Source organism: Varanus komodoensis, unplaced genomic scaffold, assembly GCF_004798865.1.
Source record: "Varanus komodoensis strain SLA01 unplaced genomic scaffold, ASM479886v1 scaffold4, whole genome shotgun sequence".
Classification (NCBI taxonomy): Eukaryota; Metazoa; Chordata; class Lepidosauria; order Squamata; family Varanidae; genus Varanus; species Varanus komodoensis.
In genome coordinates, this window is record NW_025335941.1 from 14,401,141 (window position 1) to 14,473,229 (window position 72,089).

Below are 72,089 nucleotides of genomic sequence, written 5' to 3' on the forward strand. Positions count from 1 at the left end.
TGCCATTCTTTCACTTGTTTGCTTCCTTTCCTGTTTCCTTTCTCTATTCCCAGTTTCTCACTGATCTCCCTCCCTTATTAGGAGACTTTGTAGTGGTAGCACCCAAGGAATGGTCTTCTCCTTGGCAGCTTAGCTTGTGCCCTTTTTGGTGCTAGGTAAAACATTTCTTATTCTTCAAGATCTCTTAGTCCTTCAAAAACTTGTGAGAGCATGTTTTAAGATCTTTGTACTGCTCTGGCTTTTGCCTTGATTTTAACTCTAATTTTATTCTGTTTTATACTTTAAAAATATTGTTATGTTTCATTCTGTTATTATAGCACATGGTTTTAAGACTTTGTTTGTAAGCTACACAGAGAACTTCAGCTCAGGAGCAGTGCAGAAAGAAGTTTTTAGCTTTTGTTCTTCAGTATTTTTCTTTCCTCAGTGCTGGTGCCGGAGGTCAGACTAGATGGCCCGGGAGACCCCTTCTGACTTGCTCTGTTTCTTTGTTTCTATGTTTCTACTGTTGTGTTTCTGTACTTCCTCAGCAGTTGTTCCATACTGATATCTTTATCCAGCTGTAATTACAATAGTAAAATAGAGAATAGTTTCTTAATTGAGCCATGGTGATATTTCTGTGCCTTCCTGGCATATTCAGCTCTGAATACCCTGCCATGTTCTGTTTTGTACTCTGAACTAGTCCCTGAAAGAATCGACTGACAGTGTTTTTAGTGACATAGTGTTTCTATCCCCTGCTAAATCCCCCTTTTTAAGCTCCAAAATTGTCTTCTCCATTGCAGGGAAACTCTCGTGTCACATAATTCCTGCCCTTATCTATACCATCATGATAAGGCCAGGTCGACTCAAATTATATTGTTTTTATATTGTGTTTATTTATTTATGATTGTGAGCCGCCCCAAGGCTTCGGCGAATGGGCGGCATAGAAGCCTCCTAAATAAATAAAATAAATAAAATAAGCTTCCCCTTGATGAGTTATGAAATGGAAAGGAATATTCACCCAACCACAGTACCCACCTCTCCTTTATTTCTTTTACTCAGTCTTGGACACTAGGTCCCAGAACATGATGTGAGGGTGTTTCTGCTCTTCTGCTTGGCCTGAGGCCTACAGGGTTCCATTTTTTCTGTAGGAGACCACTGGATGATCTCATCTGGATATTTGGGCTGCAGAGTCACCAATATGCAATGATACTGTCAGTTTCATCTGTGAGGGTGGTGGTGGAACTCTAGAACTGTTGCTTGTTGACAGTGAAGGATTGAATGGGTCAAAACAAGCTGAAACCTAGCCCTTACAGGATAGATGTTCTCTTGGTTGGGCCATCTGACTCAGAGTTAGGTGTTTATCCTCCTTCTAAACAATCAGGTTAATATTTGGGAGCCTTACTAGACTCAGCACTTCTGTTGGATGTGCAGGTGGCATCAGTGACTCTAGCTGATTTATTCCAGCTTTGGTTGGTGCACCAACTAAGACTCTTTCTGATAAAAATAGACCTCCTCACAGCCATTCATGCCCTAGTGGCCTTCAGATTAGACTGTTGTAACACATCCTACATGGGACTGCCCTTGAAAAGGACAGGATTCTGCAACTGGTACAAAATAATCCAGTCGCACTGTTGACTGGCCCTTTCAACATATAACTGTTTGGGAGGGGTTGTGCGGTGGGTATATATGGGCTGCTGGTTGTTATGACAGCCTGGAATGGTCACTCAGCCAGACCATATTTATTCCATCTTATCAGGTCAAACAGCAAAAGGTCAGGCCATCAAATGCTGGCACTGTAAAGCTGATGACCCACTTGGTAAAACTATGGATTACCAAATCATCCAGGTGCCTGAATCTTTAATAAATCTATTACCAATTTCACCAAAATGTAGACTGAATGCTTGGACAGCAAAGAGGGAAAGTTCACAAGCAGCATGCAATGTTTTGGGATCATACTAATACTATTTCAATGCCCAGGTCACATGCAATGTCCTGAGTAAAACCTGTAATCTGACTGGGCTTCCCTAAGAAAGGGGCAGGCTGCAAAAACACGAGGGGCCCAGTAGGATCCTTGGCCAGTCTTTTCCAAGAGACTGAGAGCACCTGAGAACTGAGGGAAAGGATAGGATATGTAGTCCAGCACATCTGCCCTATGCCATCTTAGCAGGATCTTTTCTCATTTGAAGGCCATAGCTCAGGGGAAGGTAAACTTTGGCCCTGCAGGCCCATTTGAGAATTTGAGAAACTCTTCTAGGCACAACCTAAAATGTGTGCCATAGGTGGGCATGGCTGGTAACCAAGGACAGGGAACATGCCTGAAGGGAAATTAAGATGGCGGCAGCTGAAGATGCCCACTTCACTTGGAAGCAATCAAGAGAAGATAATAATATTTTCAAGATCAACACTGGAAGGAGTAGAATATCTCAAAGAGCATCAAGGAATGTTCTAGGAGCATACTGTCACCCATGGACATCATCATTTGTTCCAATTATTTTGATTCACTTACTGGTCAGATACAATGAAGCAATCGAGGAACGTTAAATAAACTAATAACCATTATCTGGATTCCAGTTTCTCTTTGAGTAGATAGAAAACGCCTAGCCTGCTTTGCTGTTCAAGGATGCCCCATTCTAAGCCAGGTGACCCTTTTGAACAAAAGAATTGCATTTGCTGGCTTTCTTCCACCAACTACGGGTTTACTCCAAGTGCTACTGGGTAATTCAAATACCATGGTCCAGTGGCAGAGCATGAGACATCAGCTCTGAGGACAAGGATGGCAGGCATAAACGTGATCAGTTACTGAGAGGCCTCATTATCATTAGGTGAACCTAATAACTACTCAGTATACAGTGATCTCATATGCAATGATTACTAAGAGCAACCTAAAGGGTGATTGTGATCAGCAAAGGAACTGAGCAAAGAACTCAGCAGAACTACTGCTTGTGAAAATCAAGTCTCACATGCTGTATGGAAATATATGCCTTTGCTTTCATGAACTTTCTCATCAGCTTTGCAAAGGAGGGACAGGTATTTCCCAGAGGAGTCACAAGCTACCCCTTAACCCTTCGCAGCATATGTTGTCTGGACATGCCAGCTAGGGGTGAGGGGAGCAGGTATTCTACCATACAGCGGATAGTCTTCTATTTGGAGAAACTGGCAGTCATGTATGCAAGGTGTCCTCTATCTGAAGGGTTGTCTGGTTCTTATATAGAGAACCATAAGACAGGCAAGCAGGGATCTTGAAATTGCCCATCCAAAGTCAGCCACTCTCTAAGCACCTCTTTTCCTCTCTGATATATCTCTTGTTAAAGTACAGTTACTTTTCTACTTTTTCAGCTACAAATATATATTGCATATGCAAATTTGTGCCCTCTTTACTCTTCTCTTTTGGTGTTGTGGTTCCACTTTTTTGGTAATATGGGTATGTAAGCGGCCACCTTGCAATACTAACAGTTTAGTGCAATATATGCCTGTCCTATACTGACTGCTGCTGCCAGTTGTCAATTGGCCATCATAACGGCTTAGGAAACAAGACTTTCACAGCTCAGACATTTATCATCGCCCACATTCACATCCTGCTCTCCTTCTACATGAGAACCAGCTATTTAGCAATGCCAAATTAGTACATTAGGAATGGTGTGCTAAGCCTGGTAAGCTACCGGCACAAAACCGATTTTAAGGATCCATCTAGTCCACAACTGCAAGCTTTAATTGATAGTAGTACCTTATGACTCTGGGAGAAACCTTTCATAAGCAAGGTATACATTTCTACCACTGAGGTAAGCATCATCCTGTAAGGCAGGAGGAGTCCACTTTTTCAGGACTTCGGGAACATGACAATTTTGAGAGGGGGTTCAGACACATGTGACTTTTTCCATACCTACAGGCACATTGCTTTCCCATACCACCACTTTCTGCAGGCCCATTTTCTTGTCCTCGCTCTTCCTCTCTCCCCCGGCCCCACTCTAAGGATACATGTGAATGCATTCAGTCCTTTATCTTATGACTTACAAATTATCAAGGCAGCTTGGAAACCACAAGAAGCTGTCCTGTATTCAAGCTGACAGAAGTGCTCCAGAAATTGTTAACAACTCTGCTACTGGCAATGCGTAACTAAAGATGCAGGGTTTGAAACTTGGCACCATTTGGGCTTGGATTCAGTGGTGCAGTTCTGCCTGCAGAAGGCAGGTCATTGGAAGAACAGAGCTCCTCTTTCCTCCTGTTGCAGCACCCACACTATCCCCAGGGCCGATTTCAGTGGTGTTCAAGACTGCAGAAGGAGTCCCATTTCACAAGTAGAAGTCCCACTATACCAGTGGGCTTCCATGTGCAATGTTGGACCCAACCTGTCAAAAGCATTTAAACCAGTTAACATATTCTATTACTCAATCAATCAATCTTTATTCCACCTTATTTGCCATAAGCCTCCCTTTATAGTATAGTATATTCCACTATTGTTCATAAAAGGACAAAGACAAGTATACATCTTATTATCTTTTAAGTCTGCTACTGAATTAATTCTTTCCAGTCATTATTCACCTATTATGACTGGGAAGAATTACAGCCATTATAAACCTAGTAATGAAGATTATTTATTTATTTATTTATTTGATTTGATTTGATTTATACCCTGCCTTTTTCTTTTCTGTATTTGTGTATTCGATTTTTATCCCACTACATTAGCCAGTAAGGCTCTCTGAGCAGGTTCATGTAAGGAACTCAAAGTGGCTTATATCATTCTCCTCCTCCCGCTCTCAATCTCATCCCCACAACCATCACCTTGGGATGAGAGTCTGTCAGTAGCTACAAGCCACCCAGTTGGCTCCATGGCAGAAGGGGGATTAGAACCCAGATCGCCAGCGTCCCAGTCCCGCACACCACACTGGCTCTGTTATTATTCAATATTTCATGGAACATCATGACTGATTTAGTGTATTCATAAGTGATAATGATATGATTCTTAAGGCTGTCTTCTTTGAAATATTGAAAAGACAGTGCAGAAAAGATTGATGTGAACCTTTTCTTCATATGCCTCCATAGCGATCAATGGGATAAACTGGAGCAGCCTATAGGCGAGGTGATTTACCAAGATAATGAGATGGCCAGCAGTATATTCTGGCTTAGAATTCTGTTACCTTGAGCCACTGAAAAGTTGATTTGTGCTAATGACTCATTTGACCTAGGTAGGATTGGCTGACGGTATAATGATGTGTTAATACTATGACTCCTGATCCATGAAGGAGCCTATTGCTTGATACTTCAGAAAAAAGAGCAGCAGGGTGACTTTTACATTTCAGCATATTATACGCTGGATGGGAACCTGAGGAGATTTACAAGGAAAATCTCCTGAAGTGGTATTTTTCAGCTTCGCATAGCAAACATGTTGATTTTTTGCGGCTTTTTGTTGTTTCATATGCTACCTGCTATTAAAGCCTTGCTCTGAAGGATCTCTTGTAGATATCTTGTGGCACAAGGGCTTACTGGTACATTCTGGAAAGCAAAACACAATTAGCAGTATTTATTTCAAACTTTATATACCGTCCCATCACAAATGTCTCTGGACAGTTTACAACCATACTGATAAAACAGAATAAAAACAAAAGTAAGAGTAAAAATATCACAGCATCCAGTATTCAGTATAAAACCACAAATTAAAACAATTTAACAATTAAAATATTGGGAGAATAAAGAGGTTTTCCTTATTGCTGAGGCATTAAGATATTCTGAGGAAGTGATGGGGAGGGAAAGGAAGATCAAAGCCATGGCTCATGTTTTCGTGCTTGAATTCTAACTGAGCACTTCACTTTGCCTTTGCAACAAGAACAAAATAATTGGCAACAATGGAGGCAGTCTTCTCCCTATCTAATCAGGGGCTAATTTCAGCAATGTGCTGATTATTTGTCAAAGCAGGTATCCATAAGATACATCCTTGGTAACACGTTTTTTTTCTGAAGAATAAAAAGGGAGCTTCAGCATTCTTACTCAATTTTGCAACTTCCTGGCTGTGAACTGCACAATCATAGCCAGCAATAACACATTTACCACAGACAGAAAAACATCAGATACTCCCCCACCCACAAAATAGCACCGATATGCCCTGTTCACAACTTAACAGCCCACCCAAGAAATCAAAACACATGTTAACCTCTAATACATAGGAAAGCACATTTTCCCACTGGCTCCAAGTTTTGGTATAATTAATTCATTCATTTCTATGCTGCCCAACAGCTGAAGCTGAGCAAGAAACCCTGAACGAAGCCCATTCCCTCAATTAATCTTCCTTCTTGCCCTGATTTTTACCAGTTCTTATTTCTTCTAACCTTCATTCATATCTTACTTCCTTAACAAGCAAAGGGCCAGTGTGCAAGTAAGCAGTGGAAGCAACTATACATCCTTCTCAGAGGGAGAGATAAGGATAGGAAGATTGTATTAAATCCATTCTGTCTGTGTCTCTCAGATTGTCAGGTGTCTTCCATTCCATCATCCACCCATTGACGGGAATTACTGAAAAAAATAAATAAACAAACAAATGTGTGTTCATGTCAATGACACAAATGTGTACTTCGTAAAATGTGTAAATTTGCTTTAAATGCAAAAGTCTCCCCAAAACATTTATTTTAACACTTTAGTCTGTAGGGCAAAATGTATATTTTCTTTCATTTTTTCATATTTTTCTACAGCTAGATTTGCATAAAATTCTAGAAAGTAACAAAAACTGGTTTACAAGTCCACAGAAGTTGTGCAACTTGGGAAAAGCCCAGTCACTGTGGAACTGAAGAATTGGGTTCACAGACATCTGAATTTAATGGGCCCTGTTGAGGATTTTTCCAATGTCCCTAATGACAGGCAAGAAAAGAAGCGGGTAGCAAAGGGGAAGAGGAGAAGCAAGCCTAGGGAGCTCTCGCCAATGGCCCCTGCCCCGTTGTGGGTGCTTGGCATGCGCTCAACCATGCCTAGCCTTGACTTGCTCAGTGCCTGGGTCTACACACCGCAGCTGAAAAGCTGTAGCCATTAGGACAGGTTTATTGTTCTGTGCATGCCCTTCTGTGAGCCCAAGCAAAGCCTCGGGGTACATTGCAATCTCAATCCCCCCACCCCCATCACAAATATTCTTCCATAAGCCCCAGAGAAAAGCCCCTGATATGTTTCGTCTCACTCCCTGCAATCCTCCAACCTGCTATTACATACAATCTAGGAATTAGGATTTAAGACAAGCACAGGTCTATTGTGAAACAAGCCAGCAACATACTCTAGCTAGTTAGTTAAGCAAGCCAGAAAAACCAGGATTTGTTTTAAAACACAATCTTTGGGTCATATATAACAAGAAGGCAGGAACTGGAGAAAGAGACACTCAAACTCAGTGGGAATCTTTGACTTTGCTGTGCAGAAGTAGAGGGAGAAGCATGCAAGCTCAAAGCTTCACTCATATGGAACGCTAAATGCTGGCTTAGTGGTGCATATATGTGAAGCCAACACTAGCAATTCTACCAGGCACAAGCAAAGCAAAAACATTGAAAATCTCATTTTTAGTATCAGACGATCAAGAACTTAAGTCAGGAATCTCCAACCTGCTGCCTTCCAGAATTTGGGACTTCAGCTCCTATCAGCCCCAGCCAGCATGGCCACTGGTTAGGAACACTAGGAGTTTTAGCATCAACAGGGCTCCAGGCCAGGGAAAGAGATCCCAGAAAGGCCTGCTAAGCCTTCAAGCCAAATACAGCCTAGCAGTCATGTTTACAAGTCTACCAGGCACTTGAAAAATCCCCTGCCTTTTTTCCTGCTTGCTTTTTTTCCTGCTGAGTCCAAACTGTAGGAGGCAACCTAAATAACAAGCAGTGATTTATTTATCCATTTAATGTATTTTTAATCCACCCAATTAAAATTTACTGTGGAACGATTACAAATTGCTTCCTTGACTTACTAGGTCACACATAGTCAGCCCTGCTTTTAGATTTCTGCAAATGTGAGATGGGGAGTTTTTCTGCTCTGAAACTCTCTTGGTTCCTTTCAGGAGATTCTAGGTATTCTGTCCTGTGCCTCCACAATAGTCTTCTCATACATTCCTTATTGGCTTCAAATATTCTGGATGCTACCACAACTGTTTTCTTGCCACCTTTCCTTAAAATAAATCATGAAAATTATGCAAACAGGTAGATTTCATGAAATGCATTGCTATGAGAATGATAAGGAGAACATCTATCCAAGCAGCACTTAAAGTTCAGCCCAAACTTGTAACATGGAACTAAACTTCCAGATCTGACTCCAGGTTCTGCAATGGGGGAACCTCCACAGTTTTTCCTTGGTGGTTACTGTTAAAACAAGCAAACAGAACTGGAAAGAATTCCCATTCTCCCTCAGCCACCACCCCCATCAACTTCTTTCGGAGCACCATTGTTGCAACAGCTGCATTGCTCCTTGTCCTCCTTTGCATCCCCTCTACCGTTTGCATGCTGGGCAGGCAGAATGCCAGTGGGCACCAGGCGATGGCATCTCCTGCTCCTCTTCCTCAGCTCCACCATTGAGTGGGCTGGAGTGAGAGGCAGGTTGCCATGCTGAGGGAGAGAAGCATCTCCAGAGGGACCTTGTCCGTGTGTGGGGCCTCGGCAGGTGCCCTCGACACTGGTCGGGCTGCAAACACAGAAATGGCTTGGCAAGGTGGCAGAAAGCACAGGAATGCTGAGAGGGCTTGTGGAGAAGTCAGAGTAGTAAAATCTAACCTAGAGTAAGTCAGCTTCGTGTAACTATCAACACAGACAAGACCCATTTTCATAGAATCATAGAACAGTAGAGTTGAAAGGGGCCAAGGAGGCCATCAGGTCCAGCCCCCATATATTCAGTATTGAAGCATATTCAATACGCTTTGCCTCTCCTACAGCATAAGCTGGCCTCATGCGGCCCACATGCTCTACACTGGGAATCTTTGTATGAACAATAGCATAGTTTTCTCATATGAGAATGCGGGTTGGTGCAAATGAAATTACAGAGAAGAAAAGGGGGTTGGGTTTCCTAAAAAAATCCTATTTATTTTATTATATATTTATTTATCCCACCCAATAGCCCAAAAGCTCTAGCTTCATAAAGGTACCTGAAGAGACATCCTCCAAATACTCATTTGATCAAAAATGTCCTAAACAGGTTATTTAGAGTCTGCTTTTCACCTGAAATCTCTAAGAGTAACTGATCATAAATATTTGGTTCCTGTAGTAGAGGATGAGATACCATCCCCCTTTAAATGACATAGAGACTTCCCCAGGCCAGAGGAGAAGGAAGTGCAAAAGGGGAAAACTGTGAGGAAATCCAAATGTCTAAATAAATGTTGACAATTTGGGAAGGGAAGCAGTTAAATGGCAGCTAGCCACTCTGCTGTACCATGGAGTGGGCCTTGTTGTCCCTTATTCCCAAAGCTGAAGCTAGGTAGAAAGGCTGCTGGAAGATGAAACTTCAGACAAAGGAGAAGGCAAGCAGCATTTGGTCCCATTGAGCCTGAGGAGCAAGTCCACCATCCCAGTTCTCCATCTTCTGGAACCAGGAGGAATGGCTTCTAACAGATGATGACTGCTCCAGAATAGAGAGATCAAATAATGCAGGCTCTACTGCTCTGCTCTGTCCATTTTTAAAGCATTTTTAACCAACGTGCCTGAAACTTCCTGCATCTCTTCATAGAAAGGCAAGTGCAGGGAATGGCAAATGGCACCTTCAGCATAGAAATAGCTTCAAGGAGCAATTTTTTGGTGGATAATCTTTTTCCCAGTCTGGCTCCAGGGGATCAAGCCCGTCTCCCTCTAATAGGCATGTACACACCTTGCTCCCTGTGTTCCAGCAGCTCTTTTCCTGAAGGAAATGAATCATCTGCTCCAAGTACATGCCATTTGACCTTCAACAAAGTTAGAAAAAATTTCCAGAAAAGATCTGTTTAGTTTGCTGGAGATTTCATAAAATCGATCCAGGCTGATCACATTAACCGTGAACTGTATTGTTGTATGCCACTCATTGAAATGGCTGTATAAACAATGTGGTGTAACATGCATTAATATAACATTTGATGGATGTGCAACTAAGTCCACGCCCAGCCCAGTGCAGGAAGCGCAGCATAGCTGGAAAAGCTAGTAAGAGGAAGGAGCCTCGTGCAGTTACTTCATCACAGAGTCTTGTAACAATGCTCCTTTCTACCTTTTGCATGACTCATTTGCTTTGGGGTAAAAGTAAGACAGATGGAAGCACTCATTTAGACTGGAAAAGGGAACAGAAGGCTGTGGCTCAGGTATGTATAGTTTTTCTCTGTACAAAATTCCCATGTAAAGCAATAAGTGCTAATCCATCTACCATCCTGCACTGAGCTTGACCATTTCCAGGATGAAGGCAATCAGCTTGAAGATAACACAGATAATGAACTTGTTTATTGGATATCTGCAGGGGAAGGCTCCATAACCTTATCTCCTAAAAATCAAAAACATCGTATTACATTTCTTTGGATGACTCTCTAGCAAAAATCTTCAGGACACATCTCAAGTCCACCTCATAGGTGCTATGAGTAAGCAGGCTTGGGAGGTTGGCTTCTGTCACATGTGTAACTTCCTTGAGTATTTGCTCGCTGTAAGGAAAAAGAAGCCACTCCTTCCCTCTTATATTCTCTGCACAGAGTCCATTCAAGCATTGCATTAAGTTTACCTGAGAAAGGGAAGCTCATCACACCTGATAGGCAGGCATGAAGTGTAAGTACATCAGTAAAGTGTGTATGTTGTTTTACATGTTTTGTTACAACTGGCCTTTGTACTTGTCTCAGTAATGGCTATGTGTGGGGCAGAGAGAAGAAAATTGCTCACTTTCCACCTGCTTTTTCCCTTCCCTTCCCTTCCCAAACAAGGTTTTAATAATTTCTGTCATTCTTTGAAAGAATATTCACACTACAAAAATATGTCCATCAAATGGGATCCATCAAACATTCACTTCTCTGTACCATGTATGCACTATTTATTTCCATAGACATAGATTGAATGTGTATACTTGATTTTCTTTCTTTCCTCCCTTTTCTCATGAAATCCTGTTTGCTTGTTTATTATATGCACTGATTTACAGTACTTCCCTATATTTCTGGGTTACAAAAGGTGTATTTCTGACAAACACTTTCTTTCTGTAGGCTTGTCACAAAAATAATAACTGAGAGAGGGAGAAACTGTTTACCTTCAGACAGCTAAATTGATGGGTTTGGCTACGTGTGGTTTCTTTTCCAGAAGAACCAACAACAGGCACAGCACACGGCAGTTTCTTACGCCAGATGCACCACTGGATTAATGTTTTCAAAGATACTTGGAGGCTTTTTCTTCTTTTAATTACCTCATTGTGGTGAGGGGTTGCAATTTCAGGAAGCCAAGGTATGAGGGCAGGATGAGAGGATTAAATTTCTCCCCATTTTTACCTCCAAATTGGGATCAGGCATGGTTGCTCTAGAGTAATTAATTAAGTAATTAATAAGACACCACTCAGATAACAACATACTATGTAGATTAGCTCTGAATGTGTACAAACTAAAAGCTCTTCCTAACATGGTATAGGAAAGTTCAGAATTATTATTTATTATATTTTTATCCCATGCTTTTTTCCTGCAAAGTATCCAAAATGGATTGCATAATCCTCCTCCTCTCCATTTTATCCTCACAACAACCATGTGAGGTAGGTTTGTCTGAGAGGCACCAATGGGCGCAAACTCACCCAGTGAACTTCATGAATAAGGGTGAACTAGACTGCAGATTTTCTGAGGCCAGTTCAGCTTTCTGTAGGGATTAGCTTGAATTGTGTGTGCGTGCGTGCATATACACAGTTTGCTTGAGGGCTTACAGTGGAATATGTAAACTGTCACCATAGAGAAAAAAATGTTTCTGAAATGATGTGACAAAATATGCAATAGCATTTGTGTAATTTGGACTGTAGTGTGCTGATGACATACAGCTCTACCCTTATTTTCCTTCGTCTGATGCTGGAAGGTGATGGGGAGACGGCACTGTTGTTCAGAACAAGTCTTGGTATAGATGCAGTGAAACAAGCTGTAACTTAATCCAGGAAAAATAAATGTGCTGTGAGCGATTCTGAAAATCTGGGTGATGGTACCACTCTATATCACACAGGGTTGCTCTGCCCCTGGAGATCCAAGAACATAATGGGTGTTTCTGCAAGAGGGATTGTCCTTGGATATCCAGGTGAGAATATCCATGGCAATAGCCTGTTTTCTGAAATCTAGAATTGTTCACTGACTCATACCTACAGGTTGTGGACACATAAGCATCACATACCGCACATACAATCCATATATCCCCATACACACAAATTGAGTTGATGATCAGTTCACCATAACAAGCACAGGCACTTGTTGAATCGACACTTGAACATATCAAGCCACAGACAGAGAGCCAGAGAGACTACATTCATACCATATGCTTAGCTAATTTGATAACCGTTCCTTCATTCTTCCAAGAGAACCCTGCAAACTAGCTTTCTACCAAAGGGACTAAGTAGGAAATGTTGATGGTAGATGGGCATATAACTGGGTTTTCAAATATTATGACAGAATGAATTCCATGTCCAAATATCTGACCCAATTCTTCCACTAAACTAAATCATTATTGTTAATATTTTTAAAAATATCCATGAATTAACTGTAGTGCTGAGGTTATGTGCCCTGCCACACCCATGTCACCACCTTGTTTGCAGAGTGTGAAGCTCTGGTAGCATTTCCATGATTCACATTCACCACTGCTGGTAGTAGTACTGCTGTTTTTCATCAAAATCTCTCAGAGAAAAAGAAACATTCCTTCTTATTCTAGTTCCTATCCTTTCCTTGACATTGTTTCTTCAAGCAAATGCCATCACAGAAAGAGGAAGTACTTTCATTTTAGAATGTAACTAATGGAAAAAATTATGCCCGAGCGCCTAAAAACGATTACATCTTTTAATTAAAATCTGCTGTTATGAACTACATTCCATAAGTGGTGTTCAGCTTTATGCCTCCCTCAAATCCCTTGGAATATAGAAACCATGGTAGACTTCAGATTTCATTTGAAGTCTACCATTACCTCATTACCTCAGGGAGCTTCCAGACAAATGGCTTCTAACACTACTAGTCAAATGACACCATGCAGCTATTCCATCTTTGACAGATTTTCTGTGGAAAGAGAAAAGATAGAACACAGGAGAGCTGCAGATGAAATATGCTATCATCTAGACCAGGTGTGGTGGAAGATAGATTTCCAGATGTTTGGACTTCAACTCAGCATTCCTGACCACTGGCCATGCTGGCAGGGGGTTCTAGGAATTGAAGTACAAAACATCTGGAGATTAACCTTTCATGAATCCCTGTTGTAGACCTTCCTGGCAAAAGTCCATCAGTGACAGAGTGTAAAAATCGTGTCTGTCAGCAATGCAATTTCAGTTGGCACAGCGCCACTATAGCAATGTCTAAAGAAATCAACTCAAAGAATCATGAGACAAAGGTGGAAAACAGTAAGATAAATGATATGATGTAATATTGAAGCCCTTTGCCCATGTTAGACATCTTGGAAAAGGAATTATGGCTCCTCCATTTTGAGGAAGCTAGAAAATCTTGTATCATTTGTTTATCACATTTGGGAACACTTTCCAAGATTCACATACAGTATTCTACTTTTCAGGAAAAAAGGAAGTCTAGAAAGAGTTTATTCTGTGATACCTGACTCAGCTGTGATAAGACGCAAGAGACATTTTTCTGGATCAACAGCTTCACAACACTTTGACTAAGGTATCCTTCACTGACATAGTATCTTATCTGGAACAAGAGTTGCCATACTTTTCAATGTGCTTTGTATTTACCTTGCAGTTAAAGTTCAGCCAGTGTTTTGGCTGACAGGTACCTGTGCAGAGCAATATGCACAAAACAGCTATGGGGGACTTGCTTTTCTCACCTCACAGGCTGACTCTGTTGCACCTCTCTCTCTTGCATGCATCCAAACACACACACCCCTAACACCCATCCTTCTTTTCCCCTTTTCTAACCCAAGCTGTCACTTTCTCCCCACAGTTCTAATCCCCAACTCCACCGTTATTTCCCACCTGCCCAGCCATGGTCTCTGCCTCTCTCCTTCCTTACATATACACACACTCACACTGCTGGGCTCCAATAGTGTACCAGGACAGAAGATTTATGCCAGGGGCAAGTAAAGCTCTGGACCGCAGCTTCTTTGTCCTCCCTGACTTGCTATGGGCATATTCTTGCCTTTGCTCTTATGCAAGGCAAAGGTACCTTGCCCATACCTGCTACTGTCATTCTATGACTGTTACTGCTAAATATCCCTGAGGCATACACTGGACAGCTCACTGTTCCAACTCATGGATGGCAGCAGCTATTTGAATGTTAATGGGTCCAGGGATTCCAAGTGGACCAGTCACCAGCCTCATGGTAGAGTAAACACTGCCATTAAAGTATAATCATACCAGAAGAGGAGGAGGAAGGTGAGTTGCCAGGAATAGCAGACCTGAATCATCCAGGATGTTCCTGCAGCAGCACATGGCCAGTGATAGATCACAGCAGGATTCACAAAAAGCACCAAAATGTTGCAAGAAAGGAAATGCCTTGCTGTCTACAAACAGAAATGCGATTCAACAGGGAGTCAGGGTTGCTGGTGACGTAAAACAGCTCTTGGAGGACAGAAGGGAAGACTTTCTGTTTTGGATAGGTTTGGATGGTTGAATGAAAGAGGAAGAGCTCCAGCTAGAGCTACCGTGTGTCCTGAGTTTGGGACCCCACCATCTTATCCAGAGGTAACTCTTCTTAGTGTTGCTGTAAGTCCACTACCTTTTCTAACATAGTCTTCCTTGGGAAATTGTCCTGCTCCCATGTTTATAATGAATTCCCCTCACCTGTCCTCCTAGTGTACCCTATATTATCTTTAATGTAAAGGTTTTCTGAAACTTTAAAAAGCTACACATTCGTCCTGGGCTATCTATAGTACACCAGCATTAGTATGATGTAGAATATAATACAACTGATATTATTGGTGGTGGTGGTAGTGGCGGTGGTGGTATAAAAAATATTATGGTGATCCGAGGATCAGGATCATATCACTGTGTCTGAGAATTAGGAAGAATATGAAAAATAGATGGATCCTGAGCTTTTAGGAAAAGTTTTTTATAAAAATAGCAAGAGAAGTTTGGTGGATGTAAGCAGCTTCTTTAACCACATTTCTACATGGAAAATTGGCACTGTAGAAATTAGTGAACTTTCTACTTACAAAGCAAACAGTTTTGCTTCTTATTGTTTGCGATAGCTCAGGACCTGGAAAGCCCTTTAATTATTATAACTCAATCATGTTATGTACTGGACACAAAGTACAGAAGCATTATAAAGTAATCTAAATGTTTACACAACTGCAGAACATTAGACAAGTGGAAAAAATCATGCTAATTTTCATGAGAGCTGTGATACAGCAACAATGCTGCATCTCAAGACCAGGTCGTTAAGGAAAGCAGTCTGCGTTGAAAAAGAGTACTAGAAAAGTAGTCTGTGAATACATGGTGTGTATGCTTGTTGCAACAGGAAAGAGAAAACCATCTGTTGTCAAACAAAACTTTAAATATTACTTTCTTCCCCCTTGTGTTGTTTTTGCAGCCCAAGTGGCATTCTCAAAATGAATGTCAGTCCCACAGAAGTAAAGTCTGTTCTGGACAGTTTGTTATACGTCTATAATCAAGAAAGGGAGAAGAAAGCATATCTTAATTTTACAAACCCATACATTGTGGAACAGGAGGAGATTGCTGCTTGTCTATACATCCTGATTATTGTCGGGTTTTTTGGCTTCCTCCTCTTTTCCCTGATGATCAGCAATATAGCTTCCAGGCAGCGGGAAAATTACATGGACTATCTATACCAAGAGAGATTTCCAAGAGACGTAAGACCACCTTGCTACAAAAGTGTTCTGGCAGAGGGCAGCAAGAATGCCAGGGCAGAGCCTAGCACTACTGGACGGTGCCAGAAGACGGAGCGCGGCGCAGCAGCGGAGGCCCCAAGCATCGAGTCGGTGCTGAGGAATGTATGAAAGCAGCCCACGTGCACAGCCTGAAGGCTTATTTCTAACCGTAGCTGATTCAGTTGCCCACTGGAGCATGGGGCTCAGATAGTACCAGCCTGGACCACTTCCTAATCAGCCTCTTCTCATGCAAGCTTCCCACTCACAGTGGATAAAAGAGCTGTACATTTCAGAGTGGCACAATAACTTTCCTCTTCCAGCCCAGAATTTCCCGACAAGAGGCCAAACTCACACCCACACTTGGGTGATTCTTCATCCTATCCTTTTATAATGTCATTCATGGAAAAAGGAAAACACCACCCTCCTGGGGTTTTCCACTGTGCTCTTGTGGAAACATTTGTTTTCTTAGCAAAGACCTATGGGCAGGCATCCTCTTTTTCTCCTTGGCATTAAGATTTCAGGTTTGCTTATTTTTCTTAATGTTTAGAACTGATAACAATGCTCAAAGTGTAAAGGTAAAGGCCAGCAGCCTGTACTAGGACATGTCTCAGAGAGGGATGTGTGACACTAGAAGACTCGTTCCATCCAAACCTGACAGACTTTCAACACATTTCTGACCTGGTGGCCAAGAGCATGCTGAGTCAGAGCTTTCTGTTTGGCAAAATGACTTGAAATATTTGCACAAATTTGAGCCAACATGTTTCTAGTGCAATAATTTGTACAAATTGTGTCCATTTGCACAATTGCAGAGCAGAGGCTCGTATTTTATGCCAGTGTCCCAGGTTTTTAAAAACATGCATAATCACAGCCTGCTTTAAAACAGAAATCTGTGTGTAGGGTTAGTTTGTGTCAGATCAAGTGGGCACCAGTGTAATTCTGATGGAACAGAATTCATGGCACCAAGCTGAGAAAATCCACTGGATTCCCCCTACACACACATCAGATTCTTCACACATTTGTAGTTTCAGGCATTGAGGGAAATGGAAGGACATGACTACATTAGAACAAAGGCTGCAATAAAGCAGTTTCTTTCTACCATGTCTTTAAAATAAGACTTTTGGAATCACTGAAACACAAGACATAATTATGTAATAGAATTTCCTGACCCATCATTGACTTAGATCCTTATCAAAAGATGTCTTTGATGTCTTCCAAACAAGGTTAAACAAGTTTGTGGAGGATCATTCTATCAATAGTTCTTAGTTATGATACCTGTGATTCTGTACCACTTCTCAACTTGAAGATTCTGTTTAGCTATCATAGGTTCAAAGGTACATTGGAAATTGTTTGGTCCAAAACCCAGGGCAGACTCTGCACTGTGTAATGCCTGGGGCATTCCTAACAGATGGCCATCCAGCCACATATGAATATATGGCACTGAATACCTCCTGCTGTGGGAGGGGCGGAGAGAGCAGGGTCAGGTTATTTGCACTCTTCAGGATTCTCAGGTAAAAACGCCCAGCTGAACCAGAATCAAGATGCTGGACCATATGACAGTCTCTTATCAGTTGTGTCATGGAGCACCTAATAGACACAAGTTCCAGCTTCAACGCGTATATACACACAAACTCAGATAATACAACACATTTAAGCTAAAGTCTTGTCTTTAGAACAATTCCTCCAAATGCATCATAACATAAGTGGGCTGTAGATTAAGAGCTGGTCTGAAAGGATCCTGAGATATTTCTAACTTCAATTAATCTTACTTCAGAAACGTACATCTGTGGCACCTGAATAATGAAATCACACCACGTTCATAATGGAATGTCATTAAGTTGATCTAACCTGCCCATACCAGTGGGGGGAACAGAAAGGACTTTGCTGTGAAGAATGCTATTAAAGTTATTGATTTCTCAATTTGTTTGTCATGACTTGTTCAAATTACTGTCCTTCTTGTATTTTCTCAATACTTATTAGCGAAATGTGGATGGAAAACTGGATTTGATCCTCGATTGTATCCAGTAGACTGCACTGGTTATTTGTACAACAAAGGATGGGTGCTTTTTAAAATTTTGGTCAACATCACCTACCCTACAAAGGGAGGTAAGAACTAGAATAATAACTTGCACAAGAATGAACCAGCCAATCAGGTAGATAAGTTGACAGGGGTGGGGAAACCAAACCTGGATCTTTAGTTTTCTAAAATCCAAAGAGGGATTGAAACACCTTTCTGAATGAACAGCCCACCACAATTACCATATACTGAATGTGATGAGAGCTCAGTATCTGAGGATGACAAGCAGCCAAGCTTGTATTTTTCATGTAGCATGACAGCATATAGAAGGAGCTATTACCTCCAATCCAGTGTGCACTTGGAGTTTGAGGACAAAATATAACTACTCAAGCAAATAACAACCAGTTGTCATCATTTATGCTCCATTTATACTGAATATTTAAACAACTGTTGGCGGAACCATTTGCTGGGTTGCTTCATTAGTTATTGATGATAATGTTTCTTCCTTACAATCAAAGGTTGAACTTGCATGCATCTTGTCCACTGTTCCATATTGTGTACTGATACTTATACACATATGAATGCTGATGGAGGGAAAATTACCAAATCTTGGATTGGATTATGTATCTAATAAAGGAGTGACTTGTTCCATGTAAAAGGAGGGTGCCAAGGAATGCTGCAACTGAACTCAATAATAATGCCAGAGCCTTCTATTTAGTCAAGTAGATTTAACTGGGTGAAAGCTTTTTACTAAATCCCTGGAAAATGTGTTCTAGGTTTAAAATCCACTTACACTTGAACAGAGAAGCAAATATGAACACCAGACTCAAGATTAATCACCTAACCTATCTGATCCAAGGTTCATGTGTGAAGAAATGAAAAATCATTCAGTGAGATGGTCCAGATATCCCAATACTGCTTCCTGTTCTTGCAGAGACTTTCACCCACAAGCAGCACCTGCTTCTCTTTGAAAGCTAGCTGACTGTATTCCACACTGTACTCTGGTCCCCATGCGTCTAGAGAAATGGCAAGTTAGTTTCTTATTCAAGAGAGAAACTTCCCAACTGTTAAATAGTCTGCAGTGTCTAACTAGAAATTGTTCAGGCCTGCTCTTGTACTTGATATATCCTATTAATAGCTTTTCTTACCCATGACCAAAATACCTTTCTTAGTGGCTTGCTTGTATTAGATATCAGCACATAGCAGTGAGAAAGCAAGCTATTTAACTATTCTAAAAATGGGTTTTTCTCTACATAAAAACAACACATTATTTTTTACTATTGGATCCATGATTTAGCTACTGAAAACCTGCGAATACATTGTTCCATTTTTGTTTAGATGTGATGAAGTCCATTGTGAGATCATCATTGTCCCAGACATCATCAGAACTTTGTGGGCACTTGAAAGCCCAAGATGTATCGCATTGTAAATCCACTTTTGAAGAACATCATCCACCGGAGTCTTTTTGATGCTACTTCAAGGAAACAATGTCTGCAGTATTTAAAAACCTTAAGAACTTTGCAGCTTAATGGCTACAACACCATCTTCTTAGGTGAAACTGATATTTCAGAAAGTCTAATAACAGGGGAAAAGGTTCCTTGTGAAGATAGTCTCAGCTGGCCTATTTGGAGTATTGTACATGCTGGAAACAGCCAAGGATGGGTACCATGGCGATACAGGGTGTTTCTACGGGATGACTTACCCTTAGACCAGCAAGAAGATGTTTTTCAGGAATTCTGTGACTTTCTTTCAATCACCTATGGAAAGTGTGCCATTGTGGTCAAAGAGAGAAAACTGTCAAGAGCAAAGATGCAAGAGTCTAGCCAACAGCTGGAGATAACTGAACCTCAGTCTATTTCTCTTCCTTCTTTATTGACCATCAACTGTTGTCCTGAGACTGCCAAGGCCACGGGTCATGAACTTCTCTCAGTGCCTTTCCCCTACAGCTACCTTCACCCTATGGATGCTGCCTGGTCGTCCTTGAAATGGTTCATTATCAATAACAGGAAGGAATTTTCTCTGATCTCCTTGGAGAGGACCTACTCATACCAGTGCATCCTCTTTAGTGACTTGATTGGAAAAGGAATTGAGAAAATGAACCCAAATAAATGGAAGGTGGCAGTTAGCAAGGTTCGGAGATGGGAAAACTACTACTTGGATAAGTTTTCTTAACTTTCTCTCTAGCTGATGTAATTGAAAGTTGGCTAGCTGATAAACTGAATCTATTGGTTTATATGTCTTCGTTTTAAATCAACACTAATAATGATTAATAAAAGGAACAATTTTTAAATTACTTTAAGAAACATGAAACTGGGTTCATAGGTATAATTTATCTGACTGAAATTAATTTAGACTAACTGGGAGGACAGCAAACACTTGGATGAAGGAGAGGTAGAAAGGAACTAAGAGAAAATAAGAAAAGCAAGGGAGAAATCAATATGACAATCCTAAAGTTAATAGACCCACCCCAGTTCTATACTTGTGACGAAATGAATCTTGATCAGATTGGCTAAGGTGCTGCAGATAACAATGATTGAAAACATTAATGGGAAGGCACAGGGAATGGGACTATGTATTTGGACTATATATTATATATAATTGGACTAAATATTCTTGATATCCTATGACTCTTTGACTTCTTTCCTGACATTGCTCTCACCTCTAGTCAGTCACTCACAAGGAATAAGTAACCCTGTTCTGCATTATTAAAATGAGCTAGTACAGCAAACTATAGTAGTTAAGAGCTGAAGATTTCCAGCTGAAATTTGAGCTTAACAAGTGAGCTTTAGGCAAGTTGTTTCCTACTCAGAGTAAAGAGTGAATGTGACTTGTTGTTGAATCATGGGTTGTTGTTAGATGCAAACCATCCATTATTGTTTAATTATCAGTCAATAGCAATGAACAATCCCGAGTTCATACCCAAACAACTAACCTTGGTTCTCTCCCTGGGTTGTTCATGAGTAACAACCCATAGTTAAATTATAGCACAGGATTTGTTACTGATTCAGTAACAATCCACATTCTGGATTGTTTTTATGCACAAGCCAGGCTATTTTCTCTCAACCTCAGATCCCAAGCATAATGATTTAATATAATACTTACCAAACCATCAGGGTTGTTGTAAAATTACTGAGGTAGTTTGTGGAAATGCTATATAAATTCTTTTTGAGTGAAAAATATCAGCCATTTAAGGTTTTTTATTATTTCTTTGAATGTAAAGAAGATCAAATTCCAAATGTACATAATTAAGGGCTAGGTGCTATCATGTTCAATTTGTACAGCATTTGATTTTTACTTAGATTTCTACTAATAATAGGATAGTGTCGACTAATACATTCTTCAAGCAGAGTAGTTTTCATTGAAGTGGTTGATATCCAAGAATACTTTTTGTTGAATTAGGTTGCTGTGATTTCATCTGAAAGCCACCTACAACCGTCATAGTCTCCTGTGGCATATTTGCCTCCTGCTCGAGACACCCTTTTCTTCACTTTCTCTCTAAAATGGAAATGCCAAAACAGTTCAAATAATTTTGCATAAAAGAAATGGAGAACTCTGTGTGTCAGGAAGATGCATATTATAATAATGAATTACCTCTGAGTTGGTATCCAGAGCCAGAAACCATTCCAATAGATTGGTTTTGAGATGCATATCAGGTAGGTGCCTCAGATGTCATTTGATTTAAAAGCTTTCAGCAATGCATTATCTAAGCATTATCTCTTGTTCCAGGCAGATCTGAAGAAGATGAAGACGCTATGCTTAGAAAGGTCCAGTACAGCCAAAATGTACATAGCTGCTTCAGCTCTGGGACAGTCATAAATGAAAATCTACAGGTTTAACCCAGGTTAGGGAAATGATCAACGTCTAGGTCTGCTTTCTCTAACATGGTAACCTCCAGATGTTTTGTACACCAAAGCCCAGCATTTATGACCATTGGCCATGCTGGCTGTGGCTGATAGGAACATCCCAAGCATCTAGAAGACACCAAGCTGGAAATGTTGGTGTTATGTTTTGTGGAGTACTTTAGTGTTCAGGTCTGAAATGCAGACACTCCTCATGACAGTCCCTACAGCCACACCTCTAAGAAGAGTTCAAAAACTCAGGCAGCTGTGTGGATCCATATCAACACACCATTTCTGGCAGTCTTCACCAACAGCTGGTCTTCTGCAAAGCTCTTAAGTCTCAAAATCAATCCACCCTTCAAACAGGGAACAGACAGGGAACAGATTTTCCCTCAGCTATGGCTAAGTTCAGAGGAAACAGGGAATTTTGTTTGGGCAGTCAGAGGACATCAGCATCCCTACTACCTTCCCAGCAATTCATGCATTGGGTAGAGCAAGCGGTATGTGCAGCACTGCTGAATGACCACAATACCTGGCAAGTGTAACTCTCATCCTGCATCTCTGAATATATGGGGGAAAGCAAGCATGCAAACCATCCCCCTCCCCTATTTCGAAGGGACATGACTGGCCCATGAGCCATTGTTATGTAGGACTAACTCAGGAGCAAGTCCTGAGTTGAATTCAAGGAGGCTTAATCCCAAGTGAGTAGAAGCTTCCATTTCTAGCCTATCATATTGTTTCTATTTTAGCATGACTTCCATCCTATCCAATCTTGCCAAGTACAGCAGTTCACCATTTTTCCACATGATGGCAGTATATGAAATGTTAATCTGCTCCGCTTGTATGCAAAACATCATATTCCTATGTAGCAGAGCTTCTCTTGCAGTTCCTAAGTGTGTTTCAAAAAAAGGCTTCTCAACTTGTGACTAAAGCAAATTAATTGAATACAAAAGACCACATTTTTCCCTTTTAAAGTGACAGGGAGAATACAACTTCTAGAAAATGGCCTGTGACACCAGCTTGCACATTCACTCAGATGTCCATCACACTATGCTCAATGGAACTTTCTCCCAGGTAAGGCTACATAGGGCTGCAACCTTAAATAAGTTCAATGTTATAGTGGGCATTGCCAAAAAGGTTAACAGCAAAATCCTATGCACGTCTTTTCAGTTGCAAGTCCCACTGAATGCCCTGGGACTTATTTCCATCTAAGCAAAAGCTGGGTTGCAGCCTATGTTGCTAGGTATGTTCTTAAACTTATAGATACAGTTCAATAGATGTCTACTCGGAAATAAGCTCAACTGAATTTAATGAGATTTACACCAGAGTGGGTATGTACAGAATAGCTCTGATTATATAGATTCAAGCTGCTAAATAAGACAGCTGACTTTTCTTATATAGTTCTCAAACATGAGTTTGAAAGTCAAAGGTGGGCAGGAAAATCATGTCCTTTCAACCTAGAGCTATAGCCAACATCACAAGTGGGCTTCTACTCATGCAATGCAACTTCCTTCTCTCTTTCCCACTGCATCCCTCCCTCAAACATTCTCTAGAGGGTTACTAATCCTCTAGAGAGTTGGGCTGCAGGGGCAGGGAGGCAAAATGTGTTCTGCCAGTGGTGTTTGGTGGACAGACTTCACTGGGCGCAACCTTTCTACTCCATCCTGGAGTGTACAAGTCACAACCTAAGTAAGTTTATTCAATGATTAAGGCTACACCCCCAGTGCAACTGACTGGAAAATGCTGGCAGTTGTAGGTCTTTTTTCTGTCTAGTCATACCTAGACTTGCAATAGTCCTTGGAACATCAGGACCAACTTAATGAAACTTTTTCATGAACTTTAGCTAGCTCTAAGTATGTAAGGAAAAGAAGGAAGCTTGTCAAATGAACTTACAAATAAATATGACTTGAAAGGAAACAAATGATCCATTTAATTACAAGATGCTAGCACAAGAGAAATTTTGGCTGCCTCTATCATCACAAGCACTCAGTACATAAAATTTCCAATAAAATGGTAAACTCAGATTTACAAAGAGAGCTTTTACTATATGAACAGGTGACAAAAATATTCTGATTACATATACAAAAACAAAAAGTTCAACACATTGCTTAAGTAAATGTTGCTATTGTGGAATTCATTTCTCTGGCAATGTTCAGTTTCAATGAAGTCTTCAATTCACCCAGGAAAGGAATCCAAGTAAGCTGCCAATTGGCTAAAAATCTGCACATGAAATAAAATAGATACATTTTTGGTAGCTGATAAAAACCAGTCTTCACACATGGAAGCAACTGTGTCGTGCTTCATGCTCTTGTACCTCAGGACAGAATTTCTGCTACTTCAGATCTTCAAATTCAGGTCACCATTTCTCTTTTGTACTGCAGTATGGGGCAGGGCAGAATCAATTTGCAAGTGGGAAACAGCAGGGGAACTGGTGCTGTCCAGGCGCTGCATTTTCTCCTTGCAACCTCATCCCAGCCATGGCTGTGGCCCATGTTTGCAAGGTCTCCTTAGGAAAGCCTAGTCCCACCAGGTTTAGATCAGAGATACAGAATGCCTTACCATTCAGATACTGTTACACTGCAACTCCCATCATCCCTCACTATCGGCCAGGCCAACTGGGGTAAGGGAACTGGAAATCCAACAATATTCACCAGTCATGGCTTAGGACTTCATCTGAGGTTTTGCTCCATGTGATATTTCTATCTGAGATGAGGAAGGTGGTTCCCAGGGGCATATTCTCCATATATGAGCCTCTGTCATCATATTTTCATTTCACAGCTCACTGTATAGACTATATTTCTGTATTCCCCTTTTTGCATCAATGCATGTTCTGCTGATAGTGTAATTTGGACCTGCTGCCACTGTTTCTAAAGTCTATTTTTTATTTGGTGTATTATCAACTGGCAAATGTAGCAGTTTTCTAAGAAAATAAATCTAAAGGAGGGCCAAAAGGCTGTCCATGTCCTGCCTGGTAAGACTATCAACCACTCACTCTCACATATGTCACGAAGTTTTAATTGTAATTGTAATTCTATTTGTTTTATTTATTTGTGTTGTGAGCCATCCCGAGGCTGTGTAGCAATGGGGACGGCATATAAAAACTTTAAATAAATAAATAAAATGAAGACCACAATATGCCTCAAGTAGAAAGCATGAGCATTACAGATACAAGGCTGCAAAGCAAGAATGGGCTCATGTGCTAAATCGGACTGTGAGGTTTTTCCGTCTGTCCCACCAGCTTCTTCCCAGGCCCTGCACCCTCTCCTCTGTGTGGAGAAGCTCTTATCTCTGTTCAGCTGTTGATCAGAGGTAAGAGCTCCTCCCTGCAGAGGAAAAGGAAAGCAACGGGCAGGACACAGGAAGGAAGCTCCTGAGTGACAGTCCAGCACACTTATGAGCAGGTATGCTGCGTGTGCTTGTGAATAGACAAGCAGAGGCTTGGTATTAGGAATGCCATTTGAAATTGCTGCTGAATGAATCACTCCTGCTTATTTGTGAGAAGTCATGCAGCAACTTGCCCTGCTTCCTTGCAGATACACTTAAAATTGGGAAGAATCAGATCTTGGCCTTACTTAATTTGCCTTTGACCTTGCCTACAGAAAGGATGCAGTTCCTGAGACCTTTGCCGGATTGGAATTTAGAGCATGGACTAAAAACAATCCCCAATCCTGATATAAAGGAAGTTACAAAAAGCCAAATACTGATAAGTAAACTTGCAAAGGGTTAGGCTAGGAATTCTATTTTACTGCACTATGGTTGAGTCTTTTAAAAGCAAGATGTTTCAAATCTAATTTTAAAGTCAGCAAAATATTTGTGGTGTCAGTGAGCCATATGGTTTTTAAAATGGGCATTCTAGCCTCAGGAGCACAGCGCTGGCCGAAGTCCTATTAAACAGAAATGTGGTTTCCGCCAGCAGAAAGACCTGAGGATGTCCTGAGAAGGATGTCCTTTTCTTGGGAGATATTAAAGCACTCAATTGCGCTCACTCAGTGAAGTGTGCTTAGCAGTGTAATCTATGCTGGGAGCTGTAGGCCCTTTTTCTGTCTAATCATGCACAGCATTGTACCTTAACTGTATCAGTCAATGTAATACTAAGCAGCACCACCTACAAAAAGGGGGAAGGGGCAGCTGACAGGATCATTTCTCAAGTGACAACAGTCAGCAAATCATGAGGCCCTTCTATATAGGAAACCATTTGAATTGTTTGCACAGAGTGTCCATATTCAATAAGCATGCTTCATGTACAGGGGAGGAAAAGATGTGTAAGAATATAGCAATGTGTCAGGTGTCCCTCAGTTATGACTTCTAAGACCCTCTGAACCCGCTTATGTGGCAGGACCTAACAGAAATCTTTCTTTTTTTCTGAGTAGGTGCTGAATAGGTGAGTGAGTAGGTGCTGAATAAAGACTTCTGACAGGAAAGCCACCAGCATGAAGACACTGAAATAATATGTGGGGCAGGGGGAAGGTCACAGGACTGTGCATCTGCAGACCCCCAAACACACTCTCCTTCAGGGGCACTGCAGCCATATCAATGTACGCATGTTCAGCTCCTCCACTGGAGAGGGGACCCTGACAGGGCCAGGATCCCCCATTATGTGGAGCAGCTCTATCATCTTCCATTGGTACAAGTAGAGAGTGGAACACAATCCCGCTCACACATTTTTTTGATGAGTGGGGTGGAAGTCTGAGCCCCTGTGGAGGGCCCTAGTTAATTATTTTAACATTTTTTTTGCTTTACATTATTGATCACTGCCACCCATGGCTTTTAGCAAGCAGGAAGTTATGAATAAAATTAATAAATAACATTATCAACATTCTTCCTGTCAAAACATACCTATTAAACATCTCAGTTTTCCTTCTTCTCGTCTTTCCTTTTCTGCTTCTCCTCCTGTTCCTTTCTCATTTTTTCTTCAAGCTTTTTCCTCTGGTACACTTTAACTCCAGCAAATGCTAAGCAAAGAATTAATGTTTTAGCTGCTAAAATGTACATCAGCAGTGGAAAGTTTTCCAATGCCTAAAACAAAAGAGGAAAAAAACACAAGTACCTTCAATCACAAAAAAGAGGAAGAACTGAAATAACTGCAAACTGTAACCCTGAAAAATGCAAAACTATCTCCTTTCATCAGTTATAATTCAGATTGCTTCAAAAGTATACAGGCCTAGATTAGCCATCATACTAACAATGCTGGAAACTAAATCTATGCAATCTATGCATAGTGCAATCTATGGAATGCGCTCCCCAGAGAGGTCCGCCTGGTGCCATGGTTATTTGCTTTTTGACACCAGGTGAAGATCTTTTTATTTAAACGCCATTTTAATTGTTAATATTATTTATTTATTTTATTTTTATGGCCAGGATGTCTCCAATTATATTGTTTTATACTGTTGTTATTTATTTATTGTTGTAAGCCGCCCCGAGGCTTCGGCGAATGGGGCAGCATAGAAGCTTTCTAAATAAATAAATAAATCTCTTTCAGCCTGAGGGCTGGATTCAATTAGCTGCTAGCTTCATTGGCCTTGCACAAGTTGCTGAGGAGCTTGGGCAGGCAGAAGTCTTACAGTCATCCTGCTTCAGGGATCCTGTGGGCAGCTGTCCCCCCTCCCCCCCGCGTCTGGATGGAGTGCTGGACTGGATGGACCATCAGCCTGATCCAGCATGTGTTCTTACTTTCTTGTGTTCTTACTTTGGAGAAGCTCTCAACAGCCACATTCCAGTGATGAGTGGAGCCAAAGTGTTGGGTAGTGGGAGCTCAAAATACAAAAAATACCAGGACATTGTAGCTTAAAGCTCCTACTACCAAGAGTTAAATCTTTGCCAAGACATTTCAAACTTTTAGAATGGAAAAAACTGCCCAGGAACTAGGAAAACATCAAATGATTTGGGATGGGGAGGAAGGGGTAGGGTTATTTGGGGAATTCCATAATGCTGGATTGGAACTCCTGTAGGGTCAGATTTGAGCCCCAGGACTGCTGTTCCCTACTCCTACTATGGGAGGACAGTTTCCACCGAATTTGGTTTTTGATCATTTTTAGTGTAGCATACCTAGCCCCCTTCAGCAGGGAAACACCAAACATGCCTTTGAATGTGGTGGTCTTGAAGGTCCTCTCCCAAAGATCTTAGGAACCAGGAAGGCCCATGTGGGATAAGGTGGTCTTTCAGTTAGCCTGACCCCAAGCCCAAGTCTGTCCAGAGCATTCTGGACCACTGAAGTTTCTGAACAGTTTTCAAGGGCAGCTCCATGTAGGCAATGCTCCAATTGTCCACGTGGAAAGTTAAGTAAGGATAATTAAACATGGCCAGATCAAACATCTAGTGTCCCTGAGTCCTCATCTGGAAATGCTATGAAGCTGCTCTGCTTACATAAAAAGCCATTTACTTGTTCTCTGAAGAATCCACGGACCAAAGTAAACATTTAGTTAGTCAAACATTGCACTTTCATATGGTGCTAACAAAAGCTCCTACAAATAGTCTTTGTTGACCAAGAAAAATGCTGTTAAACAGTAAAAGGAGCAACCCTCAGGCTCCTCTATTAGGATTTCTTTAAAAGGTGCTACGAATTAAAAGTAATATATATTTAAATCCACATCTGTATCACACCCAGGTTGTGTACTGGACGCAGTGTGATTTACTGGAATCAAGTCCTCCAAATAAGTGTATCAGAAAAAGATGATATATGCAGGCCAGAGTTAACGTCAAGATGAACATTTGGTGTTCCAGTTATATTTGGACTGCAAATCCAATTGTCTCTGACCATTTCCCTCAAGGAGCTGATGGGAATTGAGAGGGAGTCCAAAATCTTGAGTACCACAGGCTCCCCATCCAAGGTGTAGGTGACATGTCCTTCTATTTTTCAAGGGCCAAAGTAAGGCAAATGTTTATTCCACTGACTGCATCATGATGGATTAATGAAGCTATTGTATTGTTATGTTGGTTTTAAATTGACATTGTTACATTTCAAAAGGATCTTCTGAGAAGGGATCAGGATGTTCCCATGCACCAAAGCCACAACAAATGTGTGAACAGCTTCTCCTTAAGGGCAGATGTAGGAAAGGGTGACCCAACAGAAAGGAACAGCACAAGAGCTTATAGACAGTCTGAAGCATGAGCTAATCTGCTAAGATAAGCGTAGTTTTACATCCACAGTAAAAGCCCTCATGTGCAAAAACAACAACAAAGCAATGCAAACTACTTACAAAGTAACAAAGTTGTATGGCAGAAAAATGCAAACACAACTACTTCTGGGAATAAGAGGCAGCCACTGACAGAAAATACAGAACTATCTCTTCGAAAACACTTTAGCTTAGAAATGAGCATTCAAGGTTTTACTAATTAAACTACCCTCACCTTCCAGTTCAAGGCCAACATCTTTATTCTGCAACGATGTCAAAGCTCACACTTCAGGCTGGTCTCTACGAAATCCGTAAGGCAGAAAAGTCACCTGAAAAATAAAGATGTATTCAGATGATCTATTTGTGCCTCAAATATGTAAGAAACTCCTTAGGCACTGAATCATCTGACAAAACTACCCAATCAATCTGTTTCAACAGATTGGCCTTTACAAGCTTTGAATGTGAATGGTCACATAAGCTGAACATGCATAAGCCATTCAGCGCGCCCCGCTGCTTAAAGAGAGATAGAGAACATTCAAGAAAGCTCTCGCAGGGACTGAACTGTATTCCTGCTGAGTGACAGGAACAGCACCCAGTTGGGAGTGCACCGAGCAGCAGCGACAGGCTGGGACAGGTGACATGGCTTTATAGGGAAGCGGCTATCTCCTTCCACTTGCTGAAAACAGCAGCAGCTATTCTGCTAAAACGCACATGCAGTGTGCCAGGATTCAAGTTTTGAGACCCTGCAGCAAGGCACCCTCAGTCAGTCCACTCCTGAGGCAGGTCTAGCCATTGTCTCCAACAGCGCTTGCTCCTCATCCCGTCTCCCATCCCAGCTACCACTTGCTGGTGGTGTTCCTCCTCACCACCACCACCACCACCATTGCCTGAGCCTGAGGAACTGAACAGGAAGGTGGGCTTCTAGGATACTCTTTGCCAGTTTTCCCTGCTAGGAAGTAGGCCCTCAGCAGGTATCTGGCTAGGCCTGCCTTTGATATTGGTCCTGTATGAATAGACTAGCTCTACTGGAAACAAAGGGGAGCCCTATGTAAAGCTAGAGCAGAAACGGGCATACGGAGGCAGGTATACAAAGAGTGCTCTCTAATGTCCATACATACCCAGCTGCCTTTAAGATCTTTTGCATTAGGGCTGAGGAAGGCTTTGTAAGTAAGTCCAGCTGAACACATTTACAAAGCTCCTGTGAATGGGAGCCCGGCCTTATCACCATTTCCCTCCACCATCTTCAGTCCTTCACACTAAACATGGGAAGATCCCTGAGGCATTTGCGGTGCTGGGACATTTGGAGCCAGGCCTTGCGCACACAGCCCTCACTCCACTTGGGGTCTACCTGCATGCTGGCAAGTCCCTACCTATACACAGGCCTCAATCCAGCTAAAGTTAGTCGTGATTCATTCCTACTGAAACTTAGGACTTATTTATACCATTCAATAGGAAGTAGTCATAACTGTACTTGGAGTTAGGCCAGGCTAAATTTTTCTGTGAAATTCGTACTTTTTCAGACCGCATTAAAAGAAAGGGAGGGTCAATTCTGCCTCTCAAGGTCTGAGAGCTAGCAAGGCATGAAAACCCCTCATGTAATGCAAGTTATGTGGGGGAGCAACACAAAATCATTTTATGCAGTGGGGGGAACCGTTTTTTTGCTGATAGCTGCTATCCTGCTGGGTGCGGGCCCTGCTGCCGGCAGTGGCCAAGGCCGCTTCTTTTCTCTCCCCCCAACCCCAGTGCGTCCTTCTTTCTCCTTTGGTGAGCTTCAATGGGGAAGGGCAGTTCACTCTTGGCCAAGGTCTCAATGATCCTTTGCTGAGGGCATCTGAAAGTACAATAGGGACCACATGAGGCAGAAGGATGCGGTTTGCCCTCCCTGATCTAATGAAAGCAACTCACAGCAGAGAGTCTACTGGTGTGGATTAGATTAACAGTTAACTGTAGGGAAGGAGGAAACCTATAAGAAGTCTTTCAGACTTTGAATGTTCAGTATCAGAACTGACCTCCTATTTTAATATTAAGTAAATGAAAGTATCCATTCCACAGAAAAAATACATCTCTAACTAAAACAAAAAGAAGCAAATTTACTTGCTAAAAATTCCAGAGATGGGCATATTTTATTTACAAGCACTGCACACAGAGAGCCAATTTACGTGTTCAGCACATGCATGTTCATCTACCTATACCACTGAAATGGAAGTGTGGAGTTGTCTATTAGGGTGTTCCCATAAATAAGAAGGACTATTTATGTGGCATACTTGGTAATGTTAAAGCCATTCTCCAGAAGTATACACTTTCCAGTACAGGTATTCCCTGATGAAAGGAAAGGTTTCAATATGTGAAGTAGTGCAGAATCACAAAGGGGCTTCTTGTTATCCTTTTCTGAATATATAGATCATTAGTCCTTACATTAATCTGGGCAAGGGAATTCCAATAGCTACAAGGCACTTACAAATATCTAAGAAACTGAATTTAGGCTCAACCACTATTTTGGCCAGATGGTGAAGAATCCTGCCAAGCCACCCATGTCTGGAGTCCAAAAATATGAATTTCCATATGCCCATCTTCCTCTCTGCCAATGCCTATTTGCTTAACTGCCTAGACTGAATTTGAATGGTTCTCGTGGTGAAAAAGAAGGCGCAGCAGTAAAGGAGTATGGCTAGGAAATAAAAACCCTCTTTGCACACGTGTGTGTGTGCCATGCACATGTGGTGTGGAACAATAATAGGCACATTTGGCAAGGAATGTAACAGAAAGAATGAAAATACAGCACCAGTAAAATCTCCAGTAAAAGTCCTGAAATAAAATGACTATCACAGGAACAAATTTGTCTTTATATTGCCCAGTATTATTCTATAGTACTGTTCTGATTTTGTCTGTGCTATTCTATTTATACCCCTTTCAACTGGCTATTAACTACCTATAAGAGGGAAGGCACACAGATTCCAGGGGAAACACTTCCCAAATTAATGCACTAAAACTACATGTCTAAGTCATTTCAAGTACCCCATCTGCAGGACCACTTGAATGCTCCAGTAGCTTCTTTCTCTCAGCTAGTATTGGTTCTCTGTTTTCACCTTGCTTTCTAAGTCCCAGCTGATGTCCTTCAAAGGGAAAAAAGATTAGTATATCTTTGATAAGCAAGAGTCTCTTACTGGTTTGTTAACAAAAGTATGATTTCTTCATACTGATTTCAGTGGTTCAAAAAGAAACATTACATATTGTACTTTCAAGGTTAAGTTCTCCAATGAAAGGCCTGGGATCACGTAAGCAGACTGAAGTTTCATATTTGTTTGTCTCTCACCACACACCCTCAAGTCAGATAAAGTATAGATACTAGTTAACTATGCTTTGTCTTGGTTTTTTGTTGCAACAAAAAATCTTGCAACAAAAGGTACAATAAAGAAAAACAAGACCAGGTTCAGTGTCAGGCTTTGCAAGATCAGGGCATTATCCATGATGATTGCCCAGAATTCTCCAGACTTGGAGAATTAGGGGCACGTCGTGGAGGAAAGGAGCAGCACAGGGCAAGAATTGCCTCCACACATTTCTTGGCACACGTTCCAGATAATTTAGAAAGTCAGCTTTGGCCATCTAAGTGTTTTACACCATTTTGCAAAGGGGAAAGGCTAATGCACCACCCCTGTTCCGTGTCTCGAGGACACTCACTCCCCTCTTCCTCAATAATCAAAATGCCCCCCTTCCCTGTGCTGGCCCCCAGGTCACACATCCAACTTTGAAATTGCAGCCAGTGAAGAAAGAAGCACATCAGCCCTGAGAGCTGAATTCGGAGGGAAAGCACTCCAAATTCAGAGGCCCAGCTCTGACTGGGCTTTACATTTTTCCATGGCCATCAAAACATAAATTTAATCAAATGAAATCATGGTAAAAAATTACAATCATTAGTAATACATATCAAACTACCACCTAATTTTATACCTTATTTACATCTGTGGAATACAGCCAAACCTTTAACTAACTGTATACCATGATGACAAACTTCTCTTAGAGCTCCCAATTCCAGTCAATACGTTCCAGTCAAAGCTGCCCATGTTAAAATGGTCTACAAATGTCCTAAGTTTTGAACAACAGCACAAACCTATTTACTGAGAAGAAAGCCCAGTGACAAAGGGTTGCATGTATGTAACCTTAATCATCAATCTCACTAAAATCAATGTTATTGCAGAGTAAAATTACATAGGATTACACAGTAACATTGAAATGGCATGCACACCTATTTGGGAGCAAACACCATTGAACTTTGTAGAAGTAACGTCTAAGTAAAAGCTAACAACAAACCTAACAGGCTTACAGGGCTATCTTACTCAGAAGTAACTCCTAGTGAGTCTAATGGGACTTAAAGCTCCAAGATATATTATAAATAAATGTGTATAGGGTTAGGGTTAGGGTTAGGGTAGCCTTAGTTGGGAATAAGTTCTAGTAAACCTGGACACCAAGGACACATGCATAGATTGGACAGGCATGGAGCGATGCACCTTCTAAAAGAAGATTCTGAGACTAGGTCAAACTAGGCAAATAGACATAAAAGGGTTTTCTTCTGCAGTGATGCTATTCATGCTTAACCACCAAACAATGTTCCATCGAGTGAAGCGGACCTTAATCCCAAGCAAGTGTGCATACACTATTACAGCTACGTCGCACAAGGACGCTAAAAGAAGGGCAAGTTTAAAAGGAAAAAAATAACCGAGTACCCTATGCAACTTAAAACAGAAACAGCTATGCCCACAATATTGCCACTTTCATATTAACATTCATTCTTCCTTACAAATAATCTTAACGAAGACAAGCGTTTCCTTATTTACAAACTTGCAGTACCGTACAAGCATCCATTACACACAGGAAAAGGCTACAGACTACAACTCCCAGAAGCCTTACGGGCGGGATGGAAATAGGAGAAACATTACGTCACCTAAGACGCAACAATGGACAGTCCAGCTATTAACCCTTTCATTTCAAGTCTTTCGTGAAGTGTATTATGGTGTAGAGTGTTGCTCACAAATGAAGATGTTTCCGCCGCAACAGCTTTCGCGCTATGGAATGAACGTTAATAAATCTATAAGAAAAGCTATCCGTTTTATAAGTTTTTTTTAAAGATCCTGGTGTTAATATACCTCTGCAAGATACACGCTGCAATTCTATACCTATTTACCCAGGAGTAATCCCCATTGATTGCGACGGGAATAGATATTAATAGAGACGTAGCTAGTCTTTTTTTCTTTTACTCAAGATGTTGGGACTCGTATTCTAATGAAGCAAACTCAGGTCCAAATAGCAGAACATGTTAGTCAAGCTCCATATATAAGCTCCATATACATACACACCCACACACCCCAAATGAGTTCAACAAAAGAAGATTCTTGAAATAAAACGTGCAGCATTTGATTGATTGAGTTGAGTTGAACTCTGCCTTTCCACCAAACAAAATGGTGCTCAGAACTATAAACCAAACGTAAAATAAGACACACTCAGTAAAAACTAATAATTAAACATCGATTTCACGCAATCAAAAGCACATCAAAAAAATAATGAAAGACAGTACCCAACCCAACAGAATCCATTACAGCAATTGCTTACACTCCAAAGGCTCATTGGACACAAACATTTCTGCTTTCTAGTGAAAGATCGGCAGAGAGGCAACCAAGCTCACTTCCCTCAGAAGGGACTTTGAGAGCTGCTAGAACTCTCCCCTCCCCTCCAAGGTGGCTCTGATGTCTTCGCATCCAAGTGCTTCCCCATAAGATCTTAAGATCAGAGCAGCCTTGTATGGGTGAAGACAGCCTTTCATGTAACCTGGTCCCAAAGGCTTTATAAAGTCACTGGCACTTTGCACTGTTTCCCATACAGCCATCAATAGTCCTGCTGCATTTTTCTGGGCCAGCTGAATTTTCTGAACAGTCTGACACAGACCAGAGCACCAAATAGCAGCATGCATCCTGAAAAGAACATTTCCAACTCTTAACACTAAAATTGCATCACTAACAACACGATTGTTTAATAAAAAATGGGGGACATTGCAGGTCCACTTGTATAAAAACATTTGCCATTGTTTATTTTTCTGATCTAGAATGTTTAAAAGATTGTAAGCACTGCAGATTAGGGAGATTTCTAAATACAGAGAAGAACAAAATATTGTAAGTTTGACTGGTTTGATCATGCCAACTCTGACTTTAATACTGAATCAGAAACATGAAGATTTGACTTTTGAGGTTTCTCAAATTATGATGTTGCAAGATTTGTTGTTGGGTTTCAGTATTCTACCTCTGTTTATGTGAGCTGCAAACATAATTCTCCTGTGCATCAATAAAATGTGCAAATCTCTGCCAGAGAGCTATGACAATGTGATAAGAAATGTTTACTTATACTTCAAATGCAGTTTCAGTGCAATAGTTGGCTCAATTGAAACCTTTCTGAATTTGTCTGCTTAGTCTACTTGTTTGCCTACCAAACTCTGGATCTTGCTTACACAGATTGCTTTGCTAGGAATCTTAATATCTCTTTTTAAAGTTGAGAAATTGGTCGTAAAAAGAGTGCAGCAGAAATCTTAAGTAGCTGCTATGGCCTGTTCATAAAGAAATTCTTCCTTATTTTACTACTGATTTTACAGACATTCTCGCTAATGAATGTGTCTCTCCAGTTAGACATGATAATAGTAGCAAAGTGGCATGACAGGATAGCAAAGGCTGTCACTTATGGTCAGCCCATACCAGAAGTACAAACTGGTTCGACCAATCGTTGGCTCTTCCATGGCTTTTCTCATGATCTTCAGTTACATACAACATGCTGAGCAAAACTGACCTCCTAGCTGTTTTCCAAGAACACAAAGGAGCTGCAAGGTAGCCCAGCCTAGGAAGGCCCAGTAGAATCCTGGGCAGTAGTTCCCAAGTAGGGATGTGCGATCCATTGGATTCTCTGGACTCGGCTTACTGGATTTCATTCTGTTTTTTCATAGCCATGAGTCTGACTTCCTGTAGAGTTTGCTGGGTGTTCATGAGGGCACCTGCCAGGAAACAAGCCCATGCGCATGCTGCAGAAGCAGCCTCCGTCTCCCACGCAGATGACTTGCAGCTTTTGCTTGAGCTGCACATGCTGCAGAAGAAGGCTGACAGCTGCACAACTGAACTTCTGCAAGTGTTTGTGGACTTCCTCTCAGCTCAGCTTGCTTCCTAAGCAAGAGCTGAGCATGAGAAGAAGGCCAATGGCTGGAAGAGGGATGGAGTCTGGGAACGATCATTGCAGCCCTGTTCTCAAGGACCAAAGGCTGTTTGGGGACTGAGGAGGGTGGATTGGTGTTGCTCTTAGTGGTGGCAAGTGCTGCCCCAGACTTTGTGCCCATAGCCAGAGTGCCCACAGGCACCAGGCCACCACAGCTCTCCTTGCTGGTATTTACTTATTTGGAACACTTCATACAAAATGTTAGAGTGACTCTCATAATTAAAATAAAAATAGCTGATAAAATGAAACGTAAGTTCAAATCAGCAGACTGCAAGACAGAGGCATGGGAATCATTGTAATGCTAGGTAAATTTACCTGGAGTCTTTTCCATGTATACGCCATGACAACCTGCATGTATGTTTCCTGATTACTTTTTAAAGTAAGTGTCTCACTCCACCCCAGGAAAGTTTAAGCAAGTATGAACAAACCCGAGAATGATGAGGCCCTGGCACAAATTTCCTGAATTGAAATTCTGGTAGTACAGTTCCTTGCTCTTCTGAATCTATATTTCTTTATTTAAAATATGGATAATTTTGGTGAATCTCTCTATATTCAGAGTTGCTCTGGGATTCACTGAAATGTGATGATCCGCAATCACATTGGAAAGTTTGATGTTCACCAATATGATATCCACTGTAACATAATATCACTTTCACAGCTTAGCGCTTTAATTTGTGAGAGCTCCAAGAGTGTGTGTGTTTGCCTGTGGTTTTGGCTTCTTTTGATGAGCTCCCTAGAGGCTGTATAATAAATAGTGTTACTTACATGGTACAGATTCCCAATAATAGCACATAATCAGGTGAGGAGTGGGGGGCAGCTGCCCTTGCAGTCAAAAGGCGCTTCCTGAATTCCATGTAGCAAATCCCCAGCAGAGCTGCAACTAACTCAGGTTGCTTCCTTTATTTATTTTTTATTTGTACTGATCCAATGGAAACATTCAGAAAGGCAGCAGCTGATAACTATTCAGAGGACTCAGGGAGATGTCTAGGCAAGAAAACCTGGATGCTTTTCTGTGTCACGGGGCTAGAGGGACCAGATCATTCCCAAGTCCCAAACTAGATTTGTAAGTAATATTTTATTACTAATTTTATACAATATGTTTGGAGTTTTACAGAGACCAGGAATACTAACAAAGGAATGGAAAATGTATGGCCCTCCAAATGTTGTTGGAATGTAATTCCCCCCAAAACTCACCATCAGCTATGCTGGCTAAAACTAATGATTAGGAGTAGAATCCAACACCATCTGAAGGACCACATACTCTGCAGATCTGATCTTACAGTTCGAGAAACCCAGAAGATGTGGGCATTTTGCTTCCTTTAATACATATAGTTTGGGAATCTGCATCCCACCACCCACAGGACTGGATTCAGGCCCGGGTCTTGAGACAACCTTTAGCTTTGCACAATAAGTTTATATGTGGGACTCAAGTGGACCGGAAGTAGCTGCTTCCCTACTTTTGCATAGGGTAGGATTAAAATGAAAGATTATGTTTCATAAAGAAAGACTGGATTGGTTTATTTACTTATAGCATGTTTAGGGAGCTCCACAGCTGACAAGCCTCCCAGAGCAGCTTACATAATATTAATAAGAATAATTGTATTATTTAGATCATTGAAAGAGGTGATAATGGTTTCACAGTTCAATTCTTCTTTCTCTGCAGCTCACTCAGGAGCTAATTGTGAAGGTCTCTGTCAGGGAAGCAATGATGACTGTTTGCCTCACTGCCTTTGCTGCTGCTGCTGTTCATAGGACCGCTGAAGCAAAATACTTTGGATAGCAGATTGAAAAGATTTTTCCTGGATGTCATCATCCAACTTGTTGAGGAAAGCAGTGGAAGCATATTTTGTAGTATTCCGTTAATCTTCATTTAATCATTCAGCTTTGTGAAGGTTCTCAAAAGGAGTATGCCTTTTGAGCACAAACTAGCTGCTGCTCAGTTAACATCATAATCATATAAAGTTCAAAATATGCAGCACATCTCTGTGCTCAGAAGTATTTATGCTGTGTAAGTAGAAGCTCCATGTTCCCTCCTCCTGGCCATCTTAGGACTCTGGCCATGCAGTCTATGTAACTCCATCATCATCAATTTTTTTTCTTCTCTGTCCACTGCCATGTGTTTTTATTATAGCTTGCCAGTTGAAGAGAACTTGAGAAGCTTGCCCAAATGTTGCATATACTTGGTTGGTCCTCATAAATATTTTGCCTGATTGTGGGTTTTGGAATTTTAATATTCAACTTATTTTAAAAGCCACAAAGACGTAAATATCATCCCCCACCACAGTTCACCACTACTTCTAAATTCAAATTGAGTTGATTTCTCCCACAGATCAGGGTGATCCAGGGCTCCCATTATTCTTTGCTCCCAAATTTGTGTGGATGGTGCATTTAAAATCATCCTGGAGCAGGATCTGGTTTTTGAGCTTTTCATTCCAGTCGTCTACAATGTATTGATGATAAGGATCATTGGAGTGCTCCTGTCTCTTGGATTTCACAGTGCTCACTAAAATGGCCACAATGATGAAGGAGAACATGCCAATCATCACCATGAGATACAGAATGACATAATCAAAATTTTCAGCATCAACCCTTGCTTGCAATGCATTTTCTTCCTCTGTGGCATTTCTACGCCAGTTGTTCATATAGTCACTCAGTGTCTTCTTGAAAGCATCTTCCAGAACTTGGGTGAAGTTCTGTAAAATGGCCATCTTTTCAATGAACTGTCATGAAAAAGATAAACCAGTCATCTGTGTATGATACTGTCATGGAGTTGCAAATATTGTGCACATTCCTGATTGGTAAAGTTACCATTACATCAAATATTGACTCAACACAAATGAAGAAGAAGAACAAACCACAGAATAATATGTATACTATAAAGGAGGACTGAAGGGGACATAAGGCATGCAGGGATTACCCTTATAGCAAGATTCTGCTTTATGATCAAAACATGATGCAACTTTAATTGGTGGTTCATGGTGGTAAAGGACATGGACCACGAGTTAGTGTCCCTGAATCAGACCTCAATTCACCTCTGGATAGCCTATGGTAAATTGTTGTTACCTGTTTTTGACAGGTAGCCCTTTGTTTCTCCCCCAGCCTCTGTGTTTTAAAAGTGCGACACCCAAATAGAATGCAGTAATAACAACAGAATTCACTCAGGTTTCTCTAATATGTATCATTAGTTGCTGGGGCAGTTCTTCTATCTAGGTGGCTTTAAAACAAGCAAGCAACCCACCAATTTTTCCATGGTCCCATACTGTATCTTGCAAAATATCATTGAGTGTAATTCTAATTTTAAAATACTGAACAGTAAATAATACTAGCAGTTAAGATTTTTTAAAGAATTGGCATGCTATTTCTGATGTAATCCTTCCCTCCCCTGTCTACTTCACATTGGCTCACAATTTACTTTTCAGCTACTGAAATATATAATTCCTTTGAATAACCAGCTTTCAAATACTAAATACCATTTTCATTCATTAAGTTGGGTCCAAACCAAGCCATACTTAGAACAGTTCCACTGAAATCCAGTCTGAGAATCCATGAACTACAGGCAGTATGAAAATATTATTAATAAATAAATGGGACTTAAATTAGTAATTTCAGTGGGTCTGCTGTAAGTACCTTTAAGTCTGACTCCAACTACTTTTAAACCTGTACATTCTAATTTCAAAACACAAAACACCACTCATTTTCACGCCAGTTCTATCCTATCTAGTATTTCTGTTGCTTGCTATTGTATTAAAGAGAGAAAGAGTTTTAAAAAAATAATCAGGAATTGTTATTGGATACTTACCTTCACTGTACTTCTGTATAAAGAAATTTATAGGAATATACATGAACACTATTATGATGAACAGAAGAAGAAAACCATCAGCTCAAAGGAAATTCACCTTATGCTGCTGAATAATTGCCTGGTAGTGATCTGCCTAAATGTATTCTTACATTTAATCTCACTGGGAAGTTAAATATTGGCTGACAGCCAACAGGTAACCTTAATGTTGAGCTTGGGACATAAAATACTTTTTGTACTTGTAAATCATTGTAAAAGGTACAGCCATTTTTTTGCACTCAGTTTTTTTTTACTGAACCTTTATTGCCAGTCAAGCCCATAATAATGGCAAGACCTGAAATTTAAATTGTTGGGTGCTATAGTTTCAAAGAGAAAGGGATAAAATAAAATATAGAAGAGGAGGAGGAGGAGGAGGTGGAAGTGGTGAGGGGAATTCATGGTCATTCTATTGGCATCCAAAACATCCAAACCTTAGTAATATATCCCTTCTTTATTTTCCTACCTAAACCTAATTCTTTCCTCATTCTTTCATTCTTTCCATTGCAGTCACCTGAACTTCAAACAGACCTTGGTATAGGACTGTATTCACACAAGTGCCCTTATAAAACATACAGCCTTAATACCTACAGTTGTGACTCAATAATATAATGCATACAGTTGTGACTCAAATTCTGATTCAGAAACGGAGGAGAACAAGAGACTGGAATTCTCAGCTGACTTGCCAAGGCAAGGAGACCTGAAGATAAGCCGGACAGATACAAGCAGTCTCACGTTCTGTGGGAAAATCCAATGAGGTAGCTGATATGGGAAGAGGCAGACCTAAAATTGTTAGTTCAGCAGTGATCGTACAGAGGTCAAGAGGGCAGGGCAGTTGAGAAATGTCAGGCATTCCAGGCAATTTGTCCATAAGCAGCAGGATCCACCTTAAATGTGGAGTTGGCTCTGCTTGATTTGAAAGGGAGATGTATTCATTCAAGCACGAACTTTGTATCATTAAGCCACATTTCCATAGTGGCCAGTATTCTAACTTTGCTTGTTGCCCTTGTTACTGACTTCTGCAATATTCTTTTGGGCCACAAAGCCAGCATAGCTGGTCAGCTTTAATGTAACAAACAGTTCTTTGCTTTTGTCCTGATCTGCTTGGAAGGAGGGGTAGAAGACTAGCCATAGAAAGGGAACCTGCTTTACCAACCCTGTACCAACCCAAAAAGTTTCCAAATGTCCCCTGACCTTTCGTTTCTTTTGGCAGCTGTCAAAGGGCAAGCTGTCAAGAGAAAACTAGGTGTGAGGGTTCTTTGCTCACAAAAAATGGGCAGTGTGGTTGATATCTCCTTCATGGCACAACCCTCCCCATTTTTCCTCACAGACCTCAGAATAGTACACATTTTGCACTTTTTTCTCCAAGACTATAGGTGCTTGGGATAGTGCAAAAGTGCATCCCAACCCATTTTTCTGGAAGAGAACCGATCAAAACTCAGGGCCCTCAAAGGCAAAGCAGTAGGTGTTTTTTGACTGCACCTTGAGCCGCATATGTCCCAGTCAAACCCACACATGCACACACACCTGCCACACAAAAGTACATGGTGACTCCCTCTGTCAAGATTTGTATCATGACCTCAGGAAAGGTGGAGGTAGCTGGTGGGCAGGCCTGTGGGTGGAGGCAAGAGAGGATGTGAACCTGCTGAACCCACAAGCCTCTCAGTTTGCATGCCAGCCCAGGTAGGAGAGCTAGACAAGCTCCAAGACCTGTCTTGCTCAAATTGCAGAAGCAGAGGATGGAGAGGCTGTCAAAGCCTCTGCTGCTGCCGCTGCTGCCCCACCTGGGCTTAGAACAGACAATGGATTCCAGTCCAGTGGGCACTAGTCATGTAGGACCTCAAACTCAGCAAACTATTGCAGAGATGGAGGGCTACCTGTGACACATTACAGTCTGCTTAGATACATTCCTCCAATTCTGAGGAGGAGGCAGAAGGGCAAAGGTGGGCAGATGACTGTGCAGTTTCAAGGTCATCTTGTGAAGATTCTCAGACAGAATGTAAGAACCAGCCCACCTTGGAAAAGGAGCTAAGGAAGCAATGGGCATAGTGAGCAGACCAGTTACGGAGTATCTGGTGTTCCTGCCAACTATCCTTCAAGCAGCAGGACTCTGAGCGTAGAATCAGAAGCTTTTCTGAAAGGAAGGCAAGAAGGGGAAGTTTCAGCTTGGATTCAGCTCTTTTTATGGATGGATGCTTCTCCCACATCTTAAGGATTATTACTTTCATTATTACTGTAGCGTAACCTGTTCAGTTTCAATAAAAGAATATTTTTTCTAAAGTTTCATCTGAGAATGGCTGAAGAGAAAAAGAGGGAGATACCTACTCAAGACAGCTATTTTGCAGTATACATTCCACTGATTGCAGTACATTTACTTCACAAATGGGACATGGATGGTGCAGCGGGTTAAACCATTGACCTGCTGGGCTGTTGATTGGAAGGTTGGCAGTTCGAATCTGCATGACAGGGTGAGCACCCTCTGCTTTGCCCCAGTGCTTGCCTACCTAGCAATTTGAAAGCATGCAAATGCAAGGAGATAAATAGGTACCACTTCAGTGGGAAAGGTAACAGCTTTGCGTGCGACTTGGCCTTTAGTCATGCCAGCCACATGACCACAGAAACGTCTTCGGACAACTCTGGCTCTTAAGCTTACAAACAGAGATGAGCACCAGAGCTGGACACAACAAGCACACATGTGTGGGGGAGCCTTTACCTTTACTTCACAAAAACCAGAGCTTGGCAATATACTGTGCACTCTCACTCAGAAGGGTACTCTTGCTTACAGGCCAGTAGATTGTACTTATTATAATTTGCACAATTTAAAGCAATGGATTTTATATCCTAGAGATGCAGGTATCAAATACACGTCCAGTCTCAGAAATCTAGTTCAGACTTTCCCTTTGTTCATCGCATGCTGTGCTGTCATGCCATGCTGTTAATGGTTTGTAGTGAACTACCCTGAAAGGAAATAAAATGAAAATGATTTTGCAGGCCCTGTGCTGTCATACCTTGCAATATACCATGTGGTTTCTGTGCATGTTTTTTGCTAAGCTATTTATTTCTTAGTTTTGGTGGGATATATGTCTGTTCTTTCTGTTGTTGGAGGTGGGACAGATACATGTATTTTTGCCTCTTGCATGAGTTTGTGTTCTCTGATCATCACCATTTTTTTCCTTCTGTGAAATGGGTGGCTGGGGCAAGATTGCTTTGTGAGGACAAAATATGTGCCTCCGACCAAAGTTCTGCCCTGTACATAGTTTCTTAGGCAAGATTACTGCTCTTACTGCTGCTTCAGTTTGACTTGATAGATTTCATTCTGTGAAATTGCTATATTGTTCGTGGGGGCCTATGTGGCAATCTCTGCCTTGTATTACTAACTTGGGCAATGTATTTTCATTTTTTATTAACCAAACTCCAAGGACAGCCATGTTCTAACTGGCCATGTTGCTATAGAAGCCATTTTGTGGTGCCTACAACAAATTAGGTTCCTCAAATTTCATAACATGCCCATGAGCCTAAAAATGTTGAGAGGTGCTTTTTTCAAGTGCCTCATATTTAACCGGCAGGAGAAAAAACATTCCCCCTGCACCATGCAGGTTCCTGAATGAAATTCTGGCCACCACACAGCCAGCAATCTCGCTAACAAAAGGAAGGTATGGCCAGACATGGGCAACAGCTTTGACCAACTTTAAGAAGCCCCTCTGGCCTTTTAAAGCTTTTCCTGACCCAACCTCCAAACCACCCACACTGCTTAACATCTCCACAATAAACTCAGTTTCTGGCTCTAGAGGAATGACTTATATACAATCCAGTGATGTAATGTAAAGGCTCTCAACATTTCAGGATTAATCTAAGGTTTAAGCTCAATATTTATTTTTATTCCAAGTGATCACAGGTTTGAAACAAGTCCTGTTTGCTTGGGTCTGTTTTCTTATCAAACTAAAGTCAAGAAACCATAATGGTAGTCAAGAAATTGTATACATTGTTGGGAAAATTTGGATAAATCCTGTCAGAAAAATCATTGCTTCTGTGTGCTTTTGCATTGTGGAATCAATCCTGTACTACTTCTCAAACCAAGCTAAGTCACTGTTTAAAATGGCATTCCTCCCCTGCTCCTTTCTCTCACCTTTAGCTGTAAGCTACAGTAGACAGGCCATTTAGTCCAAATATACATTGTATACCTTCACAATTATTAAATAATCCTCGTTGGAATTCACAGTTTACCAGGAAGTATCTTTTCCTAGCCCAGAGGGCTCCCATGTGCCCAGGCCATTCAGAACAGTGTGAATGCATTATTTAGGGTCTGAGTCTAGATGAGCTTATGAGTTCATGAATAGTTTCTCAGTAGCTTGAATTTACATGTCTAAGCAGACCTGGAGATGGGTTCAAGTTACTCAACTAAAGTGTCAATACACTGCAATTAGAAATATTGTAATCTCATTGTCACTGTATGATTGGCTGATCTTCCTTTATCTGTTCTGTATGTGATGACCTCAGAATCTTATTGTAATGTCTGCATTCTGTCACCAATTGTTCTGTACCTGCGTACTTGACCAGGAGGGTATAAAATACCCTGTAGTTGTATTGAAACTTTGCAGTGAGTTTACCTCAGCCTGCACGGTAATGCATTATCGTGAGTCTACCACGGGAACCTGGGCCAAACAATAAAGCCACTGACGGTCTGGACGCTTGATCTTTCCCACGAACCTGAGTTTTATTTCCTCCTCACGAATTGAAATTTCAGAATTTTCTGACAGCATACCCACAGCAACAGGAAATGCTTGATCTAAAGCAGCACTGGGCTGATGTCACACTTTTTTATTAGAACCCCAAGATCCACCAACTTTGTTGTTGTTAGTCACGAAGTCACGTCCGACCCATCGCGACCCCATGGACAACATTCCTCCAGGCCCTCCTGTCCTCCACCATCCCCCAGAGTCCACCCAAGCTCACACCAACTGCTTCAGTGACTCCATCCAGCCACCTCATCCTCTGCTGTCCCTTCTTCTTTTGCCATCTATTGTGCCCAACATTAGGCTCTTCTCCAGGGAGTCCTTCCTTCTCATTAGGTGGCCAAAGTATTTGAGTTTCATCTTCAGGATCTGGCCTTCTAAAGAGCAGTCAGGGTTGATCTCCTCTAGGACTGACCGGTTTGATCGCCTTGTGGTTCACAGCCATACATTGCAATTGGGAAAACCATAGCCTTGACTATACACACTTTTGTTGGCAGGGTGCTTTCTCTGCTTTTTAGTATGCTGTCTAGATTTGCCATAGCTTTCCTCCCCAGGAGCAAGCGTCTTTTAATTTCTTGGCTGCAGTCCCCATCTGTGGTGATCTTGGAGCCCAGGAAAATAAAATCTGTCACTACTTCCATTTCTTCCCCATCTATTTGCCAGGAAGTGAAAGGACCGGATGCCATGATCTTAGTTTTCTTAATGTTGAGTTTCAAGCCAACTTTTGAGCTTTCCTCCTTCACCCGCATCAAGAGGTCTTTAGTTCCTCTTCACTTTCTGCCATGAGAGTGGTATCATCTGCATATCTGAGGTTGTTGATATTTCTCCAGGCAATCTTAATTCCAACTAGTGATTCATCCAGCCCCGCCTTTCGCAAGATGTGCTCTGCATATAAGTTAAATAGGCAGGGCGACAGTATACAGCCTTGCTGAACTCCTTTCTCAATTTTGAACCAATCAGTGGTTCCGTGCCCAGTTCTCACTGTTGCTTCTTGACTCGCATATAGGTTTCTCAAGAGACAAATAAGATGGTCAGGTACTCCCATCTCTTTAAGAACTTGCCACAGTTTGTTGTGACCCACACAATCACAGGCTTTAGCATAGCAAGTGAAGCAGAAGTAGATGTTTTTCTGGAACTCCCTAGCTTTCTCCATGAACCAGCATATGTTGGCAATTTGATCTCTAGTTCCTCTCCCTCTTCGAAATCCTGCCTGTACTTCTGGTAGTTCTCGATCCACATACTGCTGGAGCCTAGCTTGTAGGATTTTGAGCATCACTTTGCTAGCATGTGAAATGAGTGCAATGGTGCGGTAGTTTGAACATTCTTTGGCATTGCCCTTCTTTGGGATCAGAATGTAAACTGACCTTTTCCAATCCTGTGGCCACTGTTGAGCTTTCCAAATTTGCTGGCATATTGAGTGTAGCACTTTTACTACATCATCTTTTAAGATTTTGAATAGCTCAGCTGGAATGCTGTCACCTCCACTAGCTTTGTTGTTGCTCAGACTTCCTAAGGCCCATTTGACTTCACATTCCAAGATGTCTGGCTCGAGGTCAGTGACCACCCCATTGTGGTTATCAGGGATGTTAAGATCTTTCTTGTATAGTTCTTCTGTAATCTTGCCACCTCTTTTTAATCTCTTCTGCCTCTGTTAGGTCCCTGCCATTTTTGCCCTTTATCATGCCCATCTTTGCATGAAACGTTCCCTTCATATCTCCAATTTTCTTGAAGAGATCTCTGGTCCTCCCTATTCTATTGTTTTCTTCTATTTCTTTGCACTGTTCATTTAAGAAGGCATTCTTATCTCTTCTAGCTATTCTCCAGAATTCTGCAATTCAATTGGGTGTATCTTTCTCTTTCTCCCTTGCCTTTTGCTTCCCTTCTTTCCTCAGCTATTTGTAAAGCTTCCTCAGTCAGCCATTTTGCTTTCTTGCATTTCTTTTTCTTTGGGATGGTTTTAGTTGCTACCTCTTGTACAATGTTGTGAACCTCCGTCCATAGTTCTTCAGGCACTCTGTCTATCAGATCTAATTCCTTAAATCTGTTTGTCACCTCCACTGTATATTCATCAGGAATATGATTTAGGTCATACCTGAGTGGCCTAGTGCTTTTTCCTGCTTTCTTCAATTTAAGCCTAAATTTTGCAACGAGAAGCTCATGATCTGAGCCACAGTCAGCTCCTGGTCTAGTTTTTACTGACTGTATAGAGCTTCTCCATCTTTGGTTGCAGAGCACATAGTCAATCTGATTTCTGTGTTGACCATCTGGTGATGTCCATGTGTACAGTCGTCTCTTGGGTTGTTGGAAAAGAGTGTTTGCTATGACCATCATATTCTCTTGACAAAATTCTACCAGCCTGTGCCCTGCTTCATTTTGTACTCCAAGGCCAAACTTGCCTGTTATTCCGGTTATCTTTTGGCTTCCTACTTTAGCATTCCAATCCCCCCAGGATGATAAGGACATCATTTTTTGGTGCTAATTCTAGACGGTGTTGTAGGCCTTCATAGAACTGGTCAACTTCAGCCTCTTCAGCACCAGTGGTTGGGGCATAGATTTGGACTATTGTGATGTTGAATGGTTTGCCTTGGATTCAAACTGAGATCATTCTGTCATTTTGGAGATTGTATCCCAGTGCTGCTTTTCCTACTCTTTTATTGACTATGAAGGCTACTCCATTTCTTCTGATCCACCAACTTAACCCTGGTTAAAAAAAATAAAGCATATTTAGATTTCAGAACCCATGAACTAGTTCGAAGATCAGAACTCACAGTTCTTCTAACACACAACCCATTCTGGGTTACAGTGAATTTTCTTCCTTTCAGCAGTATAATTTGGCTGAGTAAGTGGGGAGGAGGAAGCCATTTTGATGCTGCTATTGTTAGAAGATTGAAAGTCAGATATTCCCACATCTACTGCAAATCATCCATAGATCTACAAACCAAATGATCCCGATCTACCTTCTGCCTACCTCTGTTCTAAAGAGCATTACCATTTTGTGTCATTTTGTCCTCTTAATGATTACCAGAGCTAGCTAGAACAACATTATGTACACACACACAAAATGCATATACCCAAATCATTAACTTTTATGTGTTGTCTCCAGTAAAATCTGAGAATTGCACAATGCTCATTGTGTTTCTTTCTTTCTCGAGGAAACATTTGGAAGATGAGGTAATAATCCAGAGCAGCATTAAGCGGCAGAATCTACAGCTGCAGTAAGTCAATACCTTTATTGGAACCAAGCAGAATGTCACAGAAAGGTGTGCAAGCTTTCAAGTTCTCCAGAACTCTTCATCAAGATAGGCAGTAGAAAAAGCAAGGGACAAGGGAAGGGAAAAGAAGAAAATAAATGTCTAAAAACTAGGCCAGATGTTGTAGCCACAAAGTCTGTAATTTAGGGCCACCCACATGGTGGAGATTGCAGAATGTGTCAAGTAATGCACATTACTGTGTGTTTGAGGTTGCACCCAGGATCCCAGTGTGAAAAAACAATGGTGTCCCCCTGTTTCTCCAAACATCCAGCTGTAATCCAGATGTGCTGCTTGCCTTGGGCAACACACACAGGTACCCAAACAGGCAGAAAGCAGTTTGGAGCAACAATTACCAACTTTGTTTGCTTAGACAATTACACCTGTTCCTGACAATGAATTGCAGAGCCAGTGCAGCTTATGCCCCACTTACCTTATAACTAGATTACTGCAATGCACTCCTTGACATTTCCGTTAGTGCAGAACACAGTGGCTTCCATACTTAGTTGGGCATCCAGCTATATGCACATTACACCTGCATGAAAATAACTGTTTTACCAAGCCCTGTTCAACATTTTGTTGTTGATATACACTGTTAAATAACAGGAAGTGGGGTTCCTAATGGACAGCCCATCCCCTATATGGTGGGCATGTCATGAGTGGAGCCAGCTGGAGCCAGGGGTCAGACTAGAAGGCCCGCTCTGTTTCTGTGTTTCTATAAACCAGTTAACTATTCAGATCTTCAGAAAGAAACTTCTTGGCCCTTCTGCAACCAGTAGAAGGACCCAGCACAAAACCAGGCCTCCCCAGTAGCAGTGCCTATTTTCTGCAACACGCAGTCCCATGCATCGAAGGAGGAGAAAATGCAGGGAGTTTTAAACACTTCTGAAAACTTACTTCTTTACAAAGCTTTTCCTGGCCCATAACCAATAATGATGCTCCTCCAGTATTGTTTCTTTTGATTTATTATGGTGGTGGTTGTAAATTGAAATTGATTATTGCTGTATTATATGTCTATTTGAACAATGGCTTAAATATCTGTGTTTGTAAATTGCTATAAAGGTAATCTTTAAAAGGTATATACTGTAGGTTGTTTCAATACATAAACAAACAGATAATTTGCCAGTTCCTCTTCACCTGGCAGAAAATCCTCTTCTAATGGTAGTTTCTGCCATTCTGAAGAGCTAAATACAATCTTTTCCAAGGCATATTAAAAGCAAAGACCAGTGACCTGTATCCAGTGCCCCATTGTGAGAACAAAGGAAATTGCATTGGCTCCTCTGCAATCAGCAAATACTTCATTTTCTTAATAAGGAAGATGGGCTAGTTATGGTCACAGAAGCCAGCATTCCTATTGTGATCATGATGGATTTTTAAAACATGCAAAGTTCAGAAAACGGGGAGACACAAGCTGCTTCCACAAGCCATTCATGTGCATGGAGCTCCCTGGGCTAACAGCAGTGGGGGTCCAGGCTGCTGGCCTTGCTCTCACGTCCACACACAGAGCCTTGCAGGCCTTCTAGAGCATGAAAGGAGCGGCAGAAACAGGGTGAATTTCAAGGTCTCCTATACCTTAGGGCTGCACTAGATGAGTCACTGGCAAATGCATGACAGGCTTTTAGGAATAAATAGGCAGTGCAGCAGCCCCCGCGCTCAGTGCACTGCACTCCGGTCTGGCCCCTGGCAGACAGTAGAGAGACTTTGCCACTTTTCCTCCCTATGCAGGACTGCTATTTGCACTGAGAGAAAAACTCCCTTCCATCCCATCAAAAGCTTTTCTTCCATTGTGAGCTGCGGGTGCAAGGACTTGATCCAGACTGAGACTACTAGAGGCAGAAGATTAAATAGCTTTAGAAATATCTATTGTTTGTTTTACAAATATCTTCTTCAGATATGCTTCTCCTGCCCACACAGTCCAAATAATCATAAAATCAAAGGACAGTAGAATTGTAAGGGCCAATAAGGCCACCAGACCCAATCCCCACTCAGTGGAGGACTCCAAGTTAAACCATCCCTCTCAGATGGAAAGATGTCCAGTTGCATCCTGAATGCCTTTAGTGTAGGAAGTGCAGTGTAGGAAGAAAAGATCCTGGCCTCTTTCTTTGTGACAGCCTTTCAAGTACCTGAAGAATGTTATCATCTCTCCCGAGTCGACTCTTCTCAAGGCCAAACATGCCCAGTTCTTTCGAACTGTCCTCATGGGCCTTTGTTTCCAGCCCCATGATCATCTTTGGTAGCATTTAAATAGCTCTCATTTCATTCTGAATGCTCTTTGCCAAGTTACGCCCTCCCCCACTTTAGTCTTCTTTACATGACATTTAATGTTTAAAGAGGATTATTCTTCAATTTTCATCGTGGGAGGAAAAATGTGTCCCTATACAAGGCTGTTTTCCCTCGGCCTTTTGCTGCCTTCTATGAATCAACCACAAGGTGGCAGTGCTGTATAAGCTGCCATATAGTAGATGGGCAACTTTTAAGGAGGATGTTGTTCTGCTTTGAAGTTTTATACCAGATTTTTCTCACTCTAAACAACATGGTGCAAATGGCCAGAAAATGTAGGAGAGAGCCTGGAGAATAATATCATAAAAAGACCCCTCAATCTTCCTTGTGTAAGGCATTATGAGCTCACAATAAATGCCTCTTATAGCAAAGCCCTTAGAAAAGCTGGAATATTGTCACCTTGAAGTTGAATGCTTGAATCTTTCTGGATAATCCAAGCTCCTGTCAGATTTTCCCCAGAAATCATTTAAAAGATGCTCCACAGCCTTTTATATTAAGCACCAGCAGTTTGATTCCAAAGATCAGCAATTTAGAGTACAATCCTATGGTCACTTACCTGAGTAAACACCACTGGTGTTTGTTCCCTTTTATTGTGTTTGTTCCCTTGCTCTCTGTCTCTTTGAAGTTTTTTTAAACAGTTTGGTAAAAATAATATAAATAAATAAGGGGGCAGACTTTCTCAGTTCTCTCTAAACTCCCAGGGCCTCCAAAACATTTTAGCTGGAAGGTGCTGTTTCACATACAATTAGGCAGAATCACAGAGACAGAGCCTAGGTGGACTGCTCAGAATTCCTCCAGGAGAAGCAATATGCAACCCACCCCATCCTGCACTGCTGTTTCCTGTCTCTTCTTCCAGTCACCCTGGTATAATATCCCACAATGGTGCTGCACCTTCCCACCTTCACCCTCCTTACTTCACCTCCTTACTTGGCCAGAGAAATGTGGACTGGTGTCACATCAGGCCTTGGACATAAATGAATTACCCTTTAACCCGTGTCCTGGAGCAACAGTTGCTCTAACTTCTTTGCAACATCTAGTTCCACCTTCAAAAGTTATGCCTGGAAGCTACTTTGTAGACCTTGGCTGCACATTCTTGTTTGGAATTTATTGTGCTTTTCATATACAAAGCAAGTTGTGATAACTAATGTCATTCTGGGGGGACACTTTGTACCAGGAAAAGAAACACTTGTGGACTTTGAGGGAAATCTGCTACAGAAAATGTGTAAACATTGCTGGCAGCAGTGCAGAGGCAGGGTGGATTCAAATAAAACTTTGAGGAAATATAGGGTGTTTTATAACTTGGGTGTGCTTCCAATTTGGAGTGTACTTTTTTGTAGAGACATGCATATAGCTTCCTAAAAGCAGGGGAAAGGGCTGTGTTCTTCACTTCCTGAAGCTCAAGAAACTACCTTATACCAAGTGTTTCTGGTCAGTCAAGGCACATCAGAAAATAGGGATTCCACCTGTACTGGGTGGGCTTACACTCCCATTGAAGGTGTAGGCTTGCAGTTTGGGTGCACTCTTGACTCAACCCTGAATGCAGATGCCCAGGTCTTGGCAGGGGCCAGGGGTGCATTTTCATAGCTGGGTTTGTGTGCCAACTATGCCCATTCCTAGACATGGTTCACCTGGCTATGGTCACAAATGCCTCGGTCACGTCCTTTTTGGACAACTGTAACACACCTCTGCATGGGTTGCCTCCAAAAACTGTTCTGAAACTTCAGCTGACCCAGAATGCTATAGCCGAGTGTTTGTCAGGGCTTATCTATATTCATTCTCTTCTCTTGCTATTCTAAATTATCAGCAGCTAGAGTTTATTCTCATGTTTATTCTCAGCCTTTTCACAACAACACATGGTGAGTCAGATGACAAAAAGGACGAGGAAGAGGTTGAATGTCTGAAAGAGAGGAGAAGGTGTGGAATGAAAATGGAAGTCATAATACCAGAAAATACTGGTAGCATATGGCAGTATCTTATGCAGTTGGAGCAACCTGAAATAACTGGAGATGCTCGTTTATGGAACGGGGAAGATCAGGAGAGCCCGGAAAATGGAGTTTCACTGACGGTCCAGTTCTGGAAACAAGAGTTTCCACTCATTTCTGTAGTGAAACCTGCCCCGCCTCCATCTTACCTCTCCACACCCTATTGCTTTAATTCCATGCCCCCGCAATAGTTCCAACAGCAGGGCGTTGTCGTCCAAGGCATCCAAAGGACAGCCAGCTGAGGAAGGCCAAGCTGGCTTTTCTGATAGGTGGGAGTATCAAAGAACAATCTTCTAGAATACATTACTGCTTTAGAAAATGAATGGAATGCACAACAGAGCTAAGCTTTTCCATTACTGCTTCACTGCATTCCTTGTCTTTTAAATATCCATCTTGCAACGGAAGAAGAATTGGATAGATAACCTTGCCAAAGCTGACTGTGATTTTCAAAATGGCCACACAGTGTCTCCATGGCACTATCCTACATCATTAATTATAAGAATGAAATTGCTTCAAACCAATGACTGGTGCTGAATGTACACAAGTTTTCCAGACCTGACCAGAGTGTATTGTAAGCAATTAGCAGTCAGCCATTTTACAAATTTACATTAAGTGTATTACACTAGATCTCTTGGCTGGAGCTCACAAATGCAAGGCCAGAATAAGAAATTTCACAGTTAAAAAAAGGTGAAAAACTTAGGAGAGAGCCTGGAGGACAACAATGTCATGAAAAGGCCCTATAAATTTCTGTCAGTGCAGGTCCAGAGCACACAATACATGCCCATGCTTGGTGTAAAGAAGCACATATGAGTCATTGATTATGCCATCACCCTGCCTCAGTCACATGAGTCTATGGCAGGCCTAGACAGTGCTGTGTTCCATTCATGAGCTCCCATGTTGTCTCACCACTTCTGCCACCATCCCATTTTCCACAAAACATCTGATAAGGAGGAAAATATGGAAAAGTTGCCCAAAGTCTTTGGATTAGTACCAGTGAGAAGCCTCTGTCTAGAAGCACCTTGTAGCACTTTCTACTTTACTTTCCACACCTGTAAAACTGGAACTACATCACAAGGGTTGTTGTGATGATTAATAAAATGCAATAACTGATAAACTCACAACAGAATTTGTGCTGCAGTTACTCCCTGTTCATTGCTTGTAGCAAGGATTATTATTCATGTACTTTTGCTTTTGCAATTCCTTTGTACTGGAAGGCATCACCTATTACATTTTAGAATGTCGTGTTTATTGTGATGTTAGGAAAATATATAGCCTTCCCTTGCTGAGCTGGATGGAAGGCCCATCATCTTTTGAAAAGACATGTCGCATTTGTTTTGGGGATTTTTGAACGCAGAAAGGTGGGTATTAAATTATAAATTGTAACAAACTGGAACAAAGGATGTGTGCTTTGCCACAAAGCTGCTTTAGTGTAGCTACCACAGCATCATCTTGCGGCTGGTTAATAGGACTTGTAAAAAGACCTAGAAATACAAACCCCAGGGAAAAGTCCTATGCAAAGGCTGCATTTTTCCTCTACAATTCGAATAGAGGAAGACACCTCAGTACAACAGCAGGTTCAACTCTTCATCTTGAGAAACCCATGGAATAAGTCCAAGCCCAAGAAGTAAGGTATAGAGGTCAGTGGTGGTTTTCCTAATTCAGTACAAAATCAAAATGAGAGTATATTTGAATAGAAGGTGTGAGTGAAAATTGTGGCCTTGTAACTTTATGAGTCCCTTATTTAATTCACGAGGGCAGGCCAGAGGTGCAGGGCAGCCTGAGTCACATATTTTGCATAGGCAAAAGCTTTGGGTCATTTCTGGCATCCCTAACTAAACTATCCGAGCCAACAGGGTTCAGAAACCTCCACAAGAGGAACAATGGCAGATTTGATAGAAGTTAGGGCAAGGGTGGGAAATTCATAACCTTTCAGTTTTTGTTGGACTGCAACCCCCATCTGTGTTTGCCAGCATAGACCATGTAAATGGATAATGGGATTTTCAGTCCAGAAATCTCTGGAAGGCCGCAAGTTGCTCATCTTTGGATTTGGGGTGGGGAGTAGATGGCTTTGGGCCAATGTAATTTCCCTAGGCTTTCTGCCCATTCCCCAGCACCATTCCACGTCTGAAGGGCTCCAGCCTCACATGCATGTTGTCCAGTTTCTAAAGTACTACTAATAAGGCAAAAGCTCTTTAAATGTCCCCTTCACAGCATAAACAACAACAGAGGCCTTTAAAGAGCTATTAGGAAATGTAGAGGCTCACTCCCATCATGTGTAAAGGCGATAACTTCCAAATTGCAGAGAACAATCGGAGACACTCCGGGACCGGGATTGGGATCTGGATCTTGGAAGTGGTTAACGCTTCTCTGAGGGAGGGTCGAGTGCCTGCCCCTTTAAAGGAGGTGGTAATACGACCGGTCCTGAAGAAAGCGTCACTGGATCCAGAGATGGCCACTAACTATAGACCTGTGGCCAACATCCCGTTTCTGGGCAAGGTGTTGGAGCGAGTGGTAGCGGGACAACTCCAAGCACTCTTGGATGAAACTGATTATCTGGATCCTTTTCAGTCCGGCTTCAGACCCGGGTACAGTACTGAATCTGCCTTGGTCGCCCTGTACGATGACCTGTGCAGGGAGGACAGGGGGAGTGCATCCCTGTTGGTTCTTCTGGACCTCTCGGCGGCTTTCGATACCATCGACCATGGTATCCTTCTGGATAGGCTAGTGGGAGTAGGGGTCGGAGGCACTGCTTTGCAGTGGTTCCGCTCCTATCTCAACGGTCGATTCCAGAAGGTAGTGCTGGGGGACTATGTCTCTCTGCGCCATGGCAGCTATGCCATGGAGTACCACAGGGCTCCATTCTATCCCCTCTGCTATTTAACATCTATATGAAACCGCTGGGAGAGGTCATCAGGAGGTGTGGGCTGCAGAATCATCAATACGCTGATGATACCCAGCTCTACCTCTCGTTTTCCACTAATCCAGGTGAGGCAGTGGCTGTGCTGAACTGGTGCTTGGCCGAGGTAATGGAATGGATGAGGGCCAATAAACTGAAACTCAATCCAGACAAGACGGAGGTCCTGTTAGTTGGTGGTTCGGGCTTCGGAGAGGGTGGATTTGACCTGGTCCTGAATGGTGCAACACTCCCTCTTAGGGACAAGGTCCGCAGCTTAGGAGTACTCCTCAACCCGGAGCTTTCTTTGGAAGCTCAGGTGACAGCGGCGGCGAGGAGCGCCTTCCTTCAGCTTCGGCTGATTAATCAGCTGCACCCCTACCTGGAGTACGACTGCCTGGCGACGGTGACACACGCGCTGGTGACTTCCCGCCTAGACTTCTGTAACACGCTTTACCTGGGGCTTCCCCTGAAGACGGTCCGAACACTTCAATTGGTGCAAAATAGAGCTGCCAGGTTGCTGACGGGGACGGGGCGTTATGCTCACATGACTCCAGTCCTCTGTCAGCTTCACTGGCTTCCCATTGAAGCCTGGGCCCAATTCAAGGTGTTGGTTATGACCTATAAAGCCCTAAATGGCTTGGGTCCTGGCTACCTGAACAAGCGCTTATGTCCGTATATGCCCGCCCGCCCCTTGAGATCTGCAGGAGAGTCCCTTCTCCGGGAACCCTCCATGAAAGAAATTAGGAGAGTAAGTACTCGGAGGAGGGCTTTCTCTGCGGTGGCACCCAACCTATGGAATTCACTCCCCAAAGAGGTCCGCCTGGCACCGTCGTTACTGGTTTTTCGGCGCCAGGTAAAGACCTTTTTATTTAAACATCATTTTAATTGTTAAAATATATGATCTGGCCAGGGCAACTTCTTCTTCCTTCTCTTTTCTCCTCCTATATTCTTTATTTGCTTATTTTATACTGTTAATTTTAATTTTATATTATTGTATCTCAGTGTATTTTTTGTATTTTTGTAGTTAGTGGTAATTTATTATGTTCTATTGTATTTCAATGTATCTTATTGTGTTGTAAGCCACCCCGAGGCTTCGGCAAGGGGCGGCATAGAAATGTTATAATAATAACAACAACAACAACAACCTGGTACCTTCTAACTGTGTTGGGATACAACTCCCCAGCTGGTTGGGGAGTTCTGGGAGTTGTAGCCCGAGACATTCAGATTGCACCATGCTGCTGAAGGCCACTTCAGTGAACCGCTAGGCCTTATTTGCTGTTAGAAACTATTTGGAGAATCTAGGGCAAAACGTAAACTGGTGCAACGCAATAACAAAACCCTTATAGCTCAGCTGTTCTCTGAGCCTAGCAACTCAGCTGCCCTTGAGATTAAAGTGGCAAATAGCTACTAGTGGGAAGCAGTACTGAATTAAAGTGCAGAAACCCTGCAGTGCTGAAATCGCAGTATGACTGCACTGCAGTGCTGAAAAATGCTGTGTGAAGTTCATGATGCTATCTTGAAGCATCCTGTGCCAGGCATTACTGCTGTTTAAGAATGCAGTCAGAGAACAGCCTCTGTCTGCCATATATATCTACGTATGTATAGGTCTAAGTGGGTCTGTAATAATTGGTTTCTATTCCCATGACAAGACCAGCGCAAGTACAGGCTTTAGTGCTGAGGCACGGAGCAAATGTCGGTTTCCAAGGTCTTTGTTTGGAAATAGTAGCAAAACTTGTTAATTAATTTACCAGAGTCTTACTTGCAGGGATAGAGGATAAAGCCTGTGCTAAAATTTTAATGCAAATGTATCTCTTTTGAACCAATGTATTAAGGATGTTGAATGGTTTTCAGCCTGCAGATCCAAAAATAAATTTCAGAGTTGTTCCAGTGATGGGCAGTGCCAAAGGCAGATGGGTTAGGACCGCAATGATGAGAATATCAGGTTGTTTCAACTTTAAATTCTAATAAGCTGAATTAGAATTTATTTTTAGAATCCCTATTGCAAGTAATTAAGCACTAGGAGAGGCATTCAACTTTTGAGAAATGAAGGAGAAACATACAAAAACCAAAAAATCATCAAATGAGCAACCACCTGGAAGAACAGGATGGGAACAGGAAAAATAGGCATGGTCATCAAAGAACCCTGGATTGGACCCCAGGTAGGCCAAATTAGACCTAAAAGCCTGAAGTACAGCACTCCTACATGAATTCCATTACTCTTCCAAATGGCAATTCTCCAAATTTTGAAGTGGCATTTTCCAACTGAGAAAATCCATTGTTAAAATACTGTTAACATTTATTATTGTTGGTAAATTGTTTGCAAAAATTGTGTATGTTAAACAAAATGCATACAACCTAAATGTATGGATTCAAAGAAAGTGCACAACAATAAATCCAAATTTTCATGCCTTCATAAAAATGAACAATCTCTACAGTACTGAAGACTAGGAAAATGAGGAATTGAAAGAATCTGAAATTGACAGATTTGTCCATCCTTCTCTAGCATCCTTCCCAGAGCTGCAGATGTGTTGTTGGGTAAGCCCACTGCCATCCCATAATAGTGAAATCCCAAGGACATTACATAGTGGTTGAAGTGGACTGCAGTCTGCACAAAACTGTTCATACAGAGCTTTTTCAGCCCATTGAAAAAAAATGATGGAGCATTTCCTTCCTCCAATCAAAGCTTTACTGAGAATTTAGGAGAACATTGGAACAGAAAGGACAGTAATAGTCAAGCAGCTGCAAACATTTAGGAGGAGTAATGGAAAATCGCTGTGTTGCTGCAGGAGTTCCAGTAAAAGCTGGACAGCCACCTGTCAGGCATGCTGCAAACGGGGCTCCTGCATGGCATGGCGCAGGTGTTTGGGCTCAGTGCTGAATGGCTCCTTCTACCTCTGTTCTGCGTGAAAGTACACAGACAACATTATAAATTATTACATTATTATTACATTTTATTGTTTTTTTATCTTGCCATTGTAAACTGCCCAGAGGTGCTGTGGCACAACTGGGCAGCACACAAATGTTTAAATGAAATAATTATAATTATTGTTGTTGTTGTTTCAAAAGGGAAAATGTATACCTTGAAGAGTGAGTCCTACAGCCATATGCTTACAGTCTAAAGTAGAGACAGGAAAACAAGAGGACGGGATAAAATGGAGATCTCAGTTTTCAGGGAAAGAAGATGTGATCATTTCACTTCCAGGTACTTTGGTTAGTTAAGCTACTGCGATTAGAAGCATGACCCAAAGGCTACTCAGAAAATCTGGGTTTTGAGGACAGACCTAACAGAAATCAGCAGGGCTGTCACACAGGCGTTCCAAGCATAACAGGCAACAAGCAAAAAAATGGACGGGATTGTTTCAGGGAGCAAGAGACCTTTGGACAGCTGATGCTGAGAGGGCTGGATAAGCAAAAGTCTGAGAGTGGGAAGTGTTGGGATAAACATGCAGAGAAACAAGAAGGGTCAAGGCCATGTGCTCAAACTGTTATTCGCGTTTGTTCTTTTGTGTCCACTGGCCCATCAATCACTCCCTTCCTTCTCCATCTAGAAAATGCAGTGGGAGTGTAGTTGCTGTCTCTGCACAGCATTCAGAAAGAATGTGTATGCATACAGAGACACCAAATCTTGGCAACATGCAACACTACAATAAGTGCCTAATCTTTAGGAACATAACTTTTATTTCTTGCTATTTTAAAAGTGCATTTCCAAAAGGATTCAGGTTCATTTCAGTATTTCTAAATAAATCATAACTCATTTGTTGTTATTTTTGAATGGTACTGTAGTGCTTCTGAAGAGCAAACAATACATCAATTGAGCTGGAAGGGACCTTGGAAGACATCTAGTCCAATCCCTTGCTCAGTGCAGGATATAACTGCAGCCTCTGCTTAAATGCCTCCAGGTAAAGGATTACAACTTGGGAAAGTCAAAGGCAGAAGAAGAAAAGGAAGACCAAATATGAAATGGATTGACTGCACAAAGGAAGACACAGCCTTGAATTTGTAAGAACAGCCGTCATGGATAGGACATTTTGGGGGACTTTCATTCACAGGGTCTCTGTAAGACAATTTGATGGCACATAACAAGAGCAAAGGAGGCATTTACTCCTTAAAAGCAAATAAGATGTTTACATGCCATGGTGGCGTGCTTTGCTGCTGAAAGACCCACACTGTTAGCCCCTATGTTAGGGGAGCTCTCAAAACCTACTCATGTCGTGGAGGAACATCTGAGTGGGTTGCATCACTTAGCACTGCCCCTTGCCCTCCCTGCTGCGCACACTGATCCTTCATTGGACAGCCATGCAAAGGGGCCTGTGCACAGACCAGCATGCATGCACGCACGGAGCTCCCCATGCAGGCGGCCATCTTGTCCAGTCAGAATCTCCCTTCATGAGAAGGAGCCATGTGTGTGTACATCTGTAAGGACACATAATTTCCTATCCTGGGGTCAGTGCAAGCACGGCTCACGAGGGTAGGGCTGCACAGAACAACCCTGTCACTTCCTCACCCTTTCTTGCAATGGGTGAGAAGGTTCAAGCAAATTCCCCAGTGCATTCGTCAATGACAATAAGATACCATTACTAGTCATTTTTTCCCGTTTGCTCCATTGCTAACCATGGATCGCAACCTTGCTCCATTCCCTTAAGTGGCAGTTTTGCAACTTACTTCCATTAGAGCAGGAGGATTGTACTCTGGCTATTTATGATTTCTAGGGAACCTACAACCTATACGGACATTTCACTCTCCATAGATTTAGTTTCCCAGTACACCACAATGGTGTGTGTGCTCCTTGATTAGTGCCAGCAGTAGTGGTGAGTTACGAATATTCAGCATGAATACTGGAAGAACAAGAAAAGGCTCAAGCATTTCTACCCAGAATTACGATGTCTGTTTTTGCTGGCATATCTAGGCATACCATGACTGTCTGCTGCACTCCAGGGGCCTCGGAGTCTTTTCCCAGCCATCGGACTGAACTATGCCCTATATCATTAATGTCCCACAGATCACATTGGTTCTAATCCAACAAAAAGTTAGTTGCCCTTAAGTCAACAGGACAAGGTAGTTGCTATTTACTCAAGCCTTATTGACTTTATGAGCTCTTAAGTATAATTAACTTTATTTGTTCTGTTTATTTAATGAATTCCTTTGCTGCTATTCAGATAGAAACCTCTCAGGGTTGGTACCAATTTAAAAAAAAAAACCTTGTCAACAGCAAGTACATAAAAATAACATAAAACAGCATGAGACAGTAGCAGACAGGATAGAAATGAAGAACCAGATAAAAGTGTATAAAGCTTTTTTAAACATTATTAAAGCTTTTAGAAGGTTTTTGAGGGCTTTTGATGATTTCTTAAAATACAATGGATGTACAAAGGGCACTGCCATTCTCCAGAATGTGGGGACCTTTGTACAGGATTTAACCTTCCAACTGCAGTTCATGCACCCAGTGGCTACTGCCCTGTTCATGGCTACTCTTCTGGAATCTTTGTGTCACATTTTAAAGCACCATGGCAGTGGGTTAGTAGGAGTGCCAGCCTTTGCAACTCCCCACCGCGACAGCACCCTTCGGAACTCAAGCGATCTCAGCTCTTGCTGGGCCATACCGAGAAGAAATATGCTACTCAGTCGGGAGCTGGGCATGCTTCATTCTTCCACTTTTTCTGCAGGTACATGAGCAGGAGACTGTGGCAGGCAAGAAGAAGACAGCTAACTTGGCCATGCTGTCCAGAAATAGGACTTTTCCACCTGATCCTGTGGACAAAATTTAGCCATGGCAATGCAAAGAGCTACTTGTATTACAACAGTTAGACTTCAATATATTAATCTACTTGCCAAGGAAGCCACCTTGGCATAACCCAAAAGGAGAACAAAAGAAAATAAATTTGCATAACATTTGCATGTGTGGATTTATATCTGGCATTGCACATTTTTGTGGTGTAGTGGTAAGATTAGACTTGGGCTTGGGAGATCCAGGTTCTGATCCCAATTCGACCATGTAGTCACTGACTGGGTGTTGTTGGGAAGATAAAATAGAGTATGTGACCCTTGTAAGGCACCCTTACAAGGCAAGAGGAAGAATGGCAGGATATAAATGCATCATCATCATCATCATCATCATCCTCCTCCTGAATAGCAATGCAATAGAACTCAGCATAGCAGTGAGGAAGATTTTGACCAGGTGAGGTCTGTGCTGGTTCAATCAACAGGTGCTCACTGATGATGGGTAACTTCCCAGACCCTCCCAACTTTCCCTTCTTGTGGTTCTTAATCTCTAATTAGACTAGAAAGTTCTTCAAACAAAGGACTGCCCTCTGTAAAGTAGGCCACATGACCATTCTAGCACAAGGTCAGACCAAAAGACCCTCAGTGACCCAGGTACCCCAAATATTAATAATGAAATATGTTGTATTTGTTATTATTCACTTATTGTATCTATGCAACTTTTTCCTGCAAGGAACCCAATATATAATCTTCCTCCTCTACAAGTGAGTCCTGTGAAATAGCTAGCTTAACAGTCAGTGGCTGATCCACAGCCATTCAAAGAACTTCATGGCCAAGAAGGGTGAGACTCCAGCTCTCCCAAACCCCAGTCCAACACTCCAACCATTATACCATGCCAGCTCTCTTCACTTTTTCATCCAGAAGTTTTACCTATTTGTTCGACTACTCTCCATAAATGGGAAGAAAGACACAGATTGAGTGAGAGACCTATGTCACTTGTGCCTCCAGTCTGGAACTTTAGCAGTGTTGGATATCAAGCAAATTCTTTTCAAATTAACATCAGTGTTGCCTGTATTTCCTCAAGGTCAGTGCCCTTTAATAGGTAAACAAATAAATAAAGGTTTTCTGAGACACTGGTTTATAGATCAGTGAGAAACCTCCACCTATAACCAAAATTATTTTTCAGCTCTTCTCAATATTGTGTTACTGTTAGAATATTCCTCATCCTCTTGCCTATTGTTGGACACGATGAAATGGAGGGGAGAGGGAGGAGTATCCACCACCAGAGCAAAAAATCAACTCATATTTATTCTTGTATTATACTGCCTGCACATATCTATGCTTCCCTTAATATTTCCCCTTAATAACAAGTTTCATGCAACTACTGTCACAGTCTTGGCACAATGACACTGTTGGTCTGCTAGGCAATTCCTCTTTTATTAGTTATCGAATATTTGAGAATTGTTACATTGACATAAAATAGAAATAAGCAACACACCTATTTAGATATTATTTTGAAAGAGTGTAAATATTACATGATTACTTCAAGTAGAATGTAGAACTGCATTGTGAAGGTAACATATATTATGATTCAAACACACACGCACAATAATCAAGAATATCATCATTACAATAACTCCAGAAATGGCTCACATGAAAAGTGACATTTTGAGCAATGTCTAGCCCTCTAGCAGCCTTCACAAAACATAATGCCTAGCAAGCAACTCTTTCAGTAATGATATTTCAGCATTTGAGTTCCCATCCAAAACTCACTACTGTATATTTCATGGGATTCTACCATTCCCACTTTGGATTTCTGTGAAATTGTTGCTGAAAGCAAATATTTATTTCAATTGTGGGAGCGCATTGTTAACTGAGGACTGGATTGAGATTTGGTCATGGGACACAGGGCTGATGGAAGCAGATCTCCCTGTTCCCTTCCTCCTCATAGCAGTCCCTCCAGCCCCCTGAAAAAGCTACATCTGGGCTCAAGGGACCCCGCTGAATGTGCTACGGTGTTGTGCAGGAGAAGGGGAAGAGCCCCCAGATGTTGGCAGGAGCACTTGTCATCGATGGAGCCCTTCCATCAGTGGAAGCCAGATGCTGAATCCAGTCCTGAATTTAGAATGTTACCCTCAAATGATGTATCAGCACTCAGAGACCACTGCAGACCAAAGCATGCCCCAAACAAATACCATATGCTCCAGCATGGCCCTGTGTGAAATTTAAATCTTTTATATCCCTTCAAAAATGTTTTCTTAAGGAAAAGCAGTAATGTTGCCTAATCCCTGTGGGAAGAGTGACTTCAGACCAACTTTTCTTGTGGGAGTTAGCAAACTAGCCCAAGAATTCATTTTCAGTACCAGAGCTGGAGTTTGCACACAAAACCTTTCACATACAAATTTACTCCTGTTTTCCTCCAAGCTTTCTTGACTTTGGCAGCCTAATTTAGGAGAACAGGAAGCTTTTTGGTTTTGCTGCTGTTAAATGGTTGGGATTCAGGAATCCTTGCTGATCTACAGCAAGTTGCTTGGAGATCTATCAGTACATCCTAACTTCTTTTCTGCTTGCCCCAGGTGCAAACTATAGAGGAACAGACTATCCACCTAAAACACCTTTTATGTAGTGCAGGGGCACATAACCCTTGTAAGGTGAGAGAATCAAACTGCTTCCCATGAGGCCCAAAATGGACAAATAGTCTCAACTAGCATGAATCTACCTCCTTTTTGTCACATTGCTGTGTGTGATCCAGATGTTGAGGAGCCATGGAGTTTTGTGCTTCTCCCAGCATAAAGGAAAGCTCTGGGAGACCTTTTTGTACTTCCCCCAACACAGAGAAAAGGCACTGGGAGAAGTAAACAGTATTTCGACACCAGCCGTATCCCATGGCTGTCATGCAAAGCAGTTTCACAAGCAGGTCGTGCCTGCGCCAGGCATTAGAGACCTGAGCACAAATGCTAGTGTATATTGACTTGTAGATTACTTTCGGCTAAAGTGAGGAAAAAAATATGCTTCTTATCTCAACAGCTTCTCCTATCCAGTACATGCAGGGCCTTCTTAGCTTTTTCCTTGCTATCCTGAGCAATTAGTTATCAATCTCACTAAAAAAGAAAAAAAGAAAAAAGGTCTGATTTGGCCTTGCTGACAGATCTGACCAGCTTTTATAGAAATAACTTTGTCCCAGGAACAGGAGGCCGCAGTATCTGGAGTGGCTCAGAGAAAAGATTGCTGCAGCTCAAGCAGCCTCGTTATGGGAATAAGGGGGCTGTAGTCAGACATAATATCTGGAAAGCATCAGGAAAGGCTACGCTAAAGCATCTCTTTGGGCTAGTGGTGCAAGTTGTCTTAAAACAAGCATAACTCTGTGGAACATGAAAGAATGTTTACAAATGAGGATGCCATGATGCCAATAAATCATATTTATACAACTCAGTTACATCACACAGCTCTTAGATTAGATTTTTGCCTTAGGACTGCTCTCTCTCTCTCTCTTTCTCTTTCTCACACTCATACACACACACTCAGATACAACCAATACATGACCCACTAAGCAGACAATTGCCTGCACTATTGACGTTCATGCTGTTGGTCACAAGTGCTACTGTGACTCACTCCCACCCAGGGAGATCTGTGAGTATAAAAGTAGATCTCTATTTCAAAAAGGCTGCAAGTGAAGCTAATTTATGTCTCTTCATTAAAGAAACCACAATTTAAACATGCATCATTTTCCAAATGCACAGAACAGAGGCATTCCTATTATTTGAGGAATGAGTGCCATAGCATGTGGACTGAGGAACCCCAAGTGACTGAATTAGTTTTTTGTATACTGCATATATGATAATTATTGTGAACATACACTGTAAAGGAAGCAGTAAAAGGAAGATTAACTGGACTAATAGTATTCCTCTGGATGCTTCATAGTACCAACACTGAATGGCAAGATCATACCATTTCAAAAGACGGAATATATTAATGTGATTACTGTTTACAGAGATATTCCTTATGTGTTTTTAATCCAATGATTTAAAGTAGGTAGTCTAATTTACAATCCAAATTAAGAAACTATCTCTTCTGGAGTTGCAACTAATGTCTTCAGGTCAGTCGAGGGACCTCAAATAGATGCCACTGAATTTCATAATTATTTCGCTTGTTGGCTGAAATATGTGCATTTGTAATGCTTTGCTTTCTAGCAAACCTGGATTGCTGCCTTACTATATTGGTTACTAATTTCAGAATAAATTGTGGGACATTGAAGTATGCACCATCCGCATCTACTGTATGGTATTTCTGTGTATGCACTGAGTTTGTTGGATCAACACCTTGAAAGTCAGTCTAGGTTCTCCCATGAAGCATCTGCCTTGAATAGTCTATCTTTCCTGCTACAGGAGGACTTAGTACCATTCATCCCTATTCCATATGGAATTGATCAATGAAAACATTATGGAAAAAGGCCATGTGAAAGCAACCAGTCAGACTAATTACAGGCTAAGGGATATATAACATGGTGCTGAATGAAGTTATGACTAATTGCATGATTCTAAGCTACAGTTCCGAAGATACAATTTGATATTGTACACGTGCAAAAGCTCTTATACACAGAATGAGATCTTAAATTTTAAAACCTTTGTCCAAAGTTACATGAAGGGATTTGTTATTTTTCAGGGAAATAACAAACTCATTTGGGATAAGTTTGCCTGTTCTTAATTTTGCATGGTAAGGGCAGTTTTTCATTTCAAACACTCAGACAGGTGAGGCTGCTTTGGTTCTTTAAAAATTGCATGAGAAAAGTACATGTAATAATATAACACATATATGTTTAATACAGTCTTCAGTTAGGCAACCTCTCTTGTAAAACTGCTGTGATATTAGATTCTGAATAAATTGATTGCAGACCCTGAACCTCGTGATGGAACCTTCTATTTGACTGCATCCAGAGAAGGATGTGGGAAACAAAGCAGGACCAGATGGTCAAGGACAACCACTAATGAAGAAAATAACTGCTGTTTGCTCTCATCAATAAAGAACCCCCTGTGATTAAACTGTAGTGACACTATAACCACTGCTACTCCCAGTCGAAAGAGCTACAGGGGAAACTGCATTTGATAAAGAAACCTCTTCCCCATCAACCTTACCAGCAACATTAGCCTGCTTCATGTGAATGATTACTTAATTATAGTAATATGAGAAAGTGGAAACAATTAACCTCTGTTTCAGTGGTCTCAGAATCAAACCACAGTGTAGTTGTCTGGCTGCAGTCATGGACAGAGCCATGCTTATGTTCCACTTATGTGCTGATTATATTTGTTCTTATGTGCCAATTGAATCCATCAGATGTAAGCATGTGCCATCATGTAGACCCATGCAGAACCTGTAGCTTTGCTATTTGCAGGCTAATGCTGAGCAGGATCACAAGACAGCAAAGATAATTTCAGTGTGCATTTGCACCACATAAATGAATCAGGTTTTCATTTATCACAAATGTGTGACATATCCAACAGAAAATTTTAAGAAGTTTTTGAGGACTCGAAGGTGGAGCTGGCCTTAGCACCAATGTGCCAAAACAGACAAGCTCACATGCTCTCACAAAATGTTGCCTGGTTTGATTTCCAAGAGTGTCTGCAAACAACAGCGAAGGATCACGTAGGTTCCCGTATGGTTGCAGTGGCATGGGAAGAGTGAGTCACTGGGAAAAGGCTAGTTCATCAAAGCACTGGGGAAGAGGAGCTGCTTGGCTAGCTGCCCACTCAGCACCTTTCAGCACCTTACCAAGAACTGGTGGAGAGAAGAGGAAATGGCAAGCCACCGGAGGAGCAGAAGGAAGGAAAGAAAGAAGAGGTGTGAAATGGGAGGCCCAGCAGGGTGAGAAAAAGGGAAATGACACATGGGGTGAGGCAGTACTTTTTTTGTCATAGAACGCACTGGAACGGAGTTCCGGCATCTTTTTTCAACAGATTTTCCACGTTTTAAAAGTAACTTTTGAAAATTTGATGTTTGTTCCGCGTGGATTTGAGTCGCCCTGTCGAGAGTAGCAGGTCAGCGGCAAAATCATTAAAATGATGCATGCGGGCTGCTTGTGTGTCGAATCCGATGCGTGCGTGCTTCGTCTGCGCTGGTTGTGATGGCGCTGCTCGGCTTGTGGCGCTGCTCGGCTTGTGATTGGTCGTGCGCTGTGAGTGCTTACTGTGGGTGGCAACCGTTATGTTTCGTTACAGAACTGACATGTGTGCGTGTGTACAGTGATTGACTACGTGTGAAAGGTAAATGATTTCATGAGTTCGGACACCCGTTTTCTTACAAAAAAAGCACTGGGGTGAGGGGAGAGAGATCAAAATCTGAGGTTGCATGGGACACTAAACTCCTGAAAGAATTCATGCAACATTTTGTGATGGGGTGAGGGCATTTGCATTGTTTTGTTTAAGAGCTAAACTTTCAAAAGGAACTAGCTTATCATAAAATATATCCCTAAGGTTGCAATCCTATAGCTACCTACCTGAATGTAAGCCCCTCTTACACTTTAAGTATTGTCACTGGTATCTAGGTGCTCCTGCCATGTTCTCAGACAGATTATTGACAGATTCCAATGTGAGTTGTATGATACTAACATTATAAAACCATGGAATGAGTTGGGGGGGGAATGCCTGTAAATTATACTGACAGCAACAGCATCATTTATTGAAGTTTGACTATTTTTCCTGTGACTTGATCCTTTTATGGTTTGGTAAAAGTTTTTGGAATTTTTTTACAAGCAATGTAATGCCAAGTCAATGAAATATCAGCCTGACCCAAAACCAGTTTAAAATATTAGAAACAATTTCCTTAAGTACTTTTAAATGCACTTTGCAGCTATACACTCACGGGGAAATCCCAGATCACCTTTTGCAAAGTACTCCATGAATAAAGAGTTGCAAAAAGAACAAATCCAATAGATTGAACCATCCCTGACGTATTAGATATGAATCTGCCACATAACACTTGTGGAACCCTTCAGGAGCTCCACAGCAGCTGGATGCTTCTCTTGTGCTTAGACATTTGAAATCACCCGTGTGTTATTTTACCCCTTCCTTCCCTTGACTGCCTGTTAAGATACAGCTAAAGAAAACTCGTGTCCAAAGCTGCCTTGAGACCCTGGACCTCGACAAGTGTGTTCTCAGCAACCACACACAATGTTCTTTAAACATGTACAATTCAAGGATACCTTTGTCCCCAGAACCTTGTCCTACACTCTATTTCTCTTCTAAAGTGCATGGCCTTCCACATTACACTTTCACCCATATAAAAACATAAGCATGACTCCCAAGGAAAACCTCTAACACATTATGCAAGGAGCACTTGTGTGGTGTGCATGTGGGTAGCATTGGGGTTTCTCTAGGAGAGAGAGTCCTGTGACCGGCCAGCTAGAATCTAGAGTTTGTTGGATGCCCATTTCCATCAGCCTCAGCCAGGCTTGCCCAGGGTTCAGCAATGCCTGACTTAGCAGGCCCCATCTGGAGAGCGACAGCTTCTCCACCCCACGGACATTTTACACACATCCATCCATTTATCCCTTGCTGTTCCTGCCCCCACGGGCTTCTAGATGCATGTTTTCTACAGCTGAATCATGAGTAAAAGGGGCAAGGCCCCTTTACTTTCTTGTAGAAGGCTAGAGTGGAATGCACAACATGATGTCTTACAGCACAATCCTATGCATGTTTTCAAAGAAAACAGGCCAAAAATCCCAGCATGCTGGGAACTGTAGGCCTTTTCTTTTTGCCTAATTATGCATAGAATTGCAACCTTAATTAAGGGCCCCATTATCCATTCCCATATAATGGAAGCACTGCTTTATTTTGAGGATTTGGGGTACATATATTTGGAGAAGGACAGTAGCAGACAAGGGAATGGACTAAAATAAACTTCCCACAGTGCCCTGGCCCCCTTAAATTGCTTTTCCTTATTAAAAGCAGTGGTTGCTTTTAATACAAGCATATGCATCTATTTCCGCCCTTCAGACAGTAGCCTCCAGGGCTGGCCTGAGCATTAGGCGGAATGAGGCAGCCATGCTAAGCAGCTGAGTGAGTGTGTGAAGAAATGGTTCGTTATTTTAGCGCACAAACCTATGGGGTAGCAAGTCAGAGGATGGAGGGCTGGCAAGAGTCTGTCTCAGAGAAAAGGACAGCAGAGGCTTTCTTCTCTCCATCTTCCAATCTAAGATGTTCTATAAATATGTTGTTTAAGATGTGCCTGTGAATTAAAATGTCAAGCTGATAAGAATGATCAATGTTTAAACAGAAGAGCGGGCTGCTTTGGTTATCAGAAGAACTTGAAAGCCTCTGCTTACAGCACTATGTATCTGTAATGTGCTAAACTAGTGTGTGATAAGGCGAGACAGTCAAATCAGTGACAGAAATGTCAGATCTAAGTATTTTGTCTTCCAGGCAAAGCCCAAGAAACATCTGGGGAGATCAAGTACAAGGGGTCAAACTGGCCCCTTCCTACAAATACCATGATCCTATCCCATACATAATATCACTCAAATCATGAAAGAAAATGTCTCTTTCAATTTGGAAATTACATTTTCTAATTTCTAAAATTACCCATGCACTGGGGCTTTCCTACAACATCCCAAAACACTTCTCTCTTTTTTATAATCTACATAACCACCAATCTGATGGAGAGTGCCATAACACTTGTTGACTATTTGTAACTTTATGGTCCTTAGCAGTGCTGGTTCCCACTGTATGGGTTCATGTATGTGACCAGTATGATGCACTGCCCTTCCTAAGAGTGATCCCTCCCTCCAGCCTATAGACAAGGCGTTCTTGGATTGGTCGTTCTTGAGATATGACACATGGGGAGACAAAGTTCTCTGTCTTTCCACTGATGAGTCCCTAGCTTAGTTTCACAAGACAGCCTGCTTCTCACATTCTCTACAATGCATGAGGGCTAAAACTGGGGTCAGTAATGGAATCCTGCCCCCAATATCCCCATGCATTTTCTGCTGCCTCTCAGTGTTTTGCTTCATTGTGCACCCAAGTCTATAGAGACTATGAGTAGAACATTCAGACTTTGTGTGGAGGCCAGTAATCATGGCATCTTCCTAGCTTTAGCCTTCCCGTATGCCAGAGGATGCATAAAGAAGGTTCATTCTCTCTCTCTGTCTCTCTCTCTCTCCCCTCCTCACTCCCCTAAAGATGGGCCAGCAACTCATCTGCTGCCATTTCTGTTATGACACTGCTTTTGAATGATTCCAGCAAATTTCATAACATTTGGAGAAAAGGAACAAAAATTTAGGGAAATAAGTCTCCATAAATGTTCTCAAACATGATTTGCCATTTAGCTTCATTGTTTTCCTTTATGATAATAGGTTTTCAGCCTGTGGTGGGCCCCTTTGCATGTCTGGGTTCTTGATAAAGTTGATCCTCCTCCTCCTCCTCATTTGGAGGGCATTCTCTCTGTGTGCTTTGATGACCATGTCGAGCATCTACAGGGGGAGGCTTCTCCATGTAATTTCTGCAGGGATTGCTTAGATCCTTTCCCACTTACGTAGGCAAAAGAAGCATCTGGAGGGGGTGGGGCACATATCCCCAGTATGTATAAGCTCTGGAAGCAGAATCTGTATCCTCCGTTTTTCAGGGGGACAGATTGCATGTGCTACCATGAACCATGATTTCCAACACATGAAGTTCAAGTAAGGTGAAGGGATGCTACCAGTAAGTGCAATCCCATCACAGCCAGCACACACGCTTGCTTCTATATGTTTTGTGACCATTTGCATAAGCCTAGGGCTGTCACTTCTGCAATTTCTTTTGATTGTTTGTGTCTTCATATCCTCCACATTTACAACCGGGGTGGGGAACCAGAGGACCAAGGTGGTCCACCAAGGGTCGCCAGAAGACTGGACCCCTTACCTGAGCCCACCCCCTTTGCAGCAACTGTGGATAATTTCATGGTTCCTAGTTGTTGTGCAGTATTTCCCCATTCTAAAGGGCCAAAATGCTAAATGCTCCTAAGGCTTTAAAGGAATGTATGTTGATATTTTGGTTTTTAGCCTGCCTGCTTTACCTTCTGTTCTGATGTCTACCAATGCATTGCAGCCCGCAACAGTTTCTCAGAAGAGGAATTGCCTGAAAAAGATCTGCATCCCAGTCTACAAGCTTGTATAAACTAGAAGTTTATTAGAACATGAACTTCAGGGTGCAAGCCTTTGTGTGCTTAGACCAAACAGATGCTGGCTCAGGGTGAGTGGTGATGGGAACTGCTGGATATTTTTCTGGCTAAACGCACCTAGAATTATACCCTAGACCAGTGATGGTGAACCTATGGCACGCGTGCCCGAAGGGGCACACAGAGCCCTCTCTGTAGGCACGCAAACACCCCAGCAGCCATGTGCATAGTTGGAAAGGTTAAGGGTGCCAGGCAATGACATTACTCATTAGCCATGACTCGCCGAGCTTGCACATGGCTGGTCAGTGAGCTGCCAGGGATTTGCTTGGACTGTGATTTTAGCAGAAGGTAGGAAAGGTAGGAAATACACTCAGATGCCTTTTTCAGGGCCGGCCAAAAGCTGGTGGTCAGTGGAGCGTTGGCCCCTTGTGCTGGTGGTCAGCAAATTCAGGTTTTATTGCCAAAGTGTTGGCACTTTTTGATAAATAAGTGGGTTCTGAGTTGCAGTTTGGGCACTCGGTCTCTAAAAGGTTCGCCATCACTGCCCTAGACCGTCTCCAAAGGGTCATAATATTTTCTGAATTACCACATCTGAGGCTGGAGACTTCACATCAAGTTCAAGCTTGGATATCAGGGATCTGCCCTCTCCCCTCTGCCCTTGCAGCCAGCATAGGAAGAATTGCACTGGCTGCCCTCGGAGGTCAGGAAAGCAACCTCAGAGAAGGGTGGAAAGGAGCATTTTGCAGGTCAGGGGGTGATTGGGGAGGCCAAGTTACAAGGCATACTGGGCCTCTCCAGCCTTCTTCCCTCCCTCTCTGAAATGCCATAGTTCTGCAGCAGAAAGCTTCCATCCAGTGAAAATGCAGAGTGGAAGGTGTGGGGAGGCAACCATTCCCTCTGCCGCTGCTGCGGCTTCCATTCGACCCTGGATAAGCATGAGCCTCTGGGCTTAGAATCTTTATTCTCTGGGGACAACGAGGTCTCATAGCAGCCAGGGCAGAGCAGAAATTTAATCTATGAGCAGTTCCTCCGAACTCCTGCCCAAAGCAAGCAAGCACATCATTGCCATGCTGTGTGCAAACCCAGCGTGGGTGGATGAAGACAACACAAACAAGGCAGTGATTGCATGACATGAAAGAAAT

General features: G+C 41.9%; 3 protein-coding genes across 12 annotated transcripts; 1 reads left to right on the plus strand and 2 right to left on the minus strand.

The window, feature by feature from the left end:
• The first annotated feature begins 19,338 nt into the window (after positions 1-19,338).
• On the plus strand, positions 19,339-20,097 carry CUNH21orf140 (chromosome unknown C21orf140 homolog). The gene has a single exon (XM_044441522.1). The coding sequence runs from the start codon at positions 19,339-19,341 to the stop codon at positions 20,095-20,097; it is 759 nt and encodes a 252-aa protein (XP_044297457.1).
• A 1,067-nt stretch (positions 20,098-21,164) lies between these two features.
• On the minus strand, positions 21,165-34,559 carry SMIM11 (small integral membrane protein 11). 10 transcript variants are annotated; one of them, XR_006415927.1, is made up of 7 exons: positions 33,669-33,741; positions 31,889-31,986; positions 30,528-30,707; positions 29,112-29,205; positions 26,601-26,780; positions 21,517-21,657; positions 21,165-21,420 (listed from the first exon to the last, which is right to left on the minus strand). XR_006415927.1 is itself a non-coding variant. In XM_044442593.1 (6 exons), exons 4-5 carry the CDS (start codon positions 29,130-29,132, stop codon positions 26,613-26,615), a joined length of 189 nt encoding a protein of 62 aa, XP_044298528.1. In that variant the 5' UTR covers positions 29,133-29,205; positions 30,528-30,707; positions 31,889-31,986; positions 33,669-33,741; the 3' UTR covers positions 21,492-21,657; positions 26,601-26,612. The 10 variants fall into 10 exon arrangements, 9 of the variants coding, with proteins under 9 accessions (XP_044298528.1, XP_044298521.1, XP_044298524.1 ...); XM_044442593.1 differs by lacking the exon at positions 21,165-21,420 and having other exon boundaries at positions 21,492-21,657; XM_044442586.1 differs by lacking the exons at positions 21,165-21,420; positions 21,517-21,657 and adding an exon at positions 23,667-23,984.
• Positions 34,560-38,445: 3,886 nt separating this feature from the next.
• On the minus strand, positions 38,446-38,823 carry KCNE2 (potassium voltage-gated channel subfamily E regulatory subunit 2). Its single transcript, XM_044441746.1, has one exon. It carries the CDS (start codon positions 38,821-38,823, stop codon positions 38,446-38,448), a length of 378 nt encoding a protein of 125 aa, XP_044297681.1.
• Between the last annotated feature and the right edge of the window lie 33,266 nt (positions 38,824-72,089).

Bases quoted from the DNA above. Each gene is read 5' to 3' on its own strand.
- CUNH21orf140 (XM_044441522.1), top strand. From the start codon at position 19,339: ATGTATCGCATTGTAAATCCACTTTTGAAGAACATCATCCACCGGAGT.
- SMIM11 (XM_044442593.1), bottom strand. From the start codon at position 29,132: ATGTTGGCCTTGAACTGGAAG. The intron at 26,781-29,111 runs GTGAGGGTAGTT...CTTTTGTTTTAG, and splicing joins TGTTGGCCTTGAACTGGAAG to GCATTGGAAAACTTTCCACT.
- KCNE2 (XM_044441746.1), bottom strand. From the start codon at position 38,823: ATGGCCATTTTACAGAACTTCACCCAAGTTCTGGAAGATGCTTTCAAG.